Source organism: Vipera ursinii, assembly GCF_947247035.1.
Source record: "Vipera ursinii genome assembly, chromosome: 2".
Taxonomy (NCBI): Eukaryota; Metazoa; Chordata; class Lepidosauria; order Squamata; family Viperidae; genus Vipera; species Vipera ursinii.
The window spans coordinates 180,520,898-180,592,986 of record NC_139513.1 but is presented as its reverse complement, the minus strand read 5'-3'; the positions used below and the strand labels follow the sequence as shown (position 1 = coordinate 180,592,986).

At 41.6% G+C, this 72,089-nt stretch overlaps 1 protein-coding gene across 17 annotated transcripts; it reads right to left on the bottom strand.

Annotated features, from left to right (window-relative positions):
- Nucleotides 1-30,483: 30,483 nt before the first annotated feature.
- On the bottom strand, nucleotides 30,484-59,468 carry ILF3 (interleukin enhancer binding factor 3). 17 transcript variants are annotated; one of them, XM_083357164.1, is made up of 20 exons: nucleotides 59,303-59,468; nucleotides 57,855-57,932; nucleotides 57,552-57,778; nucleotides 46,509-46,689; nucleotides 45,415-45,562; nucleotides 43,934-44,025; nucleotides 43,475-43,570; nucleotides 40,899-41,010; nucleotides 40,446-40,543; nucleotides 40,051-40,162; nucleotides 39,840-39,968; nucleotides 39,429-39,628; nucleotides 37,370-37,528; nucleotides 36,691-36,828; nucleotides 36,422-36,595; nucleotides 36,090-36,243; nucleotides 35,733-35,786; nucleotides 32,968-33,318; nucleotides 31,581-31,703; nucleotides 30,484-31,115 (listed from the first exon to the last, which is right to left on the bottom strand). In XM_083357164.1, exons 2-20 carry the CDS (start codon nucleotides 57,855-57,857, stop codon nucleotides 30,985-30,987), a joined length of 2,682 nt encoding a protein of 893 aa, XP_083213290.1. In that variant the 5' UTR covers nucleotides 57,858-57,932; nucleotides 59,303-59,468; the 3' UTR covers nucleotides 30,484-30,984. The 17 variants fall into 17 exon arrangements, with proteins under 17 accessions (XP_083213290.1, XP_083213278.1, XP_083213289.1 ...); XM_083357152.1 differs by having other exon boundaries at nucleotides 35,733-35,799; nucleotides 36,091-36,243; XM_083357163.1 differs by having other exon boundaries at nucleotides 32,977-33,318; nucleotides 35,733-35,799; nucleotides 36,091-36,243.
- Nucleotides 59,469-72,089: the final 12,621 nt, after the last annotated feature.

Genomic DNA, 72,089 nt, shown 5'->3' with positions numbered 1-72,089 from the left:
GGTTTTGCAGATCTGATGTCTCCTTGCGGAGATAGCCCAGGTTATATGTTGCATTTGTTAGGAAAAATCGCTTATAGCATGAAAAGTGCCCATTGCAGATAGAGCTCAAATTCGAAAAACAAACACATATTCATGTTCCCCCGGCTCTGCAAACAGCAAAAAATGATGAGTTTTGCAGATCTGATGTCTCCTTGCGCAGATAGCCCAGGTTATATGTTGCATTTGTTAGAAAAAATCGCTTATAGCATGAAAAGTGCCCATTGAAGATAGAGCTCAAATTCGAAAAACAAACACATATTCATGTTCCCCCGGCTCTGCAAACAGCAAAAAATGATGAGTTTTGCAGATCTGATGTCTCCAGATCAGGTTATATGTTGCATTTGTTAGGAAAAATCGCATATAGCATGAAAAGTGCCCATTGCAGATAGAGCTCAAATTCGAAAAACAAACACATATTCATGTTCCCCCGGCTCAGAAAACACCAAAAAACGATGAGTTTTGCAGATCTGATGTCTCCTTGCGGAGATAGCCCAGGTTATATGTTGCATTTGTTAGGAAAAATCGCTTATAGCATGAAAAGTGCCCATTGCAGATAGAGCTCAAATTTGAAAAACAAACACATATTCATGTTCCCCCGGCTCAGAAAACACCAAAAAACCATGGGTTTTGCAGATCTGATGTCTCCTTGCGGAGATAGCCCAGGTTATATGTTGCATTTGTTAGGAAAAATCGCTTATAGCATGAAAAGTGCCCATTGCAGATAGAGCTCAAATTTGAAAAACAAACACATATTCATGTTCCCCCAGCTCAGAAAACAGCAAAAACCAAGGGTTTTGCTGATCTTATTTCTCCTTGCGGAGATAGCCCAGGTTATATGTTGCATTTGTTAGAAAAAATCGCTTATAGCGTGAAAAGTGCCCATTGCAGATAGAGCTCAAATTTGAAAAACAAACACATATTCATGTTCCCCCAGCTCAGAAAACACCAAAAACCAAGGGTTTTGCTAATCTGATGTCTCCTTGCGCAGATAGCCAAGGTTATATGTTGCATTTGTTAGGAAAAATCGTTTATAGCATGAAAAGTGCCCATTGCAGATAGAGCTCAAATTCGAAAAACAAACACATATTCATGTTCCCCCGGCTCAGAAATCACCAAAAAACCATGGGTTTTGCAGATCTGATGTCTCCAGATCAGGTTATATGTTGCATTTGTTAGGAAAAATCGCTTGTAGCATGAAAAGTGCCCATTGCAGATAGAGCTCAAATTCGAAAAACAAACACATATTCATGTTCCCCCGGCTCAGAAATCACCAAAAAAACATGGGTTTTGCAGATTTGATGTCTCCAGATCAGGTTATATGTTGCATTTGTTAGGAAAAATCGCATATCATGAAAAGTGCCCATTGCAGATAGAGCTCAAATTCGAAAAACAAACACATATTCATGTTCCCCCGGCTCAGAAAACACCAAAAAAACATGGGTTTTGCAGATCTGATGTCTCCTTGCGGAGATAGCCCAGGTTATATGTTGCATTTGTTAGGAAAAATCGCTTATATCATGAAAAGTGCCCATTGCAGATAGAGCTCAAATTCGAAAAACAAACACATATTCATGTTCCCCCGGCTCTGCAAACAGCAAAAAATGATGAGTTTTGCAGATCTGATGTCTCCTTGCGCAGATAGCCCAGGTTATATGTTGCATTTGTTAGAAAAAATCGCTTATAGCATGAAAAGTGCCCATTGCAGATAGAGCTCAAATTCGAAAAACAAACACATATTCATGTTCCCCCGGCTCTGCAAACAGCAAAAAATGATGAGTTTTGCAGATCTGATGTCTCCAGATCAGGTTATATGTTGCATTTGTTAGGAAAAATCGCTTATAGCATGAAAAGTGCCCATTGCAGATAGAGCTCAAATTCGAAAAACAAACACATATTCATGTTCCCCCGGCTCAGAAAACACCAAAAAACCATGGGTTTTGCAGATCTGATGTCTCCTTGCGGAGATAGCCCAGGTTATATGTTGCATTTGTTAGGAAAAATCGCTTATAGCATGAAAAGTGCCCATTGCAGATAGAGCTCAAATTTGAAAAACAAACACATATTCATGTTCCCCCAGCTCAGAAAACAGCAAAAACCAAGGGTTTTGCTTTTTTGATGTCTCCATGCGCAGATAGCCCAGGTTATATGTTGCATTTGTTAGGAAAAATCGTTTATAGCATGAAAAGTGCCCATTGCAGATAGAGCTCAAATTCGAAAAACAAACACATATTCATGTTTCCCCGGCTCAGAAAACACCAAAAAAACATGGGTTTTGCAGATCTGATGTCTCCTTGCGCAGATAGCCCAGGTTATATGTTGCATTTGTTAGAAAAAATCGCTTATAGCATGAAAAGTGCCCATTGCAGATAGAGCTCAAATTCGAAAAACAAACACATATTCATGTTCCCCCGGCTCTGCAAACAGCAAAAAATGATGAGTTTTGCAGATCTGATATCTCCTTGCGCAGATAGCCCACGTTATATGTTGCATTTGTTCGAAAAAATCGCTTATAGCATGAAAAGTGCCCATTGCAGATAGAGCTCAAATTCGAAAAACAAACACATATTCATGTTCCCCCGGCTCAGAAAACACCAAAAAACCATGGGTTTTGCTGATCTGATGTCCAAGTGCGGAGATAGCCCAGGTTATATGTTGCATTTGTTAGGAAAAATCGCTTGTAGCATGAAAAGTGCCCATTGCAGATAGAGCTCAAATTTGAAAAACAAACACATATTCATGTTCCCCCAGCTCAGAAAACAGCAAAAACCAAGGGTTTTGCAGATCTGATGTCTCCTTGCGCAGATAGCCCAGGTTATATGTTGCATTTGTTAGGAAAAATCGTTTATAGCATGAAAAGTGCCCATTGCAGATAGAGCTCAAATTCGAAAAACAAACACATATTCATGTTCCCCCGGCTCAGAAAACACCAAAAAACCATGGGTTTTGCTTATCTGATGTCCCAGTGCGGAGATAGCCCAGGTTATATGTTGCATTTTTTAGGAAAAATCGCTTATATCATGAAAAGTGCCCATTGCAGATAGAGCTAAAATTCGAAAAACAAACACATATTCATGTTCCCCCGGCTCAGAAATCACCAAAAAAACATGGGTTTTGCAGATCTGATGTCTGCAGATCAGGTTATATGTTGCATTTGTTAGGAAAAATCGCTTATACCATGAAAAGTGCCCATTGCAGATAGAGCTCAAATTCGAAAAACAAACACATATTCATGTTCCCCTGGCTCAGAAAACACCAAAAAAACATGGGTTTTGCAGATCTGATGTCTCCTTGCGGAGATAGCCCAGGTTATATGTTGCATTTTTTAGGAAAAATCGCTTATAGCATGAAAAGTGCCCATTGCAGATAGAGCTCAAATTTGAAAAACAAACACATATTCATGTTCCCCCAGCTCAGAAAACAGCAAAAACCAAGGGTTTTGCTGATCTGATGTCTCCTTGCGGAGATAGCCCAGGTTAAATGTTGCATTTGTTAGAAAAAATCGCTTATAGCATGAAAAGTGCCCATTGCAGATAGAGCTCAAATTTGAAAAACAAACACATATACATGTTCCCCCAGCTAAGAAAACAGCAAAAACCAAGGGTTTTGCTGATCTGATGTCTCCTTGCGCAGATAGCCCAGGTTATATGTTGCATTTGTTAGGAAAAATCGTTTATAGCATGAAAAGTGCCCATTGCAGATAGAGCTCAAATTCGAAAAACAAACACATATTCATGTTCCCCCGGCTCAGAAATCACCAAAAAACCATGGGTTTTGCAGATCTGATGTCTCCAGATCAGGTTATATGTTGCATTTGTTAGGAAAAATCGCTTATAGCATGAAAAGTGCCCATTGCAGATAGAGCTCAAATTCGAAAAACAAACACATATTCATGTTCCCCCGGCTCTGCAAACAGCAAAAAATGATGAGTTTTGCAGATCTGATGTCTCCTTGCGCAGATAGCCCAGGTTATATGTTGCATTTGTTTGAAAAAATCGCTTATAGCATGAAAAGTGCCCATTGAAGATAGAGCTCAAATTCGAAAAACAAACACATATTCATGTTCCCCCGGCTCTGCAAACAGCAAAAAATGATGAGTTTTGCAGATCTGATGTCTCCAGATCAGGTTATATGTTGCATTTGTTAGGAAAAATCGCATATAGCATGAAAAGTGCCCATTGCAGATAGAGCTCAAATTCGAAAAACAAACACATATTCATGTTCCCCCGGCTCAGAAAACACCAAAAAACCATGGGTTTTGCAGATCTGATGTCTCCTTGCGGAGATAGCCCAGGTTATATGTTGCATTTGTTAGGAAAAATCGCTTATAGCATGAAAAGTGCCCATTGCAGATAGAGCTCAAATTTGAAAAACAAACACATATTCATGTTCCCCCGGCTCAGAAAACACCAAAAAACCATGGGTTTTGCAGATCTGATGTCTCCTTGCGGAGATAGCCCAGGTTATATGTTGCATTTGTTAGGAAAAATCGCTTATAGCATGAAAAGTGCCCATTGCAGATAGAGCTCAAATTTGAAAAACAAACACATATTCATGTTCCCCCAGCTCAGAAAACAGCAAAAACCAAGGGTTTTGCTGATCTGATGTCTCCTTGCGGAGATAGCCCAGGTTATATGTTGCATTTGTTAGAAAAAATCGCTTATAGCATGAAAAGTGCCCATTGCAGATAGAGCTCAAATTTGAAAAACAAACACATATTCATGTTCCCCCAGCTCAGAAAACACCAAAAACCAAGGGTTTTGCTAATCTGATGTCTCCTTGCGCAGATAGCCAAGGTTATATGTTGCATTTGTTAGGAAAAATCGTTTATAGCATGAAAAGTGCCCATTGCAGATAGAGCTCAAATTCGAAAAACAAACACATATTCATGTTCCCCCGGCTCAGAAATCACCAAAAAACCATGGGTTTTGCAGATCTGATGTCTCCAGATCAGGTTATATGTTGCATTTGTTAGGAAAAATCGCTTGTAGCATGAAAAGTGCCCATTGCAGATAGAGCTCAAATTCGAAAAACAAACACATATTCATGTTCCCCCGGCTCAGAAATCACCAAAAAAACATGGGTTTTGCAGATTTGATCTCTCCAGATCAGGTTATATGTTGCATTTGTTAGGAAAAATCGCATATCATGAAAAGTGCCCATTGCAGATAGAGCTCAAATTCGAAAAACAAACACATATTCATGTTCCCCCGGCTCAGAAAACACCAAAAAAACATGGGTTTTGCAGATCTGATGTCTCCTTGCGGAGATAGCCCAGGTTATATGTTGCATTTGTTAGGAAAAATCGCTTATATCATGAAAAGTGCCCATTGCAGATAGAGCTCAAATTCGAAAAACAAACACATATTCATGTTCCCCCGGCTCTGCAAACAGCAAAAAATGATGAGTTTTGCAGATCTGATGTCTCCTTGCGCAGATAGCCCAGGTTATATGTTGCATTTGTTAGGAAAAATCGTTTATAGCATGAAAAGTGCCCATTTTAGATAGAGCTCAAATTCGAAAAACAAACACATATTCATGTTCCCCCGGCTCAGAAATCACCAAAAAAACATGGGTTTTGCAGATTTGATGTCTCCAGATCAGGTTATATGTTGCATTTGTTAGGAAAAATCGCATATCATGAAAAGTGCCCATTGCAGATAGAGCTCAAATTCGAAAAACAAACACATATTCATGTTCCCCCGGCTCAGAAAACACCAAAAAACCATGGGTTTTGCAGATCTGATGTCTCCTTGCGGAGATAGCCCAGGTTATATGTTGCATTTGTTAGGAAAAATCGCTTATATCATGAAAAGTGCCCATTGCAGATAGAGCTCAAATTCGAAAAACAAACACATATTCATGTTCCCCCGGCTCTGCAAACAGCAAAAAATGATGAGTTTTGCAGATCTGATGTCTCCTTGCGCAGATAGCCCAGGTTATATGTTGCATTTGTTAGAAAAAATCGCTTATAGCATGAAAAGTGCCCATTGCAGATAGAGCTCAAATTCGAAAAACAAACACATATTCATGTTCCCCCGGCTCTGCAAACAGCAAAAAATGATGAGTTTTGCAGATCTGATGTCTCCAGATCAGGTTATATGTTGCATTTGTTAGGAAAAATCGCTTATAGCATGAAAAGTGCCCATTGCAGATAGAGCTCAAATTCGAAAAACAAACACATATTCATGTTCCCCCGGCTCTGCAAACAGCAAAAAATGATGAGTTTTGCAGATCTGATGTCTCCTTGCGCAGATAGCCCAGGTTATATGTTGCATTTGTTAGGAAAAATCGCTTATAGCATGAAAAGTGCCCATTGCAGGTAGAGCTCAAATTTGAAAAACAAACACATATTCATGTTCCCCCAGCTCAGAAAACAGCAAAAACCATGGGTTTTGCTGATCTGATGTCTCCTTGCGGAGATAGCCCAGGTTATATGTTGCATTTGTTAGGAAAAATCGTTTATAGCATGAAAAGTGCCCATTGCAGATAGAGCTCAAATTCGAAAAACAAACACATATTCATGTTCCCCCGGCTCAGAAATCACCAAAAAACCATGGGTTTTGCAGATCTGATGTCTCCAGATCAGGTTATATGTTGCATTTGTTAGGAAAAATCGCATATAGCATGAAAAGTGCCCATTGCAGATAGAGCTCAAATTCGAAAAACAAACACATATTCATGTTCCCCCGGCTCAGAAAACACCAAAAAACCATGGGTTTTGCTGATCTGATGTCCCAGTGCGGAGATAGCCCAGGTTATATGTTGCATTTGTTAGGAAAAATCGCTTGTAGCATGAAAAGTGCCCATTGCAGATAGAGCTCAAATTCGAAAAACAAACACATATTCATGTTCCCCCGGCTCAGAAATCACCAAAAAAACATGGGTTTTGCAGATCTGATGTCTCCAGATCAGGTTATATGTTGCATTTGTTAGGAAAAATCGCTTATAGCATGAAAAGTGCCCATTGCAGATAGAGCTCAAATTCGAAAAACAAACACATATTCATGTTCCCCCGGCTCTGCAAACAGCAAAAAATGATGAGTTTTGCAGATCTGATGTCTCCTTGCGCAGATAGCCCAGGTTATATGTTGCATTTGTTAGAGAAAATCGCTTATAGCATGAAAAGTGCCCATTGCAGATAGAGCTCAAATTCGAAAAACAAACACATATTCATGTTCCCCCGGCTCTGCAAACAGCAAAAAATGATGAGTTTTGCAGATCTGATGTCTCCTTGCGCAGATAGCCCAGGTTATATGTTGCATTTGTTAGAAAAAATCGCTTATAGCATGAAAAGTGCCCATTGCAGATAGAGCTCAAATTCGAAAAACAAACACATATTCATGTTCCCCCGCTCAGAAAACACCAAAAAACCATGGGTTTTGCAGATCTGATGTCTCCTTGCGGAGATAGCCCAGGTTATATGTTGCATTTGTTAGGAAAAATCGCTTATAGCATGAAAAGTGCCCATTGCAGATAGAGCTCAAATTTGAAAAACAAACACATATTCATGTTCCCCCGGCTCTGCAAACAGCAAAAAACCATGGGTTTTGCTGATCTGATGTCCCAGTGCGGAGATAGCCCAGGTTATATGTTGCATTTGTTAGGAAAAATCGCTTGTAGCATGAAAAGTGCCCATTGCAGATAGAGCTCAAATTCGAAAAACAAACACATATTCATGTTCCCCCGGCTCAGAAATCACCAAAAAAAACATGGGTTTTGCAGATCTGATGTCTCCAGATCAGGTTATATGTTGCATTTGTTAGGAAAAATCGCTTATAGCATGAAAAGTGCCCATTGCAGATAGAGCTCAAATTCGAAAAACAAACACATATTCATGTTCCCCCGGCTCTGCAAACAGCAAAAAATGATGAGTTTTGCAGATCTGATGTCTCCTTGCGCAGATAGCCCAGGTTATATGTTGCATTTGTTAGAAAAAATCGCTTATAGCATGAAAAGTGCCCATTGCAGATAGAGCTCAAATTCGAAAAACAAACACATATTCATGTTCCCCCGGCTCTGCAAACAGCAAAAAATGATGAGTTTTGCAGATCTGATGTCTCCTTGCGCAGATAGCCCAGGTTATTTGTTACAAAAAATTGCTTATAGAATGAAAAATGCCCATTGCAGATAGAGCTCAAATTTGAAAAACAAACACATATTCATGTTCCCCCAGCTCAGAAAACAGCAAAAACCAAGGGTTTTGCTGATCTGATGTCTCCTTGCGGAGATAGCCCAGGTTATATGTTGCATTTGTTAGGAAAAATCGCTTATAGCATGAAAAGTGCCCATTGCAGATAAAGCTCAAATTGGAAAAACAAACACATATTCCTGTTCTCCCGGCTCAGAATACAGCAAAAAACCATGGGTTTTGCTGATCTGATGTCCCAGTGCGGAGATAGCCCAGGTTATATGTTGCATTTGTTAGGAAAAATCGCTTGTAGCATGAAAAGTGCCCATTGCAGATAGAGCTCAAATTCGAAAAACAAACACATATTCATGTTCCCCCGGCTCAGAAATCACCAAAAAAACATGGGTTTTGCAGATCTGATGTCTCCAGATCAGGTTATATGTTGCATTTGTTAGGAAAAATCGCTTGTAGCATGAAAAGTGCCCATTGCAGATAGAGCTCAAATTTGAAAAACAAACACATATTCATGTTCCCCCAGCTCAGAAAACAGCAAAAACCAAGGGTTTTGCTGATCTGATGTCTCCTTGCGGAGATAGCCCAGGTTATATGTTGCATTTGTTAGGAAAAATCGCTTATAGCATGAAAAGTGCCCATTGCAGATAAAGCTCAAATTCGAAAAACAAACACATATTTCTGTTCTCCCGGCTCAGAATACAGCAAAAAACCATGGGTTTTGCTTATATGATGTCCCAGTGCGGAGATAGCCCAGGTTATATGTTGCATTTGTTAGGAAAAATTGCTTATAGCATGAAAAATGCCCATTGCAGATAGAGCTCAAATTCAAAAAACAAACACATATTCATGTTCCCCCGGCTCTGCAAACAGCAAAAAATGATGAGTTTTGCAGATCTGATGTCTCCTTGCGCAGATAGCCCAGGTTATATGTTGCATTTGTTAGGAAAAATCGCTTGTAGCATGAAAAGTGCCCATTGCAGATAGAGCTCAAATTCGAAAAACAAACACATATTCATGTTCCCCCGGCTCAGAAATCACCAAAAAAACATGGGTTTTGCAGATCTGATGTCTCCAGATCAGGTTATATGTTGCATTTGTTAGGAAAAATCGCATATAGCATGAAAAGTGCCCATTGCAGATAGAGCTCAAATTCGAAAAACAAACACATATTCATGTTCCCCCGGCTCAGAAAACACCAAAAAACCATGGGTTTTGCAGATCTGATGTCTCCTTGCGGAGATAGCCCAGGTTATATGTTGCATTTGTTAGGAAAAATCGCTTATAGCATGAAAATTGCCCATTGCAGATAGAGCTCAAATTCGAAAAAACAAACACATATTCATGTTCCCCCGGCTCAGAAAACACCAAAAAACCATGAGTTTTGCAGATCTGATGTCTCCTTGCGGAGATAGCCCAGGTTATATGTTGCATTTGTTAGGAAAAATCGCTTATAGCATGAAAAGTGCCCATTGCAGATAGAGCTCAAATTCGAAAAACAAACACATATTCATGTTCCCCCGGCTCAGCAAACAACAAAAAACCATGAGTATTGCAGATCTGATGTCTCCTTGCGCAGATAGCCCAGGTTATATGTTGCATTTGTTAGGAAAAATTGCTTATAGCATGAAAAGTGTCCATTGCAGATAGAGCTCAAATTGAAAAAACAAACACATATTCATGTTCCCCCGGCTCTGCAAACACCAAAAAACGATGAGTTTTGTAGATCTGATGTCTCCAGATCAGGTTATATGTTGCATTTGTTAGGAAAATTCGCTTATACCATGAAAAGTGCCCATTGCAGATAAAGCTCAAATTTGAAAGACAAACACATATTCATGTTTCCCCGGCTCAGAAAACACCAAGAAACCATGGGTTTTGCACATCTGATTTCTCCAGATCAGGTTATATGTTGCATTTGTTAGGAAAAATCGCTTATAGCATGAAAAGTGCCCATTGCAGATAGAGCTCAAATTCGAAAAACAAACACATATTCATGTTCCCTCGGCTCAGAAAACACCAAAAAACCATGGGTTTTGCAGATCTGATGTCTCCTTGCGGAGATAGCCCAGGTTATATGTTGCATTTGTTAGGAAAAATCGCTTATAGCATGAAAAGTGCCCATTGCAGATAGAGCTCAAATTTGAAAAACAAACACATATTCATGTTCCCCCGGCTCTGCAAACAGCAAAAAACCATGGGTTTTGCTGATCTGATGTCCCAGTGCGGAGATAGCCCAGGTTATATGTTGCATTTGTTAGGAAAAATCGCTTGTAGCATGAAAAGTGCCCATTGCAGATAGAGCTCAAATTCGAAAAACAAACACATATTCATGTTCCCCCGGCTCAGAAAACACCAAAAAACCATGGGTTTTGCAGATCTGATGTCTCCTTGCGGAGATAGCCCAGGTTATATGTTGCATTTGTTAGGAAAAATCGCTTATAGCATGAAAATTGCCCATTGCAGATAGAGCTCAAATTCGAAAAAACAAACACATATTCATGTTCCCCCGGCTCAGAAAACACCAAAAAACCATGAGTTTTGCAGATCTGATGTCTCCTTGCGGAGATAGCCCAGGTTATATGTTGCATTTGTTAGGAAAAATCGTTTATAGCATGAAAAGTGCCCATTGCAGATAGAGCTCAAATTCGAAAAACAAACACATATTCATGTTCCCCCGGCTCTGCAAACAGCAAAAAATGATGAGTTTTGCAGATCTGATGTCTCCTTGCGCAGATAGCCCAGGTTATATGTTGCATTTGTTAGGAAAAATCGCTTATAGCATGAAAAGTGCCCATTGCAGATAGAGCTCAAATTCGAAAAACAAACACATATTCATGTTCCCCCGGCTCAGCAAACAACAAAAAACCATGAGTATTGCAGATCTGATGTCTCCTTGCGCAGATAGCCCAGGTTATATGTTGCATTTGTTAGGAAAAATTGCTTATAGCATGAAAAGTGTCCATTGCAGATAGAGCTCAAATTGAAAAAACAAACACATATTCATGTTCCCCCGGCTCTGCAAACACCAAAAAACGATGAGTTTTGCAGATCTGATGTCTCCAGATCAGGTTATATGTTGCATTTGTTAGGAAAATTCGCTTATAGCATGAAAAGTGCCCATTGCAGATAAAGCTCAAATTTGAAAGACAAACACATATTCATGTTTCCCCGGCTCAGAAAACACCAAGAAACCATGGGTTTTGCACATCTGATTTCTCCAGATCAGGTTATATGTTGCATTTGTTAGGAAAAATCGCTTATAGCATGAAAAGTGCCCATTGCAGATAGAGCTCAAATTCGAAAAACAAACACATATTCATGTTCCCTCGGCTCAGAAAACACCAAAAAACCATGGTTTTTGCAGATCTGATGTCTCCTTGCGGAGATAGCCCAGGTTATATGTTGCATTTGTTAGGAAAAATCGCTTATAGCATGAAAAGTGCCCATTGCAGATAGAGCTCAAATTTGAAAAACAAACACATATTCATGTTCCCCCGGCTCTGCAAACAGCAAAAAACCATGGGTTTTGCTGATCTGATGTCCCAGTGCGGAGATAGCCCAGGTTATATGTTGCATTTGTTAGGAAAAATCGCTTGTAGCATGAAAAGTGCCCATTGCAGATAGAGCTCAAATTCGAAAAACAAACACATATTCATGTTCCCCCGGCTCTGCAAACAGCAAAAAATGATGAGTTTTGCAGATCTGATGTCTCCTTGCGCAGATAGCCCAGGTTATATGTTGCATTTGTTAGAAAAAATCGCTTATAGCATGAAAAGTGCCCATTGCAGATAGAGCTCAAATTCGAAAAACAAACACATATTCATGTTCCCCCGGCTCTGCAAACAGCAAAAAATGATGAGTTTTGCAGATCTGATGTCTCCTTGCGCAGATAGCCCAGGTTATTTGTTACAAAAAATTGCTTATAGAATGAAAAATGCCTATTGCAGATAGAGCTCAAATTTGAAAAACAAACACATATTCATGTTCCCCCAGCTCAGAAAACAGTAAAAACCAAGGGTTTTGCTGATCTGATGTCTCCTTGCGGAGATAGCCCAGGTTATATGTTGCATTTGTTAGGAAAAATCGCTTATAGCATGAAAAGTGCCCATTGCAGATAGAGCTCAAATTCGAAAAACAAACACATATTCATGTTCCCCCGGCTCAGCAAACAACAAAAAACCATGAGTATTGCAGATCTGATGTCTCCTTGCGCAGATAGCCCAGGTTATATGTTGCATTTGTTAGGAAAAATTGCTTATAGCCTGAAAAGTGTCCATTGCAGATAGAGCTCATATTGAAAAAACAAACACATATTCATGTTCCCCCGGCTCTGCAAACACCAAAAAACGATGAGTTTTGCAGATCTGATGTCTCCAGATCAGGTTATATGTTGCATTTGTTAGGAAAATTCGCTTATAGCATGAAAAGTGCCCATTGCAGATAAAGCTCAAATTTGAAAGACAAACACATATTCATGTTTCCCCGGCTCAGAAAACACCAAGAAACCATGGGTTTTGCACATCTGATTTCTCCAGATCAGGTTATATGTTGCATTTGTTAGGAAAAATCGCTTATAGCATGAAAAGTGCCCATTGCAGATAGAGCTCAAATTCGAAAAACAAACACATATTCATGTTCCCTCGGCTCAGAAAACACCAAAAAACCATGGGTTTTGCAGATCTGATGTCTCCTTGCGGAGATAGCCCAGGTTATATGTTGCATTTGTTAGGAAAAATCGCTTATAGCATGAAAAGTGCCCATTGCAGATAGAGCTCAAATTTGAAAAACAAACACATATTCATGTTCCCCCGGCTCTGCAAACAGCAAAAAACCATGGGTTTTGCTGATCTGATGTCCCAGTGCGGAGATAGCCCAGGTTATATGTTGCATTTGTTAGGAAAAATCGCTTGTAGCATGAAAAGTGCCCATTGCAGATAGAGCTCAAATTCGAAAAACAAACACATATTCATGTTCCCCCGGCTCTGCAAACAGCAAAAAATGATGAGTTTTGCAGATCTGATGTCTCCTTGCGCAGATAGCCCAGGTTATATGTTGCATTTGTTAGAAAAAATCGCTTATAGCATGAAAAGTGCCCATTGCAGATAGAGCTCAAATTCGAAAAACAAACACATATTCATGTTCCCCCGGCTCTGCAAACAGCAAAAAATGATGAGTTTTGCAGATCTGATGTCTCCTTGCGCAGATAGCCCAGGTTATTTGTTACAAAAAATTGCTTATAGAATGAAAAATGCCCATTGCAGATAGAGCTCAAATTTGAAAAACAAACACATATTCATGTTCCCCCAGCTCAGAAAACAGCAAAAACCAAGGGTTTTGCTGATCTGATGTCTCCTTGCGGAGATAGCCCAGGTTATATGTTGCATTTGTTAGGAAAAATCGCTTATAGCATGAAAAGTGCCCATTGCAGATAAAGCTCAAATTGGAAAAACAAACACATATTCCTGTTCTCCCGGCTCAGAATACAGCAAAAAACCATGGGTTTTGCTGATCTGATGTCCCAGTGCGGAGATAGCCCAGGTTATATGTTGCATTTGTTAGGAAAAATCGCTTGTAGCATGAAAAGTGCCCATTGCAGATAGAGCTCAAATTCGAAAAACAAACACATATTCATGTTCCCCCGGCTCAGAAATCACCAAAAAAACATGGGTTTTGCAGATCTGATGTCTCCAGATCAGGTTATATGTTGCATTTGTTAGGAAAAATCGCTTGTAGCATGAAAAGTGCCCATTGCAGATAGAGCTCAAATTTGAAAAACAAACACATATTCATGTTCCCCCAGCTCAGAAAACAGCAAAAACCAAGGGTTTTGCTGATCTGATGTCTCCTTGCGGAGATAGCCCAGGTTATATGTTGCATTTGTTAGGAAAAATCGCTTATAGCATGAAAAGTGCCCATTGCAGATAAAGCTCAAATTCGAAAAACAAACACATATTTCTGTTCTCCCGGCTCAGAATACAGCAAAAAACCATGGGTTTTGCTGATCTGATGTCCCAGTGCGGAGATAGCCCAGGTTATATGTTGCATTTGTTAGGAAAAATTGCTTATAGCATGAAAAATGCCCATTGCAGATAGAGCTCAAATTCAAAAAACAAACACATATTCATGTTCCCCCGGCTCTGCAAACAGCAAAAAATGATGAGTTTTGCAGATCTGATGTCTCCTTGCGCAGATAGCCCAGGTTATATGTTGCATTTGTTAGGAAAAATCGCTTGTAGCATGAAAAGTGCCCATTGCAGATAGAGCTCAAATTCGAAAAACAAACAGATATTCATGTTCCCCCGGCTCAGAAATCACCAAAAAAACATGGGTTTTGCAGATCTGATGTCTCCAGATCAGGTTATATGTTGCATTTGTTAGGAAAAATCGCATATAGCATGAAAAGTGCCCATTGCAGATAGAGCTCAAATTCGAAAAACAAACACATATTCATGTTCCCCCGGCTCAGAAAACACCAAAAAACCATGGGTTTTGCAGATCTGATGTCTCCTTGCGGAGATAGCCCAGGTTATATGTTGCATTTGTTAGGAAAAATCGCTTATAGCATGAAAATTGCCCATTGCAGATAGAGCTCAAATTCGAAAAAACAAACACATATTCATGTTCCCCCGGCTCAGAAAACACCAAAAAACCATGAGTTTTGCAGATCTGATGTCTCCTTGCGGAGATAGCCCAGGTTATATGTTGCATTTGTTAGGAAAAATCGCTTATAGCATGAAAAGTGCCCATTGCAGATAGAGCTCAAATTCGAAAAACAAACACATATTCATGTTCCCCCGGCTCTGCAAACAGCAAAAAATGATGAGTTTTGCAGATCTGATGTCTCCTTGCGCAGATAGCCCAGGTTATATGTTGCATTTGTTAGGAAAAATCGCTTATAGCATGAAAAGTGCCCATTGCAGATAGAGCTCAAATTCGAAAAACAAACACATATTCATGTTCCCCCGGCTCAGCAAACAACAAAAAACCATGAGTATTGCAGATCTGATGTCTCCTTGCGCAGATAGCCCAGGTTATATGTTGCATTTGTTAGGAAAAATTGCTTATAGCATGAAAAGTGTCCATTGCAGATAGAGCTCAAATTGAAAAAACAAACACATATTCATGTTCCCCCGGCTCTGCAAACACCAAAAAACGATGAGTTTTGCAGATCTGATGTCTCCAGATCAGGTTATATGTTGCATTTGTTAGGAAAATTCGCTTATAGCATGAAAAGTGCCCATTGCAGATAAAGCTCAAATTTGAAAGACAAACACATATTCATGTTTCCCCGGCTCAGAAAACACCAAGAAACCATGGGTTTTGCACATCTGATTTCTCCAGATCAGGTTATATGTTGCATTTGTTAGGAAAAATCGCTTATAGCATGAAAAGTGCCCATTGCAGATAGAGCTCAAATTCGAAAAACAAACACATATTCATGTTCCCTCGGCTCAGAAAACACCAAAAAACCATGGGTTTTGCAGATCTGATGTCTCCTTGCGGAGATAGCCCAGGTTATATGTTGCATTTGTTAGGAAAAATCGCTTATAGCATGAAAAGTGCCCATTGCAGATAGAGCTCAAATTCGAAAAACAAACACATATTCATTTTCCCCCGGCTCAGCAAACACCAAAAAACCATGAGTATTGCAGATCTGATGGCTCCTTGCGGAGATAGCCCAGGTTATATGTTGCATTTGTTAGGAAAAATCGCTTATAGCATGAAAAGTGCCCATTGCAGATAAAGCTCAAATTCGAAAAACAAACACATATTCCTGTTCTCCCGACTCAGAATACAGCAAAAAACCATGGGTTTTGCTGATCTGATGTCTCAGTGCGGAGATAGCCCAGGTTATATATTGCATTTGTTAGGAAAAATTGCTTATAGCATCTAAAATGCCCATTGCAGATAGAGCTCAAATTCAAAAAACAAACACATATTCATGTTCCCCCGGCTCTGCAAACACCAAAAAATCATGGGTTTTGCAGATCTGATGTATCCTTGCGCAGAGAGCCCAGGTTATATGTTGCATTTGTTAGGAAAAATCGCTTATAGCATGAAAAGTGCCCATTGCAGATAGAGCTCAAAATCGCTTATAGCATGAAAAGTGCCCATTGCAGATAGAGCTCAAATTCGAAAAACAAACACATATTCATGTTCCCCCAGCTCAGAAAACAGCAAAAACCATGGGTTTTGCAGATCTGATGTCTCCTTGCGGAGATAGCCCAGGTTATATGTTGCATTTGTTAGGAAAAATCGCTTATAGCATGAAAAGTGCCCATTGTAGATAGAGCTCAAATTTGAAAAACAAACACATATTCATGTTCCCCCAGCTCAGAAAACAGCAAAAACCATGGTTTTTGCAGATCTGATGTCTCCTTGCGGAGATAGCCCAGGTTATATGTTGCATTTGTTAGGAAAAATCGCTTATAGCATGAAAAGTGCCCATTGCAGATAGAGCTCAAATTTGAAAAACAAACACATATTCATTTTCCCCCGGCTCAGCAAACACCAAAAAACCATGAGTATTGCAGATCTGATGGCTCCTTGCGGAGATAGCCCAGGTTATATGTTGCATTTGTTAGGAAAAATCGCTTATAGCATGAAAAGTGCCCATTGCAGATAAAGCTCAAATTCGAAAAACAAACACATATTCCTGTTCTCCCGGCTCAGAAAACAGCAAAAAACCATGGGTTTTGCTGATCTGATGTCTCCAGATCAGATGATGCAGTAAAAGTGCTACTACACTCAATTTGCCAGCAAATTTGGAAAACTCAACAGTGGCCACAGGATTGGAAAAGATCAGTTTACATTCCAATTCCAAAGAATGTTCAAACTTGCAGTCATTTCACATGCTAGTAAAGTTATGCTTAAAATCCTACAAGCTAGACTCCAGCAGTATGTGGATCGAGAACTACCAGAAGTACAGGCAGGATTTCGAAGAGGCAGAGGAACTAGAGATCAAATTGGCAACATATGCTGGATCATGGAGAAAGCTAGGCAGTTCCAGAAAAACATCTACTTCTGCTTCATTGACTATGCTAAAGCCTTTGATTGTGTGGGTCACAACAAACTGAGGCAAGTTCTTAAAGATATGGGAGTACCAGACCATCTTATTTGTCTCTTGAGAAACCTATACGCCGGTCAAGAAACAACAGTGAGAACTGGACACAGAACCACTGATTGGTTCAAAACTGGGAAAGGAGTCCAGTAAGGCTGTATACTGTTGCCCTGCCTGTTTAACTTATATGCAGAGCACATCATGAGAAAGGCAGGGCTAGATGAATCAAAAGTTGGAATTAAGATTGCTGGAAGAAATATCAACAACCTAAGATATGCAGATGATACCATTCTAAGGGCAGAAAATGAAGAGGAACTAAAAAGCAGAGACATCATCCTGCCAACAAAAGTGCGTATAAAGGCTATGGTCTTCCCAGTTGCAATGTATGGTTGTGAAAGCTGGACCATAAGAAAGCCTGAGCGTGAAAGAATTGAGGCCTTTGAACTATGGTGCTAGAGAAGACTCCTGTGAGTCCCTTGGACTACAAGGCAATCAAACTGGTCAGTCCTAGAGATCAACCCTAATTGCTCTTTAGAAGGCCAGATCCTGAAGTTGAAACTCAAATATTTTGGCCACCTAATGAGAAGGAAGGATTCACTGGAGAAGAGCCTAATGCTGGGAAAGGTTCAGGGCAATAGAAGAAGGGGACTACAGAGAATGAGGTGGCTGGATGGAGTCACTGAAGCTGTAGGTATGAGCCTAAATGCACTCCAGAAGATGGTAGAGGATAGGAAGGCCTGGAGGAACGTTGTCCGTGGGGTCATGATGGGTCGGACACGTTAGCTGCGAAGTCGTGTCACACAAACACACACACACACACACACACTCCAAATTAGTCTTGTAGGTTTCTCCATTTTCCCCAAGTAATTAATTCACCGCTTTTCTTTTCCTGAGGGAATGGGGTGGAAATTCCGTTACCCTCTCTCATCGGGGGCAGGGGGGAGTGCTTTGGGCAGATTTTCAGGAAGTCTTAAAATCATAAAGAGGATCAGGTCTCACCGAGTTTCATCCACGTTGCTGTTAAGATTGCTTGTTAGGGCTTGTTGTCTTCCGTTGTCAGCAGCTTTGGATTGGCTACACGAATGTAGCCAGTCTTTCCCCCGCTGGTTTGGAGGGTTCCTCAGATCAAACAGGAGGGCTGCCAAACCTTCCCACACACACACAATCAATGAGGGTCCCCTCCTTGCTTGTCGCCTCTACGGAGCGAATTTTGACCCTTTCCAGGGTCCCCCAGCAAGGTGAAATTGAACACGAAAGATGGAACCCCATCTTCCTGCACCCGTTCTGCCATGACAACAAAACTGGAAGCCGTGCTAAAGAAGTTATTGAAAGCCAAACTTTGTGCTAAACTTGATTCCATCAATCTTCCATAAATCTCAAATTGATTATCTTGGATACAGGATGTCTGCCAGTTTAGCTGTGTTAAAATGGCAGCCTCCATGAACCCGAAAGCAGCTTCAAAGCTTCCTAGGGTTCATGAACTTCTACTGGCAATTCATTCCTTCATTTGCCAAGATAGTTTTGCTAATCACCGAATTGCTAAAAACTGGAAAAGGGGGGGGGGAAATGCCACTGTCCTGTCAACCCCTGCCTTGGTCACTAGAATGCCAAGTGGCATTCAAAAACCTTAAGACTATTTGTTGATGAAACTGTTTTGAAACACCCCAATCCTGAGAAGCAGTTTATAGTCCAGGTTGATGCCAGTGATGTTGCAGTGGGATCTGTTTTGCTGCAGAAAAATAAAAATGGGGAGCTACAACCCTGTGTTTACACCTCCAAGAAATAAACAGACACCGAAAAATGGTGGTCTATATGGGAAAAGGAGGCTTTCACAGTGAGGTGGGCATTATTAACATGGCGCCATTTCCTAGAGGGGGCGAAGTGCCTTTTGAAGTGAGGACTGATCATAAGAACCTGGAGGCCCTAAGGATCCCCAGAAAGTTGTCCCCCAAACAAGTCCATTGGGCACAATACTTTGTTTTAATTTCAAGTTAAAATATTTCCTGGCTGATGCCTTGTCTAGACTGCCCAGTACAAAAGCCGCTGAGAGGACAATGTTAACACTATCATTTCCTCTTCACAATCCACGGTACAAATAACCACCCAGAGCCAGACCCATGCACATATTCAAAATAGTTAGTGGTGAAGGAAGCTCAAAGCATTACAAACTGACACCTGGTTCAAGGCAAATAAGACTATAATGACCCAATGGGATGGGTTAGCATAGAAAGGCACTAAATTATACCTGCCTGACACTCTGGCTCCAGGCACTTCAGCGCAGTCACGACGCCAAACTGGGCAGTCATTTTGGATTTCTAAAAACATTACATTTGATTCAAAGGCAGTTTTGGTGGCCAGGGATGAAGAAGGACATTGAAAGCTATGTAAAAAGCTGTGCTGTTTGCGCTGCCATGAAAAAACAGCCTGTGTAACCTCCTGAGTTGCTGCAACTCAGATCCTTCATTGCCTTGGGAGGAAATAGCTATGAATTTTATTGTTGAATTACCAGAAAGTAGAGGTAATACAGTAATATGGACTGTCACTGATCTCTTTTCCAAACAAGCTCATTTTGTAGCCTGCTCAGGGCTCCTGTCTGTGCAGAAATTAGCAAAAATGTTTTTGAAACAAATATACTGCTTATATGGTGACCCAAAGAGAATTATATTAGACAGGGGGGTACAGTTTACTGCTAAGTTTTGGAAAGATTTCCTCAAGCAAATTGGGTCCACTCAAGGGCTTTCGTCGGCTTCTCATCTGAGCACAAATGCATTGGCTGAACATACGAACGCAATGGTGGAGCAATACATCAGATGTTACGTTCATTATCATCAGACCAATTGGGCTGACCTCCTGCCTTTTGCTGAAGTAGCCTACAACATTATGGTGCACAGTAGTACTGGACATATTCCATTTAAAATAGCAACTGGTCGTGAGTTCATTCCGATGCCTGAATGTCCTCAGGAACCACCAGTCACAAACCTTGGATCAGTGGGTTGCTTCTTGGCAAACTGTTTGGGCTAGTGGGAAAAAAGCTCTAACACAAGCCGCAGACTTATAAGGAATAAGCTCAGAGGCCATTTTGCATTGGGGAAAAAGTATATTTGTCCACTAAGTACTTAAGACTTAAGCTGCCCAGTAAGAAGTTGAAACAGAAGTTTCTTGGGCCTTTTCCTATAATCAGTTATAAACCCTGTGACTTTCGAGCTGACAGATGTTTTAAGTATTAGAAAGACCACCTGGGGAACATAGTTGGTTGCAAAGCCAGTGGGGTGGGTCTGTAACTTTGTAATATGGGATTTTAGTCTTGGTTTCACTTTAAAAAAAAACAAAAAAAAGTTTTACTGGTTTTCCAGTTATAATCTACATATTTAGAAAGCATTGTGGTGACTGGGTAATCAAAGATTCAGTAACAGAGTTTTCAGTACATAATTCAGGTTACATTATCAAAACATCCCTTTTCATACAACAAGTTTAAACTAATTAATTTCTAGAAATAGCCTGGTCAGTTAAAAAAATTGTCAATTCAATTTCATTGAGGATATCTATGTCCTGTTATTAAATTTTACCTAATTTTATAGTATTCAAATTTAGCCTTTAACATCCCAAATATTCACAACCCAAATTTCCCTTATTTCATTACACAAAAAAATTGCGGCATCTAACATATACACAATGGCGGAATAGCTATGCTCTACCTAATAAACATTGTCTGTTTCACATCTTAATACATCACGTTATTGGCAGGACCACAGCCTACGTTTATCAATCTACATCTACTTATACACAGCCAGATTTGGTTTTAAATTTTAGCTAATTCTTAATTCTAAAATAGAATAATCAAACGTCTTTTAACATCAAATGTGGGATCCATAAGCCAAATTTCCATTATGTCAGTGTACAAATTTTAATGTCTAAAATAAGCCTAATAGATACATAAACACATTCTAGTTCTATCTCATAAACATTTTCTATTTTAGGTCCCGATATATCACTGATTACTAAAGGGGTAGCCTTTAATGGTTCTCTAAGAACTAACTTTTTAAATCTAACTCTAGCTTTCTTTTCTGCCAATCAGGTTTCCAGACCAAGGACTTTAAATTGCCAGATGGGTCTCCCTTCACTCCAATACATATTATTTGAATTGAAGGAGGCCATCTAGTGAGCTACAAAAACCAAACCATTTGTAATCATTATGTTGTTGCCATGTTAGTTCTAGTCTCTGTATTTGCTCTAAAAACTATCTTCAGTTCTGTCTGGATTCCTCTTCAGTCTGGGTTCATCTGCTTTAAGTAGAGAGTCTTATCCAGTTTTGCAGTTAGTGCTTGGCTATCCAGGCTTTCAGGAAACTTGTCTTTGTTGATCTTCCACATCTTCTATGTTAGCATCACTATCTTGCACATAGTATACTTCTGAAGTTGTAGACTTTTGATGAAGTCAAGAGTTGAGTATTAAGTTTTCCCATAGTTTGCTGTTGGTTCTTTTTTTAATTTAAAAGTTTTAAAATACATTTTCACATACAAGAAAAAAACTCCCTCCTCCCCCTCCCCTCTCCCCACCCTCCCCTCCCCTCCCCCCTCCCGGACTTCCCAGAGCTGAATACAGGGTATAACAATGCAAACATAAGGTAGAATATGCTAACAACAAAGATTTTTCCCACTTTAACTCTCCATAATCATAATATTAATAAAATAATAACTAACCAATAATACATCATAAAAATCCACTAACTATTCAAATACTAAATGAAACTTTTTAGTCCCATATTTATTCTGAATATATTCAATCCACCTTCCACAATATATCTCTGTTGCAATTGTTCTTTCAAATATGCAGAAATCTTTGCCATTTCCGCCAAGTTAGAAACTTTCAGAGTCCATTCTTCTATAGTCGGCAATTCCTCCTTCTTCCAATATTGTGCTACTAAAAGTCTCACCGCCGTAATTAAATTCAACATCAATTTAATTTCTAGAACAGTAAAATCTGTAACAATACCCAACAAAAACAACTGTGGAGAAAACCTTATCTTTTTCTTAAATATCTTTTGCATGTTCCACCAAATTTTAATCCAAAAAACTTTAACTTTTTTACAAGTCCACCATATATGAAAATATGTTGCATCCTCACAGCCACACCTCCAACATTTAGGCTGGCAGTTCGGATACATACTTACTAATTTTTTAGGGTCTAGGTGCCACCTATAAAACATTTTATAGAAATTCTCTCTTAAATTTTGGGCCTGGGTAAATTTTACATTTCTAACCCAAATATTTTCCCAAGTGTCCATTGTTATAACTTCTTGAAAATTCTGGGCCCACTTTATCATGTAATCTTTAACAAGTTCCGTTTCTGTGTCAATTTCTATCAATGTGTTATATATCCTTTTAATATGTGCTTGACCTTGATCTCTAATTTGTTTTACCAAATTTTCATCAGTCATCGAAAAGCCAGCTTTCTGGTCCTCTTTCCATCTTGCCTGTAATTGCCCATACTGAAACCAAGTTTGTACAATCTTTTCTTCTTTTAAAATATTATATGGCTTTAATTGCCATACATTCCTTTCTAAACTTAAGATTTCCTTATATGTAATCTCATCATGTTTAAATCCCACATTTATATTTTCTATTGCGTGTTTAGGTATTGCCCAAAGTGGTATCTTATAATTTAACTTATGTCTATACTTTTTCCAAACTCGCAACAGAGCATACCTTAAAATATGTATCTTAAACACATTATCCACCTTCTTATCATACAATAAATATGCATGCCATCCAAATAACAAATCATGACCCTCAAGATTTAATAATCTCCCTTGAGTTAAATTAAACCAATCACTTATCGATGACAAAGCAGCAGCCTCATAATATAATTTGAAATTAGGCATTCTAAGACCACCTCTTTCACACGTATCTTGCATTATTTTAACTTTACATTAGAGGCTGACAGATAGATCCCCAAATATTTAATCCTCTTAACTATTTCAAATCCCGTTAGCTCTTCTAAAGCAACCTTTTGTGATACAGTCATATTCTTAGACAATATTTAGTCTTTTGTATGTTTATCTTAAATCCAGAGACTTTCCCATATGACATTATTATCTCCATCAATTCTACAACTGAGTAATCCGGCTGAGTTACTGTAATAACCAGATCGTCTGCAAACGCCCTCAGTCTGTAATCCTGATCCCTTATTTGAAAAACGCTTGAATAACCTCATTTCTGATTGCTCTCTTTGTAAAGTACACCACCACATCTCTAGGTAGCTTCCTTTGTCTTGCAATCCAGGAATTAACACAAAATATTTTGTCTATATCCACCATGGATCTCTTCTGCTGAGCGCCCCAAAACCTGTTCAAGGGCTTCTGAGACTACTTTTTTCAAATTTTCCTTAGAATCTTCCTTCAACCCTCTAATTCTCACAGCAAACTCCATCTCTCTATGCTGAACCAATAATAAATCGTCGTCCATCTTTTCCATCACCATTTCAGCATCCGTCATTTTGGCATCCAATTTCATATTATTTTGACTAATTTCTTCCACTCTCTCGTCCAGACGTTCAATACAAACAGCCATTCCTTGAAATGCTAATAAGATGTCTGCCCTCACTTCTGTATTCTTCTCCTCAATGAGCTCAGTTAATTGCTGGGTTAATTGCTGGGACTGCTTTTTCAAAGCCTCTTGCAAAACATACTGCAGATCTTTTATTGTTAAAGCTGGTGCAGGTGCGGGTGCCAAAGGTGGGGGCATTAAAGCCTGTAATGAAGATTGCTGAATTGGCGAAGCCCCCGTGCTTCTAGGAACTTTAATTGATTTGGCAGCCATTTTCACCCACTTAAATCTGTTGCGCACTTTCACTTTTAAGTCTCAAGAAAGTTTACTGAGTTAAAGTTAAAATACTTGCTCTGACAGAATTCTCCTGCACCGCTCTGCCTGCATCCAATTAATCCAAAGTTCATTCTCGCTGGCAGGGATGGTTGCAGCGTCCTGCTCTGCTCAAAAAATGTGGAGCAGAGGCGTCCCAGAGTCCGGTGCAAAGTCAGGCTTCGGGGGGGCTCAACCCTTCAACCACCAGAGTTTCAACTCTGGCGGTCTGAGGGAGCTCTACCTAGCCCTGCCTGGGCGCTCACCCCCTCCTCTTCTCCTGAGGAGCGGGCTTCCGAGCCGCCAAACAGCTGATCGTCGCTGGTTTTGGCGGCTCTACAGAGACAGCAGGGCTGGCAGCCGAAATGGCTGCCGTCGACGGAGCCTTGCCACCCGGAAGTCCTGTTTGCTGTTGGTTCTTAAAATTATTTGTCATAGTGATAGTTTCTTGTACTTTTAAAGTTGTCAGTTCTTTGGTCAGTCACGTTTTTAGTATTAGTTTTTTCAATATCTTGTTGTACCTTGTGTTCCTCTGTCTCAATAGTAATTTGTTCCAGTTTTGTTATATTCTGAGTTGTAAATTCTTTAGTTAAAGTCTGGGTTACAGTTTGTAACTTGGAGTTGGCAGCTAAATTTTCCAGTCTGGAGATAAACATCTCAGTGACTTTATGGATTGTTTCCTATAGTCAAGCAAGGTTTGTGGTTGATCACTCTCCATTTTGAAATAATGATAAATAGTCCTTAAAGGTAAAGGTTCCCCCGCACATGCGTGCTAGTCGTTTCCGACTCTAGGGGCTGGTGCTCATCTCCGTTTCAAAGCCGAAGAGCCAGCGCTTGTCCGAGGATGTCTCCGTGGTCATGTGGCCGGCATGACTAGATGCCAAAGGCGCATGGAGCGCTGTTACCTTCCCACCGCAGTGGTCCCTATTTTTCTACTTGCATTTTTACGTGCTTTCGAACTGCTAGGTTGGCAGAAGCTGGGACGAGTAACAGGCGTTCACTCTGTTACGCGGCACTCGGGATTCGACCCGCCAAACTGCCGACCTTCAGATCGACAAGCTCAGCATCCCAACCCACTGAGCCACCGCGTCCTTAGTGGAAGCTAATTTTTAAACAAGTCAGTAAATGTTCACCTCCACAAGCCTTAAATTCACCTCCAGCTGTTTCAGGTTTTTATCTTTAACTAATAATGTCAAGGGCAGTTCCAAAATATAAACAGGTTTATTTGCCAAAAATATTCACTTGCTATATCAGCTTTGGCCACAAGATGTCCCTAGCGTACTTAGTCTTTTTCAGACAGAGTAAATTTATCAGTTTTGAGTCCTTTTAAGTAGTTCTTTTCTCTCCCTTTTTTAATCAGATAGAATAGCCAGTTTCTGTAGAAATAGGAGTTTTGGGTCACCAGAAATAAGAGGAAGTAAGTCAAATTAAATAGTATTATTCTGTTCAAGGTTTCCTTTTTTCTCCCAACGTGATCAGAGGCCACCTTTAAGGAGGGTGGGGAAAAAAAGGATCCCTTCCCTCTCTCCTTGCAGGGGGAAACAAATTCAAGAAGCTTTTATCAGGAAAAGGTAGACAATTAGGAATGGAAAAAGGCAATTCTCATCCAGTTTTCAAGTGCTTTGTTGTAATTTTGGCTTCGGCAGGAAATGGCTGAAGGGGAGTGGCCGATCCTTTCTTTTCAGTTCGGAGAGCTGCTCCAAGTCGGCGGGAGGGCCGCCACCTGGAGAGTCCTCTCCCCCACTCATCACCCCTCAAGGACAACTTTTGACCACTTTACAGGGGGCCCCGGGCAAAAGAAATCCAGACGACGTGCTTTTTCCTCACACGTCTGTGCGGCGATCTGGAACCGGAAGTCAGTCTTGGTTTCACCTTTGACCATACCGATACTTTGTATCAAATAAACATGTTCTCAGAGGAAACCTCAAGCCTTGAAGTTCTGCTTTATTTGGCCTCATCTATCAGAACCATACTCGTCCCAGCTTCTGCCAACCTAGCAGTTCGAAAGCACGTAAAAATGTAAGTAGAAAAATAGGGACCACTACGGTGGGAAGGTAACAGCGTTCTGTGCGCCTTTGGCATCTAATCATGCCGGCCATATGACCATGGAGATGTCCTCGGACAAGCGCTGGCTCTTCGGCTTTGAAACGGAGATGAGCACCGACCCCTAGAGTTGGAAACGACTAGCACACATGTGTGGGGGAACCTTTACCTTATCGGAACCATGACAACTAGGCCCTATCCAACAAAATGCAATTCAATAGTGAGAAAAGTAAGGTTTTATACTTAGGCAAGAAAAACCAAATACACCATGTATAGAATAGGTGGTTCAACAGCAGTAACTGTGAGGGATCTAGTGGAGAACAATATAAGCTTGCAGTGTGCTGCAGCTGACAAAAAGGCCAACACAGTCCTAGGCTGCATCAGCAGAGGGATAGTATCAAGATCCCATGAAGCTCTAATACTGCTTTCTACTGCACTGGTAAGACTGCTCTTGAAAAACTGCATTTACTGATTCTCATGTGTTTGATTGACCCGAAATCTCTTAATCCACAGATTAAGGAGCCTTGGTGGAGCAGTGGGCTAATGCCTCCTTAAGTAACACCAGCTGCCTGCAATTAGTGCAGGTTTGAGTCCCACCAGGCTCAAGGTTGACTCAGCCTTCCATCCTTCCGAGGTAGGTAAAATGAGGACCCAGATTGTTGGGGGCAATAAGCTGGCTTTGTAATAATGCCGCTTGGGGGGGGGGGAAAGCCCTAATAAGCAGGCATATACATAGGATGAAGCCTATTGCTAAGCACATTGATTTGTGCTTAGATTGTAAGCCGCCCTGAGTCTTCGGAGAAGGGCGGGATATAAATGGGATTAAAATAAAAATAATAAAAAAATAAAAATAGATTGAATTTGAGAGAGGCAGAGGTAATCATGTCCCTTAAAAATGGTTACTGAAGTATAAGTTGTAAGGATAAGCTCTTTTTGATAAAACAAATTCATGGGGTTCTGTTGTTAGTACTCCTTTTTCTGGAGTATAGTATATCCCAAGCATATATCTGAAAACCATTTTATAAGTCATGACCATATTGTACATGAACCTTAGTTAGACACACCGTGTGTACTGCCATATTTAGCTCCCTGAACATTAAACCATTTAACATGGTTTTAAGTTCATCATGTTCTTTGAACTAAGTGACTAAATGGACACTTTAACTCAGACACTTTAATAACACCCAACTGAACACAGCAATGTTGCATTTACCATTTCAAGAATGCCTGCAATGATTTATTGTATATAAATCCCAGCCACTCCCTCTTTTAGGAAAGTATAAAGCTGAGCTGATATAGAGTCACATTCAGACTAACAGCACCTCAGGCAGGTAAATGCTTGGCTGGATATGCCCAAGAGGAAAGCAGAAAGAAGGTGCTTTAGACAGGAAGAAAACAAGGAAGTTGGGCTCTCAATAAGGTTTACAATTCCATTCTAAATCAAAGAATGGCACTTTCTATAGCAGCTCAGTTGATCACCTTAGGGAACAAAGAACTTGAAGCTGGTAAGTAGGTTTGTGGGCTGCTGGAGAGAGGGAGGGAAAGAAACCAATGCTCCATTAGTCATTCCATATATTTTCTGCTGGATTTACAGAAATGTACTTTGCTTTTCTGTGCCCAGCATAGAAACCAACTCTGCAGTCCTGATATCTGCATTGTTGTAAGTTTCACTTTGAATAAGAGTGGGTTCGTAATTCCTTTACATTTTGCAGATCAATATTTTTGTGTACTTACCGTATATACTTGAGTATAAGCCGACACCCCCAATTTTACCCCCAAAAAACTGGAAAAAGTTATTGACTCGAGTATAAGCCGAGGCTGGGAAATGCAGCAGCTGGAGGCTGGATCCCCCGAAAGACGAGGGATGAGATGAGAGAACGGGGTGGCAAGCCGCCGAGAGAATGGGGCGGTGGAGTGCTCCGCCGAGAGAATGGGGCGGCTTGCTGTTCTCTCGGTACAGCACGGCAGAGGCTGGATCTCGCGAAAGAAGTCTCTGCCGAGAGAATGGGTGGCAAGCCTCCACCACCCCATTCTCTCAGCCTCATTCTCTCGCTCAGCGGAGACTTATTTCAGGGGATGCAGCCTCTGCCGCCCCTTTCTCTCAGGTGCCTGGGCAGCTGAGAGAAGGGGGCGGCAGAGGCTGCATCCCCCGAAAGAAGTCTTCGCCGAGAAAATGGGCGCTGAGACGAGAGAATGAGGCGTCTCAGCGCCCATTTTCTCGGCGAAGACTTCTTTCGGGGGATGCAGCCTCTGCCGCCCCCTTCTCTCAGCTGCCCGGGCAGCTGAGAGAAAGGGGCGGCAGAGGCTGCATCCCCCGAAAGAAGTCTCCGCTGAGCAAGAGAATGAGGCATTGGAGCCTGTAGTCTGATGGTGAAGTATTTGTATTTCATTAAGTAGTAGACATGATTGGAGGCCTGCTGATTCTGAGATTCTGCTTGATGGAAATCCAAATATCTGAGATATTCTTCCAACTTGGAAGTTATCCTTTCTCAAATTGGTGTCATTAACCTAATAAGAAATTGTCCATCTCTGGGGATCTTCATTGTCACTACCACTTCATGTGGTCTTAAAACTAACCCTATTCAAAGCAACCTAGGACTGCATTAGTTTTTTCTGACAGATGCAGCATACTGCTGGCTCATACTTCGATGAAACAATATAGATGTTTTGTCTGGTGGTTTGGCTATGGATCAGTAAAATTTAAATTCAGAATTCAAGAGCTACAATACTTTTATCTTAAAACTAATCATTCATACTCACTTCATTTTTTAAAAAATGTAATTTTTAGGGATCCAAATAACTCTTAAAAGTACTATTTAAGCACTTTTGTAGTTTTTTATACTTCAGAACCATTTTTTCCCTGATAAGAGATTTAAATTACTTATCTTTTTCAAAGAAATGTATTTTCCTCCAAAGTTTTCAAAATGGCTTTAAATTTTCTGATAATGCACTTATCAACAATCTTACTTGCGTTTCCCTGAAAATAAGACTCAGTCTTATATTTTTTTTGCCTCCAAAAAATTGCATTAGGTCTTATTTTCGGGGGATTTCTTTTCCAGGCACCAACATCCCTGTCCAGAAGGAGCCTGTGTGGCTGCCGCTGGCCCACTTCTATGGCTGCTCACCACCACTTGATTGTCACCCCCAGCCTCCGTTTTGCCGGCAAACGCCTTCAAGGTCTCTGCAGCCCAGAACAGAGCTCCAGGATGACGCACGCGTTGTGCTCCGGGCTCCATTTCACCAGCAGAAGCCTTTCCCTGAAGGCCTCTGCTGGCGAAACGGAGCCCGGGGGGGGGGGGGGACGAGTGCTTCATTCTGGAGCTCTGTTCTGGACTGCAGAGGCCTTTCCTTAAGGCCTTTGCTGGCAAAATGGAGGCCGGGGGGAGGGTGACACATATGTCATCCCAGAATTCCCTTCTGGGCTACAAAGACCTTTCCTGAAGGCCTCTGCTGGCGAAAAGGATGCTGGGGACCAATGTGTGCACAAGTGGCTGCAGAAGTGGGCTGGCAGCAGCCATGAGGTCTCCTTCTGGACGGGGCTGTTGGTGCTACTACCGTGAGGCAAGGCACGTGTCAGGGTGTGGGAAGCCTGGCTGCAGTGGTCCTGAGGTAAGAAGGTGTAGAGCCCATGGGGAAACTCCACACTCCCACCCCAGCTTGATTTTTACACATAAATCTCACCACATTTCATGCAACCAGATAGTGTGACGGGGCCTTAACTAGGGCTTATTTAGGGGGGTAGGGCTTATATTAGACATACAAGCTAGTTTATTTTCAGGATAGGTCTTATTTTTGGGGAAATACGGTATTTTGTCAGTTTGATATACTCCCCATTTCTATAGTTTTATGAGAAATGTCACAAACTTTAAAGATGCCTGTTTTCAGATTTCTAAGCAGTAATACCAACAGGTTTACATGCTAAATTTTGGGGTAAACAACTTAATATAATTGCCCTTGTTGGTATCAACCTATATCCTTTTAAGCCACAATACATATTGCACATAATATAGAATCCAGGAAGCTACCACAGCAGAAACCCAAAATGCACAATTGAGGAATCCCTTAATACCACATTGCCTCATTTATTACTAATCTTTTAAAGAAATTAGATTTAAGATGATGTCACAGTTAATAAAAACTTCAACTCCACAACAGGTCAAAAAGAAGAAAATCAAATGCACATGAGTATTATTGGCATAATGGTTATGGCAAGTGAAGAGTATTTTAATAAAATAAAAATATATCAGGCTAACATTTCTTTAAAATTAAAAATTATTGGTGTTATTCTTTTACTGTTTAAAAAATAGTTTGTGAGCAGAATAACATTCTAGACAGACACATGAAGATTTTATGTTTATTTGTCTACATTCAGCATAATCCAGGAGCTGTCTGAAAGACCCAGACATACAAACCCACTCTTTCCCACAAATTTAAAAATAAATCACTTATAAAACTGAAAAACACTAAGCATTAAAATACAGAAAGCTTGTTTAAACTCACTTCACAAAAGCAGAAGACATCCCTTATCTATTTAAAGCAATCCTGTGTGTTAATACATGTATTTAATTTAAACAAAAAAGGGATGTTGAACTCAAATTCTATTTAGACAAAAAAACTGAAATGGCAAACTAACAAACCATTAAATACACCATTAAATGTCCAAAATACAGCTAATTATGGAATCACAATGTACTCAACCATTAGTGACTGATATCACAAAGAGCACTGCAACATGGAAAACAGGGTTTACATGTTTACTGTGATGCAATAAAACTTAATATTCAAAGGTTATGCAAATTTAAGAGATAACAAAGATACAGACCCATCAAGAACAAACTTGTTTATCTATACTGATAGTTCATGCTGTGGTCATTTCTACCATATCCAGTTTGCGGAGGTTGATAGGAATTGGGAGGCCCACTGTAATTCTGATTTGAAGCTGGAGAATTGTAATTTGACTGAGAATATCCACCTAGGAAAATTAGAAGTTGCTTTAATGTACCACTGTAATTGCTACTTCGGTTATACATTTTCAATTATTATGCATAAAAATATTTAGAACACCAAACTAAACATACATATACACTACAACATGTAAGCTGGACTTCAGACCACTTAAGAATATTTTACTTTGTCAATTCAGTAACTAAGTGCTCTGGCATATATGCACATTTGGAAAACAGGACCCCTTAGCTCCAAGCTTTGTAGGATTATCAAAACATCCCATTCCTTTTCCTTCCTTCTTTTCTAATGCCGAGAGCTAAAAAATAATACTTTCCCCCTTTAGTTTACTACATTCATCTTAGAGTTAGGGATGCAAAGACTATTGATACTATTCACAGATAACAGTTAGCCATTCAGCCAATGCAACATCTGTGGGAAAAATTTGTCTCACTAACACGAGTGTTTAAGTTTGCATGTCTAACTCTATACTGACCTTGCTTACCTTGATAAGATGACCCTCCTGCCCCAGCTCCTCCCCCATAGCCACTGGTATTGTAGGAGGCACCTCCTGAACCATAGCTGTTTGTACCACCACCTCCACGTCCACCACCATAATCTGCAATCAAGGAATGCATATTAAGTCACCTATACAAATTACTGTGAACATATCCAGGATTAATGATCGGCTGTCTCCACTTTCTATATATAAGATGCTCACTTTTCTCTATGCAGTCCTAAAACATAGTAGCTGCAGCAAAGAAACTTTTGTAAGCAAATGCAGTAGTCATAAAACAAACATAGCAGGCATTAAATGAACCTATTGTTTTCAATGGACAGTTTTTCTGCAGAAACTGGAAGTGAACACCTGTTTCCAGCAAAAATAATAATCATAAATTGCAGTCATGTGACTGAGATGCTGCAGCCATAAAATGTGATCATGTGACTACATGGGAGGACCTTCAAATCTGGGTCATAAGTACCTGGGGGGGGGACCCTGTCATAACTCAAGAACTACCTCCATTCTATTCAGGTTTACTTGACAATGGCCATCTTTTTCCTTTCTCCAAATGGTGCTTATCTAGATTTTGTTAATGTTTTATTCCAGCAATTTTGAGATTCAAGGGTGAAGCAGGCTGAGGAAGGTTACCACATTGGCACATTTCAGTTTAATTTGTCAGGTTGATTAAACCAAACTTTCAAAATATTCTTCTAAATCACTTCATCTAGTTTTCAGCTCAATATCTGCTATTTCACAAGTTTAAACTGCTCTTTATCTTATCATTGCAATAGTAGACAACTTCTAACAATTACGGGTAGTCCTCGACTTACACAAGTTTGTTTAGTGACCGATCAACGTTACAACAGCATTTTAAAGTGACTTATGACCATTTTTCACATATAGCTGTTGCAGCAACCCCATGGTCATGTGATCCAAATTCAAACATTGACAACTGGCTCATATTTATGACAGTAAGTTCCCAGGGTCATATGATCACCTTTTGCAACCTTCTGCCAAGCAAAGTCAATGGGGAAAACAGGTTTACTTAACCATGTTACTAACTTAACAAGTGCAGTGGTTTACTTAACTAATGTGGCAAGAAAGGTCATAAAATGAGGCAAAATTCACTTAACAAATGTCTCACAAAGCAACAGAAAAATTGGACTCAATTGTGGTCGTAAGTTGAGGACTATCTGTATACATAATCACTCATAAATAGCAGAGCTTAAGCCACCAATTACTTTTTGAACTATTCCCATCTTTTCTCTGTCTTTACATTATGGCTTTAAGCATATTTACTCGGCATAAACTAGAAGTAAGCTTATGTGATGTCTATTTGAATTGTTCTCAACTTCCAACCCATCACCCACAAGAAACTCACTGAATTTACTTTCATAGTTGTACTCTGATCCTCCAGCACTGCCACCAGGAGTGTTATAGGAATTTGAGTAAGAAGCATAGTTGCCTTGGTTATAGCCCTTCTGCTTGCCTTGTGGAGGACCATAATTGCCATACTGGTTTTGGTTATATGATTGTTGCTGTTGGCCTTGATGGGACTGATACCCTGAGCCATAAGAAGGCTTCTGCTGTCCACCATGTGGTTGTTTTTTCCCAGCATGCTTAGGAGGAGCAGGAGAACTGTAGTCACCACCTTGATAATAGGAACCATAGCCAGAGGAACCACCTCCTCCTCCTGTATTGCCCGAATGGCCACCATTACTGTAAAACTGGCCTAAAGACAAAAGAGCAGGGTCAACCACTATAAAGGCAATACTCATGTTCAATATATCATATTCATGAAGATGAGTGTGTGAAATTGTTCTGAAGTGATCCCTTCTCAATTAAGAAACATTAAGTAGGCTGTCTGCAGAATAAAAAAACAAAAATACCTACCTGCCAAATTAAATGTCCTAATTCTTGTTAACAATTGTAAGGACTGAATATAGTATATAGTTCTTGCATGAAGTGTATCATTATACTTTATATTAATTAATCCCACCATGTTGAGCTGTGTGTAATTCAAAATAATCTAATATAGTATTTTGCACAATGTGGAGTCCCTTGTAAATAGCAATTTCCTAAGTTAGAATTAAAAATTATTCCAATAGTTATATATTGCAGTTGGTGACAGAATGTAAAATAGAGATGGTAACAGCTGGAAACAAAATCAGAGTACTTACAATAATGTGCACAGCATATACTCTGCACAATTGTTCCCTGCATGGCACAGGCAGAAACATATACATTCTTGGTGTGGGGAGAGAGCAGAGTAAAGGCAAAGGACACAAGGAGAAATGTACAAAATAATGGGAAGGAATGAAAAGAAAGAATGGTAGGTTGGCTTAGAGCACAAGGACTGAGTGTTCCAGCCTTTCTGATAAGATCCCTCTCGATTTTGCCCTGGTCAAAACTCGAAAAAATAAAAATGTACACTTCTGAGCCACTACATGCTCATTTTGTCCATGGGAGAAAAAAATCATTTAATGCATATTGCTATTCATTTTAAAATGGTTGGCTCTCCACTTTGAATTCAATTTGAAGTTTATGTCTCAAGTCATGTACAACCAGAGATTTTTTTTTCTTAAAGGAACACAAGACACTACATCAGCTCTGACACATAATTAGCATACAAGTTACCAGTTATGCTTTATAAAATATAAAGCTACATGCTTAAAAAGTGTAGTTATAAATGAACTCACAGTTGTGGTTCAGTAAGAGGTCATGTACAAAGAAACGTAAACCTGTTACTTGGAGTAATTTTACTTCTTAATCCAAATTATTCCTAAAACACATTCAGAACTGCTTCTTTCAGAATAACAGTATTTAAAAATGAATGTTAGTTTTTTTAATTGATATCAAATGTCATTTTTATATTTAGAGCCTTTATCCAAATTCATATCTCCACTGTACTAGCACTTATTTCATTAATTACTAAATTAGTAGGTTTAACATTGTTCCTAAGGCAGCAATCAGACTAATCACATTTAATATGGCTACTAAAGCAAAGAGAACCAAACAATCCATTTATTAGAAATCTTAATAACTAGTTTATTCCCTGTGTCTTTCAATGTTCAGTAGTTTTCATGTCTTGTGATACTACCTTCATCTTCTGGGAACATGTACTGGAGAACAAGAAAAAAGAGCCACATCCTGTAAGAACTGCAACAAACCCACTGCAGTTAACCAAACCATTGAAATGTTAAAGATAATACAACCCAACAAGTGTAACTCAGACTACAGGTACTGCATTTTATATTAATACAAGAAACCAATGGATGTAGAGATTAAAATCAGCACATATTATTTTCACGTTAAGAATATGCATGCTCAAAATTTAGGTTGTTGTCATTTCAGAATTATTAAAAGGAATTTTGCCTTATTACAAGCATTTACCCACTTTTTGGGACTAAAATTTGTACAAAATCTCTTGAAAATTTAAGACAAAAAGGTAGCATATTTTTGCAAGTTCTGTAAAAATAAAATGCTTTCCATAAAAAGCAAACAAAGGCCTTTTGCTTGTGAGCAGAACAAAGTTGGCTCTTATTGTGCATAATGCACAAAGACATTCCTTGAACCTTTGCTCCCCAATAGTGTACATCCACATGATCAAAGGCAAGTCACAATTAAAACTGCCACTGTTTGTAGGCTAAGTTTCAGAAAGCTGCGGTGAAAAGCCACTGTTGAGAAACCCAGTGAAGCACAGGGACACAGCACGAACACATTGGTTTTGGAGTTCGAGAAAATTGGAGTAAAAAGTTGTTTTATGTGCAATACTTTTAGATGATCTAGGAAGACCCAAAATCATGATAGCCGTAGCAGTCTGTGAAAAAGTCACCTACAAAAGGGGGAGACAGAGCAGAGGAAAAAAAATTAGAATTTTTGAAGATGGCAAAATGTGCCACATTTTTAAAAATTATTTTTTATTTCTCTGCTCCCGTCATCCCCCCTCCCCATCAAAGGCCTTTCAAAACAAAATTGTGTATTTTAGGGAGAACTGTTTTACAAGAATGGTGTATTGCTTCACTTGGCTTAAAGCAGAGAAATTTAAAATCAACTTTAAAGAAATATTTGCTCATTTCACTATGCAAAATAGTACTGAGTTTGTTATCCCAGAGCGTTGTCTACTTTTTCCCATTAAACACTTACTATAGCCTGCTGTTGCAGAGTTGCCACCATAGCCATAACTTCCATATCCAGCCCCTAGGAGAAATTCCAAAAACATTATACAATTGGAAGTATGAGAAATGAATGACATAGAATTAAGTTTTTATGCTTGCATAATATCTAAGTATTTTGACACACAGAGTGGTTTGTAGAGAACCCAGTATATTCACTATTTCCCAAACCCAGCAACATTTCACCCACCCCAAATGGAGTAGCCAAATTCCAAACGTTATGAATAGAATAAGCTCAAACATAAGATATAACATTTCAAAGGTTAAGTTACATAAGGCAACATAGTTTCTAAATGTCACAGTGGTAAATAAAAGTAATGCAACTCACCAGCATTCATATAACCTCCGTGACTGGCACCACCAAATCCACCTCTGCCACGGCCACGGCCCCTGATACTTCCTCCTCTGCCCCGGCCCCGCATGCTTGGAGGAGGTGGTACTTCAGCATGCATAGGACCTCCCATACCATAGCCTGGATTATGCTGTTGAAATTAGAAAAATGTAAGAAAAGGATTAATTCCTGGCTCTGGCCACTTACAGCATGTGAAAACTGCATATTCAAATGTGCTTTAAAATATTGATCAAACTTTAACGCTCAGTTTTTAAAGAAATGCATGGGTTATTTCCGATATAATTATAAACTGTAGTGCATATGCCTACCTTTACAGGAAATTTGGGTCCACCTCGTGCTGGCATAGGGGCTCTTTTTTTCTTCTGCTCCATTGGAAGGGGAGCATCTGGAAAAAGCTTTTCTAATGCAGCCAGTGCAGCATAAGCTTTTGCCACCTTTTTATTTGAACCAGCTCCTTGGAACTTCTGGCCATCAACCTCAACCTTCAAAATGAGAAATGATTTCAGGAACAGAGCTGCAACTTTAATAAACTATAACAGCAATCATGAACACAGTTTTGTGGACCAAATCATCTCACCTCCATCACAAACCGTTTGTCATGACTGCCACCAGTTTCTGAAATCAGCTCATATTTTAAGCCACGCCGTTTCTCATTGAGTTCCATAACTGGATTTTTTCCATGCTTGGTCAATATTGGTCCTTGCTGTTTCACATTCTAAGTAAAAAACATCACAATGAAAATATGTCTGATTAAACATTAAAAAGCACTAATATTTCCTCCAATATTTCAAAATTATAACTTACACATTAAAGAAAGGTAAATGTACACTAGCCAATTACTTGTATTATTCTGGCCCTAAATTAAAAAAAGAACCTAAATAAGCCAGCACAGGCCTATTAGCTTATTTAGCCAGTTTGTTAGAAATGTCTTCAATGCATGGCAACATTCTCTGGACAGAAGCTAATATAGGCACAGGTCACTAAGATTTGCATGTAGTTGGAGAATATCATAAGAGACACAGTAGTAACATATAGTTTAAGAATTATTTCCTTAAACAGACCATAGAACACTACACAGAAAGGTGTTTTCTAGAAAATATGATTCAATGGGGAACACCCTCAAAAAATGTTAGCTATAGGGGAGCTATGTGGAGTGAAGCAAAGCACAGAAAAAGATGATTTTAAAGTTTCTAAAGTGAAGTAGAAACATAACACTTAGACATGAAGCACCTAAAAGCATGGTAAGCCATGTTCACCTCTGTTTGCTCTGAAGGAGAAGCTGCACTAGGAGTACAAATAATTTCTACTACAGGAGGAACAACAACTGCAACTGGTTTCTGATCAGTTTCCTCTGCTGATTCATCACCTCTCTCTCTACCTTCCACACCTGTAGGCAGTCCCATGTCTTGCAGAACCTAAAAACAAGAAATGAGCTATAATTTTCCAATACTTATTGTATAGCTTATCAACTTTAAACAATCTTATTACCTATCTTGAAAGGAACAGCCCACACTCAAATAGAAGTAATCCATCTTTTATCTGTTGGCTGTTCAGCATTTGACTTTAAGAGGCAAATCCAGATGTTGAAGGGAGCAAATAAAAAAGTTTGATTTAATTTACATTTAAATTTTACTGAAAGTAAATTAAACCAGGGGCCCATTCGGAACTAGGTTGTGGAAATGACTGGCGAGCGCACATGTACAGCTCCACTTGCATGAGCATAAGTGCACACTTGTGAAAGTTTTATTTGTATGAGAAGCAGACGCATGTGCTTGCCGCTCATGCAAATAGAGCTGCAGGTGCTCGCTCAGAACCATCCACTCCCTCCCCCCCCCAGCTGTTGGTCCATAGAGCCAGAAAGGTTTGCAACCACTGAATTATTTTTGCTCCTTGACTTACAACAATTAAGCCCATAATTTCTGTTGCTGAGACAGTTGTTAAGTTAATTTTATCCCATTTTACAACTGTTATTGTTAAGTGAATCTGGCTTTCCCATTGACCTTGCTTGTCAAGTCGCAAAAGGTGATTACATGACCCCTGATACTGCAACCATCATAAATACGAGTCAATTGCCAAGCACCTGAATTTGGATCACATGACCAAGGGGATGTTGCCATGGTACTGTGAAAAATAGTCATAAACCACTGTTTTCAGTGACATTGTACCTTCAAACAGTCACTAAATGAACTGTTGTAAATCAAGGACTACCTATAATCACTTTCAATAAAATTAATTCAATCTAATAGCAAATGTTGTAGGGATTCTAAATAGGCTCCTTTTACAAAACTGCCCCCCACCAATAGGCAAGGTCCAAGTTGGAAACAGTTTGTTAATTCAGCTAATGCCAAATCATAATAAACACAAACATATGCTGGCTACACCGAGACACATACAAAACACTTTTTTAATTTATGAAATTTGAGAGACAGAATGGTCTAGTGCAAGGGTAGGCAACGTCGGCTCTTTTATGACTCATAGACTTCAACTCTCAGAATTCCTGAGTCAGCATAGCTGACTCAGGAATTCTGAGAGTTGAAGTCCATGAGTCATAAAAGAGCCGACGTTGCCTACCCTTAGTCTAGTGCAGGGGTAGGCAATCTTGGCTCTTTTATGACTCGTGGACTTCAACTCCCAGAGTTCCTGAGCCAGCATGGTTCAGCTTGGAATCCTCTCCCTTTTCCCTCAGCATGACTGGTTCAGGAATTCTGGGAATTGAAGTCCACGAGTCATAAAAGAGCCAAGGTTGCCTACCCCTGGTCTAGTGGCTAAGGTACTAGGCTAGAATTAGGAGACTACTGGTCCTCCCTTAAATATAAAAGCTGGCTGGGTGATATGGTCCAGTCCAGGGGTCAGCAACCTGAAACAGTGAAAGAGCCACTCGGAACCGGTTCCCTCACAAAAGGAAAAACTGGGAGCCACAAAAAATATGTGCGCATACGCGTACATGCACGCACGCGCAGAACAGGGTTTGACTGAAGAGTGGAGCCAAGGCGAGATATGCACCTACCCTGCATATTTGAATTGATTGAACTTTTTTAGTCCCACTTATTTTTTTTGGACTGCACATGGCAGAGGACCGGGAGCCGCAGGAGACAGCTGAAAGAGCCGCATGCGGCTCCAGAGCCGCAGGTTGCAGACCTAGGGTCCAGTCCAAAGAAAACGGGAACAGGAGAAATATAAACTACATGTGCATCCTTGAATTGCCAAAAATAAAGCTGGGCTAAGAATCAAATAAGAAGGAGACAACAATTCATTTTCTGAGAATAAATTAAGCTATGTTTAAAAGCAAAGGCACTTATTACAATTACTCTTTACCTTTACTGCTACATGCAACTTGGCTGTTTTTTTGGAAGGTCCTGAAGCTTCATAAGTGATGCCATCAACTTCCACAGACATAGTAAATATAGGAGCATGAACTGGACCTGTCTGAGATACTAGCTTATATTGAAGTCCAGGTTTTAGCTGATTCAGCTTCATAAGAGCATTCATAGCTTGTGGAGGATCTGACTTTTCCTCTGAAGAAAAGAAATTATTTTTAGATAAAAACATCTTCATATGAGAACCTATACGTTAACACCGCCAACTGCTAAATGCAGGTTTTATTGCTATCAAGCAAAAGCATAAAGCCCGTCATTTCTGAGAACTTTCTACTATTTATCTAGTTACATATAACACTGCAACCAAAATAACTATCTTAGTGAACACCTAAAAACTAAGCAAACCTACCTCTTGTCAACTCAATACCTTTTTTCTGAATCTTCTTTTTCTTTTTGCTTGGAGATTTCTCTTCTCCATCTTCTTCCATGGGACGTTTTAAAGGAGTAATGGCATATGTTGTGCTAGGGGGGATCTGGACTGATAGGATAAAGAATTCAAAATTTCAATAAAATGGCCAAAAAATCTCTGAGAAATAAAGTTCACAAGTTTCAAAACTTACCAGTGTAGTCAACTGGATTTTCATTTTTTGGTTTCTTGGGCATCTTTGATGGCAATGGATCCATTCCCAAGACTTTGTGAAGCTGTCCAAAAGCAGCAAGCCTTAGAGCATGCTAGAAAAATATAATGGATGTTATTGAAAAGTCACTCTGCTCCCAACATCTATTAAAACAACACCCAGTCCCAGTATTTCACATAACATGTTCTAAAAAAAAAATCATAGTTAAGTACTCTAGAAAAGTGTTAAAAACCTGATACCTTATTTCTGGCAATCAATAAAAGCCTCCTATATTAGTGAAATGGGACCCTTTTCCAATAAAAGCCAGCCTCATGGAGATTACTAGCTACCATTAAGAACTCATTGCGGTTTTGTAACATCTGTAATCAAAACTATACCTGAGCACTCTGTGTGATATCTTCCCTTTGTTGTCTGTCTAGATGCCCAATAGCATCAGTGGCTTCTTTTTCACAAGGATCATAAATACCAGAACCATCTGAAGGCAGGAAACAAGGAAGATATGCAGAGAATTATCCTAGGATCTCTTATGTAAACTTGAATATTCCCTTAATATCACCTAACACTCAATAACATAAGTAGCCCAACTGAAGTTGACTTAATGGATAATCTGATCTACTCTAAATTGCAGACCATTAATCCCAACAATGTGGCAAACTTGCTAAAGTATAAAAATGCTCCAAAATGGAATTGGAATAATGGGTCCAAGGAACATCTACTCAATATATTATATCCTAAATATAGACTCTTAAATGAAATAGATCAAATCTAATTTTTACTACTTAAGAAAAGAAATATCCATTGAAATTCTCAACAGCCAAGGACCATCTAACCTGGCATAACTATTCCAGATGCAAGGCATTCAAGAACTCTTCTCAGTGCCTCACCAGCTCCCATGGGCCGATTGGCTGTTCCAATTGATTTCTCACAAAGCAACTCTAGAGGCTGAAAAGAAATTTCCGAAACAATAAAAATAGAACAATTGTCAAAATCTATAATACAAGTACAGATCTTTCTGACCATAGCTTTCTGTTATCCACGATAGGCAGTTACAAAATATACAGGCAGTCCTCGTTCAGCAGTTGCCTTGGTTAGCTATGTTTGCAATTACAACAGTTATGGAAACTTTGCAATCTGTCCTTGATTTATTTATTTATTTCATATTAAGGTCTGTAAAGCAAAGGAAAGCTGAAGTTTATAAGCACAAGTGTGATATTACTTAGCAATTACTCTGCATGTTGTCAGTACTAATTGTGGTTACTTAAACAAGGACTACTTCTAATTTAAAATTGTCTGGCCTTAAGGCTGTAATAAACAGATTGATCTAATTTAAAGTTAGAAAATGAATCTTACTCAGATTTTTTCTCCCTCTACTATAAAATGCTATTTTCTTCTCTGCTAATTTTGAAAGTCTGGGATAAGAACAGGTGCCATTTAGAAAATAATAATAATATTGAATTAATATATTCATTTTTATTTCATATTAAATGAAAAAAGTTTCAGATTTTCCACAACCAGGCTTAAATTAGAAAGGATTAGAAAGGAAGAAAGTTAAGATTTGTTATTCAGGGGTTCTTCTGGACTGACAACTCTTGCTTCATCAACCCATGGAAACTGTAACTAGAGGGGCCTATGCCTAACTTCAGCTGATATAATAACTGTGGCTGTATCTTTGGCAAGGGGACTTGGCTATAGTAACTCATGCCATCATCTCCATCTGCCTTGACTATTATGCTTTAAGGGATGCCCTTAATGTCTAGTTGGAAACAGCAACTGTTCAAAAATATGGTGGTCTACATGTTTGTTAGCCAGTTTAATGTGGTGGGTAAAGCATCAGAGTAGAAACTGGGGGACTGTGACTTCTAGTCCCACCTTAGGAACAAAGCCAGCTGAGTGGCCTTGGTCCAGTTACTTTTTTCAACTCTAGGAAGGAGGCAATGGCAAACCACTTCTAAAAAACCTTGCCAAGAAAACTGCAGGGACTTAAAAATATGTTTCCTAGTGCTCACCTCAGAGGACATTTAACAGCAATTTTACAGGCCCTGCACTTGTACTGATTATATTCAAGATGCAATTTAAGGCGCTGGTACTGATCCATGGCATGTCATGTGAATATGGCTTATCATGCCTACAGAACTGTCTGATCCAAACATTATCAGTAAGAGTTAAGAATAGCTAGGGAAAAACTTCCTATAATCACACATTTCCAAAAGGCTTGAGAGGCAGAGGCTAAATGGTGCTGCTTTTCTATGGCAATATTTTGTTTTTATTTTTATACTTAGAAGTACAGAAAAATATCAGATTGCAGACAGAAATAGAATAATTCTATCGGGATCTTCTCTTAAATTAGCATTGCTATTTAAGCACTTTAAGATGTTTGCTGATTATAGATTAGGAAAGAAACGAGATGTTGTCAAATATGCAAAATGTATTTCAATAATATTTCTACTTCCAAATAAGTTCTTTGGCATAATATTCAGATAGGAAAGTATGAATGCAATATCTAACATTGTTTAAATTCTATTGATAAGTATCCAAAATAATTTAGTCTTCCCATGATGGCAAAGTTACTTTTATAAAAGCCTAAATTTTACCAGAATAAAAGTTGAGACATTTGTCAAGTAGAATCTGAGAACTGCAAACTGTTGCAAAATTTACTATTAACTTTTGGACTGCTTTGCCTATCACAGCTGGGTATGTGAGTTTTATTCAATCTCTTTATAACTTAAAAAGAAAATAGCAAAAACAATTTGACAGTCAGCATTGAGGTGAACCATGAGCGCATGGTCTTCAAATCAGACCCATTTCGTTGCAAACAAGATTAGGATTTAATTTAATTTATTATTTGTGAATATATTTGGCACAACAGACCAGCTTGCCTGTAGGTAAGCAATGCGTATGTAAATGGAAGAGAGAAAATGTCTAACAGGATTCACCCTCATTATGTACAGCATCAGATAGAAGCATAGTAATATTACAGGATTCAACACTTTTATTAAGAAATCAAAAACATTCTACTAGTTTATTATTGACTGTTCACTTCTAAAAGCATAGGACCTCAGGTTTAGAACTCAGTCACTTACTAGAACCTTAATGGACTAGTTCAATAATATTTGAGACTGCTTAAGTTAAGCAATGTATTTCTGAATACTGAAGATAAAATCTAGAAACAAATTCCCAACTTCCATCATCTACAGAATTTTGCACTGCACAAGAATTTCTTGACAGAGACCACATTCAGTCAATGTCCCACTAAAGTTCTCTGAAAAAACAGGGACATTTTAAGATTCTCTAACTTTACAGGTGCTCTTTTATTATCTAAAAAATAGAACAGCCTGCCATTATGTACAGAACATTTTTATCATTACACATTTGTAAACAGTAATGGAAATTTAATTTATCAGATTACCCATCCTCTAAGTGGAGCCCAGGTAGGAACACGGGTACAGAGATCTCTCAGCACTCTGATGACTATGACACATGATTTCAAGCCATTTGCCCTGGCCTAAAACAAATTAATAAGCAGGAAGGGGTCAGTAATGAACGTGAAAATCAATCTGAGACAAAATATACATTTTTGTAGTGCTACTTTGTCAAGGGTAAACGATGTATACATTTCCATAGCTTTTTATTTCTACAAGTTTTTGTTACTATGTATGAAAACTTACTCTTAGCACAAAGCAGCAACTAGGAACTATGCCATTTCTCTGAAAAACTAAATTCATCAAGTGCTTCTTTAGCAACTGTATATTTAACAGATGCTAAGTTCTGCACATCGACAACTCACATTAAAACATTTTAACAAAGTTAGGCAATTACAACTTACAAGTTTTCTACTTAAAGACAAATATAAGAACAAAATGCAAACCTGAAACCACTTGGCGTGTCGGAGTGACGCCAAGGCAGCAAGGCATTTCTGCCTGTCCAGAACGTCCGGTGAGTCGTTGACTGATAGCGTTTCTATTCGTGGGTGGAATAAGAAGACAAGGTACAGTTTGACCAAGGGGGTTCTGTCGGGTGGAGAGGGGATGAGGCAGTTTTCTAAAAGGCAGCTGAGGCTCCCAGAACTCTGATCTAAAGCCCTGTATCTGAAACTATAGCCTCAATACATATTTTTTTTCATCCTTATGAAGTGACAACTAAGTAAGGAGAACAATGTGAGGCATTAACTCATTTTTATACAGGGAAATAAACCTTACAAAAAAGGATAGCTTTTAGACTACTGTAACCAGGCTATAGAACTAGAATAACCAACAAAATAGAAGGTTAAAATTAGATTCCCATTCTAAATCTAGTAGTAGTACATAACTAAGCGCTTTTCTACAAGGAACCCCTTCCGCCCACAAGGCTTGACTGCCCTGGCCCCAGCCCATGACAGAGTGCGTCCTGTTGGTCAAAGGTCCAGCGTCCCTAAAATCGATAAACTAGAAGGCTTGGTAGATGTGTCAGATATCAAACCATAAAACAATCAGGGAACAAATAACAGGTCTGTGCTGCAGCAAAAATAAAGAAAGGGAAAAAGCCTGGGTTTTAGATAAAGCAAATTCAATTATTTAAGAGATTTCAATGTTTTAGCTTATTGTATGCACGGTTCTTTTGGCTATTCAAAAGTTCAGTTAAAATTCACATCAAAATGTCAGTATGAATTCCACCTCATATGATCCAGCAATTAAATTGTGTGAAAGTCATGCATGGGAATAGAATAGCAAGCAAATTATATACTAGAAATATTGTAGTATCAAATACTAAATGTGAACTGCTTTCTGGAACTCAACTGCAATTGTATGGTTATAATTATAAATACATGTGAATTAGCCCCCATCTAAATAAAACAAAAAATACAGTAACTTTATCCAAAACTCTGCATTGTATTGTAAAATTCAACTGAATATGCCAAAATTAAGGAGAAAAACATAGAAAGATAATCATTTTTGCTGCAACACAAACTGCTTTATGTAATACACTGAATTTCATGAACATGCAAATTTTTTAAAAACTAAAATGTCAATACGTTAAGAGATTTTAGTTTGCACATGTATCATCTATAATCAATATTCACATTTGATAAAGAAACAGTATTATGCACAAGTGAAGTAACACACTTGTAAAAAAGCTTAGGCCAGACCAAATGGCCTAAATGTTTAAAAAAGCATTTCATTTGGAAATATCACTCAAATTCTAGAAGCCTGTGTCAGATGATCCATAATCAAGAAACTGTATAACATTGTGACACAAAATTGACTTGCATGAAATTGCTCTGCCTAATCAAGAAACTGTACATCACAATAATTAGCAAAGTCAGTCTGGAAACTCATTCTGGGGCTGCTAGCAATTTTCAGTCTTCCATACCTCCAGCTAACATTTTTTCCATTTCTTCTCTGACAACAGGAGATGTCAAGTGAATAGTAAGTGTCAGTGGAGGTTCTTTGGTATTCTTAATTGTAATTGCAGCATCACTGACAGATTGAATAATTTCATATTTGTCTTCAGTAATAGCCTGAAACACAAGAAAATACTTTATATTCTTAGCTTTTTGTCTCTTCCAAACAGTCCTTTCAGAATAATTAATTCAATCAATAGTGATTTAAAATCAATTGTACCTCAGGGATGTTCACCTTCTATAGCAGCAGCCAAATCTTTAAAGTAGTATACTCTTTGTGACTTTACTACCTTAGTAAAAAAAGGTTCTTCCTCCCTGGGGGTGGGGTTCGGGGGGGGGGGGGAAGCCTGTTGGTTTTGAGGACAGGCCAACACTGAAAAGCTGACTAAAAGCTTTTCTCCTGAGTTTTAAGTATCTTCCAGATATGGAATGAATACTGAAGAGGAGGTACTTGGAAAAACTGTTATTACTGCTGATTTACATTATATTTATATTCACAGTAGTAATTCAACCATTATTGAGAACTGTGAAAGAATATTTCCAAAGCAATCTAAAACTATTGTGAAGTATTGTTCTAAAATAATGTTAACAGGGTTATTTATACAGACACTGAAGTCCCCAATTGGTCTGAGTAACTTGAATGATCTGATTTAAGCATTCAAATATTTAAGAAGCACAAATACATATATGCACATTTTGCATACATGTTATAAATAAATGCATTTATTTAGTATATGATGGAATCAAATCTGTAGGAGAGAGAACACAAGCGGACAATTTCTTAAACAGTATATTTAAAAAGCAGGTGGTAAATAAACACCTAGAAAGTTTTAATTATGAATATATTACAAACACTATTAGGAGTATTCTAAATAGCTGTATGAATATCATAACACTTTAAAGAGGTTCTAGATAATGAACAGCAAGCTTGCTGGAATACCAAACTACAGTTAGTCCAGTAACATAGAACCAACAGTTCATTATATACATATTATAAATAGTATGTATTATAAACATTATATAAATATTAGGATAGTACACATAAGCCTATTTTTATACTCACAGCAAGCTGTGTGCTGAGATTGTCGGCTACTTTTTCCAAAAGACCAATAGTGGGTTTCTCTTTACATAACAGAACCAGCTCAAGATCCAAGTCTCCCTTCAGCAAGAGGCCTTTTGCTACAAGACCAACACGCATCACTCCACGAAGTGTCCTAGTCAAATGCTCTGTAGTCTTCTGCTCACTATAAGGAGATATATTTGTCAAAATAAATCAACTCTTCCTTTATATATTATTCAGCCAAATTTGCAAAAAACAGGAAAATACTAAATTGATGAAGCTGCAATATTAGTGTATATTGGTTCTTGCAAACCCATTCGTTTAGAATCAGACCATCACTCATATTTTTATCAACCAAATATTTTTCCTGTTAATTATCCTGCACATGGATTATAGCAAAACTGTTTTGTCTAGAGCTGCTGAACCTTTCTATACTGAAAAACACACAACTGAAGCTTTATGCAATGCTAATACTGTTCTGTTCAATAATGTTCAAGTAGAATAATCATGTAATATTTTCAGCACCAATATTTATTAAATTATACCAATAAACCATCTATTTTACTAGGCCAACAATTTCAAATTGCAAAATATTTCCCCAAATGTCTGGAAGCTATGATCAGGCACCCTTGATGTAGCTTTACCCCTAGCACAAGTTGTATGTATTCAGTGCTGTTTGAATAAAGAAATGTCCATTAAAAAATATAGTATTACATGCTGCAATAGATTCATGATTTCAAATGGAGTGTTAGTAACCACAAGACTTCCTTCTCCAAAGTTAAACATCTAAACATGATACAGTATTTACATACCCTATTGAATTTGTTTAGCTCTTTTTCTCTGAAGAAACCAAAAGCAATTTCCCTTTGATCACTAAGTATGTTAGCAGAGTTTCTCAGCAACACCATCTTTAGATATAAAGGGGAATTTTAACGTCAGCCTCAGAGATACATAATTTTCTTAATATTGCAACCCATCATGAATCAGAATCATAGGGCTGGAAGCGACTTTGGGGGTCTTTCTAGTCCAACTTCCTGCTCATGGTAAGAACCTTATATAATTCCAGACAAATGGTTGTCTAGCAGTCTATTCCCCAAAACTTCCAGTGATTGAGCACCCACAATGCAGGAAGCAAGATTATTTAATTGCTCTGTCAGAAAATATCCCCTTACATCTAGGCTGGATCTCTCTTTGACAAGCTTCATTACTTCTTGTCCTGCCCTTTGGTGTCCCAGGATGTCAATTCCCTGTTCGTGACAGCCCCTCAAATACTGGAGGACAGTTATCATGCCCCCCATTCCTCCTCTTCAATAGGCTAGACATACCTAGTTCCCTCAACTGTTCATCATACCGTATTTTCCGGCGTATAAGACGACCCCCTACATTTCCTGTTAAATTATAGGGTTTGGGCTATACTCGCCGTATAAGACTACCCCTCTTCCAACGCACACCAAATAAAAATTAAAAAAACATCAGATTTGATTTTAATATGGTAATTTTAATTCAAATGCTTATGACATGCAGGTACTTAGTAGGAAAACTGTCACTTGTAAACATAAGGCTGTCATCAAACATGTAAACATAAAACAGTGCAAGTGGATTAAACTTAATAATAATAATAATAATAATAATAATAATAATAATAATGATGATGATGTTGCAAGGGACCTTGGCGGTCATCTAGTCCAACCCCCTGCTAAGGCAGGAAACCCTATACCATTTCAGACAAATGGCTGTCCAGTCTCTTCTTAAAAACTTCCAGTGTTGGAGCATTCACCACTTCTGGAGGCAGGTTGTTCCACTGGTTAATTGTTCTAACTGTCAGGAAGTTTCTCCTTAGTTCTAGGTTGCTTCTCTCCTTGACTAGTTTCCATCCATTGCTTCTTGTCCTGCTTTCAGGTGCTTTGGAGAATAGCTTGGCTCCCTCTTCTTTGTGGCAGCCCCTGAGATATTGGATCACTGCTATCATGTCACCCCTCACCCTTCTCTTCGTTAAACTACACATACCCAATTCCAGCAACCGTTTCCTATTTTCCTAATTCACTTTTTCACTTTTCCTACTTCACTCTAAAGCTTTCCCTGCGCAGAGCCTTAAGTAACACCAGCTGCCTGCAATTAGTGCAGGTTCGCATCCCACCAGGCTCAAGGTTGACTCAGCCTTCCATCCTTCTGAGGTAGGTAAAATGAGGACCCAGATTGTTGGGAGCAATAAGCTGACTTTGTAATAATGCTGCTTGTGGGGGTGTGAAAGCTCTAATAAGCAGGCATATACATAGAATGAAGGCTATTGCTAAGCACATTGATTTGTGCTTTAAATTGTAAGCCGCCCTGAGTCTTCGGAGAAGGGCGGGATATAAATGGGATTAAAAAAAAAAAAAGACCAAATGGGAGATCCGCTCCAGGTTTTCCAGCCAGCCCTGTCCCTAAAGTTTCAGCACCCGGAGTATAAGACGACCCCTGACTTTTGAGAAGATTTTCATGGGTTAAAAAGTCATCTTATACGCCGGAAAATACGGTAGTGTGTTAGTATCACTTCACGTGATCTTGAAACTATCCCTCTTTTCATGCAACCTAGGACCGTATTATCTTTTTTGACAGTTGCAGCACACTGTTGGTTCATACTTAAGTGGTAGTCCACTAGGACATCTAGATCCCTCTCTGTAAGTACTGATGAGCCAGGTACTACCTATTCTATAACTATGCATTTGGTTTTTCCTGCCTAAGTATAGGACCTTACTTTTCTCATCACTGAACTGGATCGTGTTGGCTAGAAACCACAATAGAATGTGATACAAACATTTAAATAAACTGAGCACCCACATTCTGCTTTGCCAGAACTTGCACCAGCAGGCCTTTGGTCATATTAGAGGTTCCAACATTAGATCTCTCTGGAATAAGACAGGATTTCCTGCCCAACTAGTAAAACTTAGTTTGTGTGTATAAATACATTTATTTTAATTTTTACAGAAAGTTGGTGCTCTGTCCAGTTTCAACATTTACTAAAAGCTATAGCAATTGCATTGACATATTAGCACAGGGATGGTTAATTTTTTTTTTGTCACCAAGAGCCATACTACTTTCCCATGTTGTTTTGTACAGCTGAGAGGCAATCCCATTGTTGTGTGATGTCAGGGATCAGGGTGGGAAACCTTATTTATCTGTCTGAATAGGGGCAAACATTTCTGTATTGGTGGGGTATAACCTTGGATTTCAGTATTTTATTTTTCAGTCCCCTAAAGACTGCAGCTGCCAGTGGATGGGACAGTTCCTGAAATGCATGGCTTGTTTTTTTCTTGAAATGTTAAGGAGCAAACTAGTCCATTAAACAAAATGTAATGGAGAATTAATACATTCCCTTAATCCAAAACCATAAAAAGCTGCATAAAAAGTTATGCTATTAAATACAGGTTATCTCAAATAGGGGGAGGGTGGTGCATGTGCAATCTACTGAATGCCCCTCCCAATCTGATTTGTTATGCTGAAATTCAGAAATTACACATGTCTCACTCAAGTAATCAGTGTGATTTCTGGGTATCATCAAAGCAAAAGGGATAGCGGTCAGTCCTAGAAACAGATTAGCAGATATATTCCACTTGCAAAAGTTCAAAATTCTCTTTGCCCATATTTGTTTTAAAAGGCATGTTGGCTGAGATTAAAGGGATATGCTTTTGTGATACTGCATGCACTAAAATCAGGGGTGTCAAACTCGCAAAGTCACATGACATGTCACGACATATCGCAACTTTTTTTTCCATTGCTGGCAATGGGGTGGGTGCAGTTTCAGCATGACGCATCCAGCCGGCAGTTTGACACCCCTGTACTAAATGATTCGCTTCCACTGCAAAATGCATGCCAAGCATTTTGTCACATCTGGAGATCAAGTAAAAAGCTGAGAGAAAAGATGATTTACCTAAAGCCACATTATCACTAGTCTTCCGTTAACAGTATTTATTTAATTTTATTTTATTGCATTTATATACTGCCCTTTCCCTGAGGACTCAGGGCGGTTTACAGGGAGTTAAAAATCAACCATACAAAAGTTAAAAAACCAATTAAAAAAAGATTAAACCAACCCTGTACAATTAAAAAACCCCAATTAAAATAAATTTCTCCTCAGCCTGGGCCCGAGAACTCGAAGAGCCAGGTCTTCAGGCCCCGGCGGAATGATCGGAGGTCGGGGGCAGTCCTCAGCTCCACTGGCAGCTGGTTCCAGAGGGCAGGCGCCCCCACTGAGAAGGCCCTATCCCTGGGTGTCACAAGCCGGCAATCTCTTACCGGTGGGACCCTGAGCAGACCCTCCCTGTGGGAGCGCACTGGGTGAAGGGCATTTGATGCCGGCAGCAGGTGTTCCCTCAAATACCCCGGACCCAGGCCATGTAGGGCTTTATAGGTGATAACCAGCACCTTGAATTTCACCCGGAGGGCAACCGGAAGCCAATGCAGCTCGCGGAGTAGAGGTGTTACATGGGAGTATCGGGAGACCCCCATTACAACTCGCGCGGCCGCATTCTGCACCAGTTGAAGCCTCCGAGTGGTCTTCAAGGGCAGCCCCATGTAGAGAGCGTTACAGTAGTCCAAACGGGAGGTCACGAGCGCATGAGTAACTGTGCGTAGGGCGTCTCGGTCCAGATAGGCGAACCTGTGCAAAAGCCCCCCTGGTCACGGCTCCTATGTGATCTTCAAAATTGAGTCGTGAATCCAGGAGGACGCCCAAGTTGTGAGCCCTATCAACGGGGGGTAACACCTCACCCCCCATCGTTAGAGGTGGAATAGTCTGGTTAGCCCGAGATGCCGATATGCACAGCCACTCAGTCTTGGCGGGATTGAGACGAAGCCTGTTTCTCCCCATCCAGACCTGAACCGCCTCCAGGCACCGGGATATCACGGCGAGGGCATCACTGGGTTGGTTCGGGGTGGAAAGAAAATGTTGGGTATCATCAGCGTACTGGTGATACCCCACCCCGAAGCCACGAATGATCTCGCCCAGCGGCTTCATATATATGTTGAAGAGGAGAGGCGAGATAACCGACCCCTGAGGGACTCCACAAATGAGAGGCCTCGGGGCGGATCTCTGCCCTCCCGTCAACACCGACTGCGAGCGGCCCTGGAGGTAGGAGGAGAACCACCGTAAAACGGTGCCTCCCACTCCCAACCCCCTGAGACGCCGCAGTAGGATACCATGGTTGATGGTATCGAAAGCCGCTGAGAGATCTAATAGGACCAGGACAGAGGAGCAACCCCTGACCCTTGCCCTCCAGAGATCATTCACCAGCGCGACCAATGCCGTCTCCGTGCTGTGTCCGGGCCTGAAACCCGATTGGTACGGGTCGAGATAATCAGTTTCCTCCAGGAACAGAGGGAGCTGATGCGCCACCATACTCTCAACAACCTTAGCCAAAAAGCGAAGGTTGGAGACTGGACGATAGTTGTTTAAAACAGCCGGGTCCAAAGCAGGCTTCTTGAGAAGGGGTCTCACCACCGCCTCCTTCAAGGCGGCAGGGAAGACACCCTCCTTCAAAGAAGCAGTTATTACTGCATGGAACCAGCCTCGTGTTCCCTCCCGAGCCGCATAAGCTAGCCAGGAGGGGCACGGATCCAACAAACAGGTGGTGGTGCTCAGTCTCCCCATGATCCTGTCCACATCATCAGGGGAAACAGGGTCGAACTCAGTCCAGATAACGTGCTCAAGACCGCCTGATTCCTCCACATCAGACTCTGCCCAGAGTCCAGGCCGGTCCGGATCCGAGCGATTTTGTCCGCCAGATGATGACTAAACTCCTCGGCTCATCCCTGCAAGGGATCCTCTCTCACCTCCTGGTTAAGGAGGGAGCGAGTAACCCTAAACAAGGCGGCCGGGCGATTATCTGCGGACGCGATAAGGGCGGCAAAGTAGTTAGACTTCGCCGTCCTTATCGCCGCAAGATAAGACCTTATAAAGGTTCTTAACTGCAATCGGTCGGATTCGGATCGGCTGGATCTCCAACCGCTCTCTAGACCTCGTCTCCAACGCTTCATCTCCCGGAGTTCCACAGAGAACCATGGGGCCCAACGGGATGTGCGACGGGTCAGAGGTCGCATGGGTACAACGCAGTTAAGTGCCCTGGCGGCAGCCGTTTCCCAGGCCTCCACCAGAGCATCGACTGGGCTGTGGGTAAAGGTGATAGGTATAGGCCCAAGCGCCCTCTGGAACCGATCCGGGTCCATTAGGCGCCTGGGGCGGAACCAGATTTTGGGACCAGAATTTCTGTTGCTACGTAATGCAGTTGTGCGTCACATCATATGACTGCATCACTTACCGACAGCTATTTTTGCAATTCCCATTGATATACAGCCTATTTGGTCTAGTGTTAAGGCACCAGGCTAGAAACCAGAAGACTGTGTATTCTAATCTAATGCTCATCTTAGTCATGAAAGCCAGCTGGATGATTTGAGTAAGCCACCTATCTCACAGGATTGTTGTTGTGGGGACATAGGACGACGATGATTAAGTACCGTATATACTTGAGTATAAGCCGAAAAAACCACTTCGGCTTATACTCGTGAACAAAAAAAAAACTTACCGAGGACTTGCGCGCCGTCAAGCTACTTTGCCTGACGCTGCTGGGGTCGCCCGGGCGCCTCTGCTCGCCCTCAGCAGCACCTGGCCCGGAATCACATGCTAAACAAGCCCGGCAGAGGAGCCGGAGCGGCGAGCAGAGGCGCCCAGCCCAGATCCTGCAAGGCCCGGCCGAGATGCGCCCCCAGCAGCGGAGCTGCTCCGGCTCCTCTGCCGGGCTTGTTTTGCATGTGAGCTACTTTGCCTGACGCTGAGAAGACCCGCTTGGGCACTCGGGTTGGTGTCAGTCTCCGCAGGCCCTTCTCGTTTCCAGGAACGTCAAGCGCGCTTGGCTCCCCACCCCCACGGCAGGGCAGGGCAGAGACTTGCTCGCCCTTCGGACGGCCCTGAAGAGAAATGAAGGGCTTGCAAACTCCCCGCGAGAAGCTGGGCGAAGCGCGCGGCTGGGCGAGTGTGTGCCTGCGCGCGTATTTACGAAAGAAACGCTCCGAGAGTTCTTCTTTCTCCGCCCCCTTGGGGGGAACTCTAGTGACTGCTGTAGCCGCGCTTCTCTTCTCGGCTCCGAAAATAGGGATTTCTACTCTCTCTCCCCTCCCCACCCCGCATTCTCCTGCCTCTTCGATTGCGACAATAAAAGGGCGAAGGGTGCGCTGGTTTCTTCCTCCTTCCTCCCCTCCCCTCCCCTCCCCGATTGTCAGGTGTGGCTTCGACTTTACTTTTTGCCTACGGTGCTAGGGAGTTGCCAGTGGTGGGATCGTTTTCGGAGTTGCGTGCTTGGCCCAGAGGTGCAAACAAAATTATCTGGTTACTGTGAGTCCTAAGATGATGATTGCCACATCCTAAAAGTGGTACAATGGGTGAAAAGGTTGAAAAGCCCTGTTTTAAAGGACACTAAGTTTGCAAACCCCTTTCCAATAACTTTTTAGAAATTGCTTACTAACCATTTTACAGCTATTAAAGCCCTTCAGGACAATAAGGCTATAGAAATTGAATAAAGAAATAAGTTCAAAAGTCTTCACACAATTCTGAATTTAAAAAAAAATTACAAGCTTAAGAATTTTTTAAAAATGAAATACAGCTAAAAGCTAAATAAAATTTTGATCCAAGAAATTTATAAACAAAGGGTCCAGATGAATTTGGAATATTGACTTTTACACGAGGATTTTGGAATTAACTATAAAAGTTAAGCTTCTCTTAGGAAACAGATACATTATCTGGTTACTGTGAGTCCTAAGATGATTGGAGATAATTTTAGAAACTGGACTTTAGTGGATACTAAAGATTTTAAAGCAGAAAAAAAGAATACAAGTGTGGTCAGTTACTATTTGACATGTAATATTTGAAAAATTAAGGGAGATATTTTAAAAATAGAGCCAGAGGTTAGTAATACAATATTATCACTATCAGTAATTATGTCTATTTCTATGTACAGACTATGTCCAGATGTTAATGAAAGAATGACTATCTGACACGGTAAATACCAAAAGTGGAACTACAAATGACAGGCCAAAAGAACCATTTACCGTAGAAAAGGATGCTTTACTAGATACACTAAAGAAACTTGTAGTTTTAAAAATTAAAAAGAATACAAACAATAAACCAGTAAGGAAATGTTTGTTAGATTTTAGACCTGGAAAATATTATTAGATATGATGAAAATGTTTAATCAAAAATCATATTTTTAAAAAATAAACGCAGGTGAGCTGCCAAACACCCAAATTTTGATCATGTGACAAGGACTTGCAATGACTACAACTTCAAGGACAAGATATAACTACAATTCATTCAGTGCCATAACTTTGAATAGTCAAACAAATGGTCATTAAGAAAGGACTACCTGCAGTTACAACATGATAGAATGATGTCTGGATTTCTCTAGGTCATCAATTAAAATAATTCATTCTCCCTATTCTATTTATTAGAAGCTAAGGAGTTCGCCAATTTTTTTTAAAAAAGCTTATAAATTATAACACACTAGCTATCAAAATGGAAGCTTTATGTATTAGGCTGAGAGACAGTCTTTAATGGAGAATACTTTTATTTACTAATCAAAATAATTTTGATTATTATTTTCAGAAAAGTCTGAACAGAATCATTGTGTTTATGTGAATGCATCTGAGATTGTTGTGATTGGATCCAAAAATGATTACATACGGGTTGAAGGAAGGTTGAAATTTCGAAACAATTCTTCATATGGCTCTATCTCATCAGGGAGGTTGCCTACCCCCAAAAACCGCCTTATAGGGAGAATGAGTTTTCTGATATAAATTAATTGAGGATAATAACTTCTGAAAATAATAATCAAAATTATTTTGATTAGTAAATAAAAGTATTCTCCATTAAAGACTGTCTCTCAGCCTAATACATAAAGCTTCCATTTTGATAGCTAAAGGTAAAGGTTCCCCCGCACGTGCGTGCTAGTCGTTGCCGACTCTAGGGGCCGGTGCTCATCTCCCGAGTGCCATGTAGCAGAGTGAGCGCCTGTTACTCGTCCCAGCTTCTGCCAACCTAGCAGTTCGAAAGCACGTAAAAATGCAAGTAGAAAAATAGGGACCACTACAGTGGGAAGGTAACAGCGTTCCGTGTGCCTTTGGCATTTAGTCATGCCGGCCACATGACCACGGAGACGTCCTCGGACAAGCGCTGGCTCTTCGGCTTTGAAACGGAGATGAGCACCGGCCCCTAGAGTCGGCAACGACTAGCACGCACGTGCGGGGGAACCTTTACCTTTAGCTATCAAAATGGAAGCTTTATGTATTAGGCTGAGAGACAGTCTTTAATGGAGAATACTTTTATTTACTAATCAAAATAATTTTGATTATTATTTTCAGAAGTTATTATCCTCAATTAATTTATATCAGAAAACTCATTCTCCCTATAAGGCGGTTTTTGGGGGTAGGCAACCTCCCTGATGAGATAGAGCCATATGAAGAATTGTTTCGAAATTTCAACCTTCCTTCAACCCGTATGTAATCATTTTTGGATCCAATCACAATAATCTCAGATGCATTCACATAAACACAATGATTCTGCTCATACTTTTTTCCCAATTCACCAATTTCCATCCATTTGACTCCTATTTTTATATTTCTATAATTTCCTATTAATATTCCACCACCATTCCCATTTTTTTTACGAAGATATCCTTTATTCTCCCATGCAGAATAAGAAAAGACACTTTCCTCTCAGATTAAGCAGTAGAGGAAAAGCAAGTGGGAGATAGATCAGCCACATAAAATAGGCAAGGAAATAGTAAGAGAGTATCTACCTATCCACCTTGGACAAGTACAAATCACCTGGTCAATTGTTTGCATCTCAGGGTTCTGAAGGAGCTTCTGAAGCACGAGACCTCAAAAAGAGCTTGAAAGGGGGGAAAATGAGTATAGGAAATTATAGGCCAATCACCTTGAAATTAATACCTGGGAAAAACCTGGAAAAGATTTGATAAATGGAGGATTTGTGAAATGAACAAGGTGATTAATAGAAGCCAGCATGTTGTTAAAAGCAGATCAGATCTTATATCCTGATAAAATGACTAAATTAGTGGACCTACAAAATGCTGTGGATGTAGTATACTTGGACTTCAGTAAGGCATTTAACAAAGTACTGGTACTGATCTGCAGCCCAGGGGTTGGGGACCCCAATCTAGACCAGGAGAAAGGGAACTTGTCTAATTTGCAGATGACACCAAATTGGGGGGAATTGCTAACATTCTGAAAAATAGACTCAAGATTCAGAAGTATCCAATAAAATGCAGTTAAGTGATAAAAAAAATAAGGTCCTGCATTTCTGCAGGAAAAGTGCATAGGTACATTAAACAAGATGAGCACCCAGATTTGATTTCCAAACACAAAACAGAACAAAATAACATTGGATGTATTGAAGGGTATTTATGAACAAGGGATTTTAATTTTAAGAGTGTCTGCCATTAAAAATATGGGAGAAGAACAAAATTTACCAAATAAGACTGATTTGAAAGTGGATCTATTGAAGGAGATGCATTGTATATCCATATATACAAATGAAACTGATGTTAACAAAGCAAAAGAGTAACTTTATAAGAGGCTTCTTAAAGCTTGGAAGAATTTTGCGAGAAAGGATAAAGAAAAAATAAGAAGAAATCTAGTTCTGGGACGTTATTTGAGTTCATTAAAGATTAAGACTGCTAGAACTGAATAACAAGGTTTTAAAAATGTGTTTCTAGATGTGAGATGAAATCTGGAAAGAAATCATTCATGTTTTAAGTGAAGTTGATAAACAATTATATTTGTTTACAGTTATGAAGAAAGTCAACTTTTTATATTTATTTTTTTCCTTCTTTTCTGCACTACTTTTACATTTTATTCTCTTAATTTTATTTTTTAATAAAATTACTATTTTAAAAAATAAATGTAAACTGCAAATGGCCATTGGCATCTCAAAACAACAGAAAATTCTTTTTAGAAACTTGTCAGCCTCTGTAAGAGCAAGTTATGAATAAAGTTACATACCTTCCTTCTTTGTTCTCTTCTTCAGCTACAGTCTCCATGGTGTCAGGTTCTGGCTGGTCATTATTACCTTTCTCCTGCTCATTAATCCAGTCAGAAACAGCTTTGAGAGCACGTTCAGTGTGAGAGACCATGTTTTGAACTGCTGTCAGTTCTTCTTGGGTTGGATAAACTGCAGAATGCTTTGCCATGACATGGCGATCATCATTCACAAAAATGCGCATTGGCCGCTGAAATTTAAAACATAAAATAAGTAAAACAAAAATACATGGCATTTCATCTCATTTCTGAATGGCAAATTCTTACCATTTTGCTTCAGATCCTTGATTTTTTCCCCAAAGAAAATGTTTCTTCTAAGCTGTACTAGTACTGTGTTCAGGTACTCTGAAATGAATTTTTAAAAAACAACTTCATTGAACAAAGTTTGCAATAATTTAGTAGAAAATCAAACATTTATATTCCTGTGAAGATATGACTGCACATCATGTACATCAGCCTCAGTGGTTTCTAACAGAAAGAACTCTTGACAAGTAGCAGGTTGGAACCATTTAAAATATGAAGTTTACTAATCATAAAGATTGCACCCTCTAAACAATAGTGGAATTTCTACCACACAATTCTATATGTAGCTACTCCAACAAAACACACTTAATTTATTAAGTTCAAACATCACTATTTCCTTGTCTCAACTTTTGATACCCTAGCAAACCCTATTTGTAAACTGAGAGATCTGGTCAAAATTAAAACAAAAGCAGCTGAGAAAATATCAGTATCTCACACTGTATTAATAATCCCGAAACAATCTGCCTGATCATTCGATTGATAATTATAAGCAAACATTATGCAAGAGGTAATTCCAGCCCTGCCGTTGCCCCACGAGGGAGTTGGGGTTACTGGCAAAACCTTCCCATCTGAAAAGATTATTCCTGCCCGCCGATATACATCCGTCAGAGCCTAGACGACGTGTCCTCAAGGGAAGAGGGAACAAGTTAATGCCGCAATTTTTCACCAAGCGTTTGGAACCTTAAGTCTTTGAAGGTGGCTTCCCACAAGGAGCGTTGCAAAGGGCGCGCGCGCGCACACACACACGGGAACTTTAGGGGATACGAATCTGAGAAAATATCGCGTACTCTCCACAGAAAGGCAAAGGCTTCCGGGGAAAGAGAGAAGCAAGAAGCCCCAGAAGAACAATCATACGAAATCGAAGGGTCAAGATACCAGATATCTGGAAAGCGTTCCACTCTTTCTGGATACCTAAACCAACCCTAAACCCTCTTTGCCTTCAAGAGGAACTCGAGGGCAGAAGCAGCACTCCGGAGAAAGATGTCCTGGGGTGTCTATGTGTGTGGAGGCTGCGGTAACCAGGAGGAGCAAAGGCGTCATTGTGAGATACCACTCCAACACCGATACAAGTTTTGGAAGACCAGAAGACCAGATAAGCGCGCCCAATTTCAAGTATTACCAGCTTCCCGTTAAGTCGCTCACGCGCCATTACTGTTGTCCCCCGCTCGTTCACCACCCCTTGCCTTCTGACCCATCCGCCGCCATTTTGTTGCCTCCACACAATGGAGCGCGCGCGCGTGGCGAGCCAGGGGGTAGGCAGTTGTCCGCGACCCGCAGATCCATCCATCCATTTATCCGCTATGCCATCCCTTTTACACGCGTGTTTCATGCCCGGTCTGACCAATCTATTCACCTGAGGATATCATGGGATTTAAGCGCTGCCTTCCTGCGCTACGCGGTCTTCTACTTACCGACCGGGCAGGGCCCGTCGAGGGTGACCGGTAGTATCTCCACGCAAAGCGTTTCGTCGATCAGCCGTTCGAGCGGTCGGTTCCCGCGCAGAAGCGGCGACACCGACAACTTCGTTCAGCTCTAACTGCAGCGTGGAGGGGAGGGGTGGCACAAAGGAGAAAGTGAGATCGCTCGCCCATGTGATCCAGAGATAGCTTTCTCCTCCAATCAGAGCGGAGAGAAGAGGCGTGAATTAAACTTCTTACGTTAGAGGGTTAAGAGAGCGCATCTCTCGTTTTCTCTCCGCCCTCTTTTCTGCCTCCATTTTATTTCCCGTTTTGAAGCGTGGGTGTGCTACTGTGACACCGCGCTGATTTTAAGCATTCCGTGCCGAATGCTGGGGGGAGGGGTGTCTTGGAATTCCTTTGATGCAAAAGAAAACGGTTACAAAGAGAGTAAAAAGACCAGCTGTAACGCGTTTGTCGTGAACTTGTGAGCGCTAATTGGGAAATAAGTTACACTCTATTTGAGGGGAATGCTATTCTCATAAAAGAGCCTTCAAAGTTAAAAGCATTTGCTTGAAAGCGAAAGGCAATGAACGTCATGGAGAATGGCAAAGAAAGAGCTGCATCTCACGAAAACGGAAAAATGTACTGGGGGGGGGGGGGAAACTGGTCCAACTCATCAGGAGGGCTTCAAACTAAAATTGAGGGGGAAGGGTGACCAATCTTTAGAATTTCTAGAACCCAAAACCAATCATACATCCCAAGAAAACAAATAATGAAGTAGACAATGATGAGAAAAAATAAAAAATCAGGAGATGCAGGATATATACCCATAAAAGTCTTAAATGCTTATATACAAATAAGCATTCAACTGAATACTTGGGGTTTCGCATTGATGCTGGTGGCATCCACCCTGCTGAGTCTAAAGTAAAAGCCATTCAGATGGCACCTAGCCCTAAAACAAGGAGAGCTACAGGCATTCCCGGGCCTCCTCAATTTTTTACTACGTGTTCCTTCCTAACAAGGCCGCAGTGGCAGAGCCGCTTCACAGGCTGTTGTGTATGTAAATAGTTGCAACAGGGAAGATTGCAGATTGCAAAAGTAGTCGGGTTTGAGCGGGAGATTCTGCTGCAATCATTGGTTGCCATAAACAAGAAGCGGGAAAATAGTCTCCAACGATTGGTTACAGTTCAAACAGTTCCACTATAAAAAGGTTGCAACATTTGACAGTTGACAGTTGACTTTGTGTATTCAATAAACTCGTTCATTGTTAAACCACTCTGAGTCCTCGTCTATCAGAACCAAACAATTGGCGACGAGGGTGGGATAGACAGAAGACCAGAGAATTGGCGGAATTGTCGCACAAAGGCGGCAAATTCGGAAACGTGTCAAAGTCAACCGAGCGGCCGCGGCAGAATAAGAAGAATTCTCCGAATGGCGCAGATTGGGTCATTGAAGGAATTCGACCCAAACTTCCCCGAAGATTGGGAAGAATACGTCGGACAGGTCGAAGGGTTCCTGCTAGTGAACGGAATCACAGACGACCGGAAAAAAGCGGCAGCATTACTGACGATTTGCGGCACACCGGTCTATCGAGTCGCTGTCGGACTGTGTCAACCGCAACCGGTCTCAAGCGTGCCGTATGCCGATCTCCTAGCCAAACTAAAGGTCCACTTTACACCTAGGAGATCCGAACTATTCTGGCGGCGCATCTTCGAGAAAAGAAACCAGAGGCCGGGAGAATCCATACAAAAATTTGTCGCTGCCGTCAGGGAAGCCGCAGTACAATGTAAATACGATAATCTTGAAATAAGAATTCGTGACCGTGTAGTACTGGGCTTGAGGGACGAGCAGCTACAAAACAGAATTATATCCAAACCCACTGGCGATCTGCAGGAGGTGATCGATGAACTTTTAACGTACGAATCAACCGGGTATCGCGACCCCCCCCGCAGTAGCATGGCAGCATCGTCCGAGATCAACCAAGAGGGCTATGTGGACTGCGGGGAGGCGGACCAGCAGTGGGAAGAAGATATCGCTGAAGTCTCCAGGCGATTCGGAAAATTGGCGCCAAGACCACCCAGAAGCGAAGGGCCTGAACCTAACCGACGTCAACAACCCGCAACTCCGCAAAGACAAGCGACAGGGCCACAACGACCATGGAGGGACACCGCAACCAGACCGTGCGACAATGAACCCCAGAACCGGTGTGGCAGCTGCGGTGGCAACCATCCCCGCGCATCTTGCCGATTCCGTACCGCAAAGTGCAGGGCGTGTGGGAAGACTGGCCACATCCAGGCCATCTGCAGGAGCCGTGCTCGCGACAACCGCCTTCACGAAGTCGATGTGTGGCCCGAAGGTAAGGTAACCCCTAACGTTAGTGGCAAGGAGACCCTTAAACCCTGGGTAAAAATTCCAAATTTAGGGGAGGTGGCTCGAGTCAACCGCAGGAGAATTGGGAAAAATGGTAATTTTCCAGAAGGAAAATTAAAAATCATAGTCCATCTGCAAGGGGTTCCTTGCAGAATGGAAATTGACTCAGGGGCTTCAGTGTCAATAATTTCCAGTGAAACCCTTGATAGGATTGAACAAATAAGTGGAAGAAAAATTCCACTTAGTTCAACAAAAATTCAATTAACGGATTTCCAAAAAAGCCCAATTAAAATAAAAGGGAAAATTAGTCTTTGCGTAGAATTTAAGGGATTTAAGGGGATTTTAGATTTAATAGTAACTGAGGGTCATAGGACTAGCCTAATTGGCATTAACTGGTTCCCTGCCCTGGGCATTTGGATCGGGGGAATAAATTCAATAATTAAAAATAAGACCCTCGAATCAGTCTGCAATGAATTTGCAGACGTATTCGACGGATCCCTTGGTAAATACAAAGGACCCCCAATTAAATTTAATCTAGACCCCTCAGTAAAACCTATCAGGCTTAAGGCCCGCAGGGTGCCTTTCGCCCTGAAGAAAAAAATCGAGGCCGAGCTCGAGAGGCTTGTAGGCCAAGGCGTGTTAGAACCTGTTGAGGGTGGTTTGTGGGAAACGCTGATTGTCACACCCCTCAAACCCAATGGGGATGTGAGAATCTGCGCTGACTACAAGGCCACCCTGAACATTGGAATGAAAAAACATGCTTACCCGGTCCCGACGGTGAAGCAGGTCCTCGCCACGATCCAGGACGGCGCCATGTTTGCCAAGCTAGACTTGGCGCATGCGTACTTACAGTTGACTGTTTCTGAAGAGGCTGCAGAAGCACAGACGATTGTTACCCACAAGGGGGCGTTCCGAGTCCACAGACTGCAATTTGGCATTGCAGCAGCTCCAGGCATCTTTCAAGAAGTGATGGAGAGGACCTTAAAGGGCATACCAGGTGTATGCCCTTACTTTGATGATGTCTTGATAGCTGGAAAAAATGAAGAAATGCTAGTGGAGCGGCTGGAACAGGTATTGGGAAGATTTAGAAGGGCTGGTTTAAAACTAAAAAGGGAAAAATGTTGCATTGGGGTTAAGTCCACTGATTTCTTGGGGTTCAGGATAGACAAAAATGGGGTCCATCCAACCCCTGAAAAAATAAAAGCAATTAAATTAGCTCCTGAGCCTAGGAACAAGGCTGAACTACAAGCCTTCCTTGGCTTAGTAAACTTCTACCATACATTTGTGCCCCACAAGGCTGCCATTGCAGAACCTCTCCATAGGCTCTTAGATAAAAAGACTCCTTGGCAGTGGCAGAAGAAACATAGAATTAGTTTCCAAACGTTAAAAGACATTCTTTCCAGCCAATCAACTGTAACCCACTTCATAGAAAATAAACCAATTTACCTAGCGTGTGATGCTTCACCTTATGGTGTAGGGGCCGTGATCAGCCATTTAGACAACCAAGGAATACAAAGACCAATAGCATATTATTCCAGGACACTAACCAAGGCAGAGCGGAACTATGCTCAGATAGACAGGGAAGCATTAGCAATTGTGGCTGGAGTTAAAAAGTTCCACGACTACCTTTATGGTAGGAACTTTACCATACTGACAGACCACAAACCCCTGTTGGGACTGTTTACCACAGATAAACAGACTCCCCAAATCATGTCACCCAGGATGCTGAGATGGTCCATTTTCCTCTCAGCATACTCATTCTCTCTTCAATACAGACCGGGCAAGGACATGGGGCACGCAGATGCCCTTAGCAGACTGCCCTTAAACATCACCGAGGGTGACCCTGCCCCAGTGGGACAAATAATGTCCCTACAGGACATCCCTGACTTGCCTCTAACTGCTAAAGACATAGCTGCGGCAACAAATAATGACCACACTTTAAAGAGAGTAATGGCCTGGGTCCTGAGTGGGTGGCCAAATGCCAACCCGGATGAAAAATACATTCCCTATTTTAGAAGAAAAGATGAACTATCAGTTCATTTGGGTTGCTTACTGTGGGGAAATCGTGTGGTCATTCCTGGGATCCACAGATCAGCTATTTTATTAGAATTACATGAAGGACACCCAGGAATAGTAAGGATGAAGGCGTTGGCTAGGAGTCACTTGTGGTGGCCAGGACTGGACAACGACATTGAGGAATGTGTTGCCAATTGCCATTTGTGCCAACGTTCTAGGCCAGAACAACAACACACCCGTACGCATAAGTGGGAGTTAGCTAGAAATCCTTGGTCCAGGATCCATATTGACTTTGCCGGACCTTTCCAAGGGTTAACATTTCTGGTGGTGGTTGATAGTTTCTCTAGATGGCTAGAGGTAGTACCAGTTAGTTCAGTAACTTCAGGAAGAACAATACAGGTATTAAGGGGCCTCTTTGCCACTCATGGGTTACCGGATGTCATCGTGTCTGATAATGGGCCACAATTCACATCTATTGAATTCCAGGATTTCCTCAAGGCCAACTCGATTAAGCACAAGACATCAGCACCCTTCCACCCATCCACCAACGGCTTGGCTGAACGAAATGTGAGGACCACGAAAGACGCCTTAAAAAGAATCATTCGGGGTGACTGGCATCAAAGACTGGCCGAATTTTTGCTGGCCCAACATACGACCCCATGCGCTGCTACAGGCAAAAGTCCAGCTGAAATGAGGTGGGGAAGGAGATTGACCACCAAATTGGACAGATTACACCCTGACAGACTTATACCAAGCGCTGAATTGGACATGCCAAATAGAACATGATAAAAATGCTTCATAGAAGTGGACTAGCGTTCACGAAAAAAGTTTTCAGGAATTGAAGGCACTTCTGTCGGTCAGTTCCACTATCACTCATTTCAAGGAGTCTAAACCAGTTTGCTTAGCGTGTGATGCATCCCCATACAGGGTGGGTGCAGTCTTAAGTCACTTAGAGAAAGATGGAACTCAAGTTCCAATTGCTTTTTATTCAATGACACTGTCCTCTGCTGAGCGTAATTACGCTCAAATTGACAAAGAGGCATTGGCCATAGTAGCTGGAGTTAAAAAATTCCACGACTACTTATATGGCAGGGAGTTCACAGTCTTCACAGACCATAAACCGCTATTGGGGTTATTCACTACAGATAGACAGACACCCCACATATTATCCCCTAGAATGCTGAGATGGTCCATTTTTTATCAGCTTATATGTTTAAGCTGATTCACAAACCCGGCAATGATATGGACCGTGCAGATGGCCTGAGCAGGCTTCCACTGCCAGAAATTGAACCAGATCCGGCCCCAGCAGCCCGCGTTTTGTCCATTCAGAACTTGCCAGAGTTTCCCCTCCATGCAGGGGACATAGCTGCAGAAACGACAACAGATAAGACACTAAGTAGAGTGCTTTCTTGGGTACACACAGGGTGGCTGGATAAAAGCCCAGGCCCTGAATTTCAGAGCTATTTTACAAGAAGACATGAGCTATCAGCTCACAAGAGTTTGTATTCTTTGGGGGAACAGGGTCATAGTTCCTACCTCAGTAAGAGACAGGGTTTTGCAATCACTGCATGAAGGCCATCCAGCTGTTGTTCGCATGAAAGCTTTGGCTAGAAGCTATTTATGGTGGCCAGGATTAGATAAAGCCATTGAGCCCAGGTGCATGTGTGTTATACATGCCAGCAATCAAGGCCTAAAATGCTGCATGCTCCAGTTCACAGGTGGGAGGAGACTCACACTCCCTGGTCTAGGATTCACATAGACTTCGCTGGGCCCTTTCAGGGACAGCTCTTTCTTATAGTGGTCAACAGCCACTCTAAATGGCTACAAGTTATACCAATTGCAAACATGACTACTGCTAGGACCATCCAGGTGCTTAGGAAACTCTTTGCCACACACGGGCTGCTGGATGTCGTAGTGTCCAATAACGGGGTCCAATTTACTGCGGCAGAATTTTAGGCGTTCCTGAGAGCAAACCTCATTAGGCATGTGACATCAGCCCCATTTCACCCACCTACTAATGGTCAAGCCGAATGCATGGTTTGCACCACAAAAGAGTCACTGAGGTGTAAAGTGACTGGGGACTGGCACCACAGACTGGCCGATTTTTTGCTTTGCCAACATTCCACGCCATGCACGGCTACTGGGAAAAGCCCAGCAGAGCTGCGCTGGGGGAGGTGACTGATCATGAAACTGGACAGGTTGCACCCAGACCGGGTGGCAGCAGAAGCCTCTCACCCAAAACCCCTGAGGGGGCTGCAAGTGGGCGACGGGGTGTGGGCCAGGAACTATGGGCATGGGAACTTGTGGGTGCCAGGAAAAGTCACTAAAACTTCAGGTCCTTCTCATACGAAGTGGGCCTAGAGGGCGGGTGAGTTGTCCGTTGCCATATCGATCAGCTTAGGAAGCATTTTCCAGAACGGCCACTATTCTGGAACGACGATGTTGTGCTTTAATTAATCTCTTGTAAGACTTCCATGGTCTGTGTAAGCAGATATAATTAACTTTAACAGGTCTCTCCAGATAGTTTAAACTCGTAGAAACACCTTTTATATAGAAATACCTTTATTGCAATTCAGATGACGTTGTACAGCATTTCCAAGATATTCCCGAGGTGTCTCCAAGGTTAGAAGATGATAATGCTCCCAGGGTCTGCATATTGGGACCCCATGTTTTCTGCTAATGAAGCATGGCTCACTACGGAAGAGGAAGGAGGAAGTCCATCCCAGAAAGGGGAGGGGAAAGGAAATACATCATATGGTAGGAGGGTCTGACTGCCCACATTGTGATTTCTCCACCCAGCCACGTGGTGGCAGCACACTCCCCGTCTGGTATTTCATAATACCACTATATAAATCCCATAACGGTAGTTATACAAATGCAAATACACGTTTGTGGTTTGTTGTTGTCAGAACACCTAAGAAATATAAGTAATACATCTGAGAAAATTATATAAAAATAAACATGCATACATATAAATGTAAACTTGAGGGATATAAAAAATAAACATGATATATGAGGCATAAAACCTGAGAGATATAAGAGGTAAACATGCGTCCATATAGGACATAAAACCTGAGATATATAAGCAAACATGCATACATATTGCAATAATAAAACTGCCATTTCAGGCTGAGGTTTTGCTTGTTGCGTTCAAGACCTGAAAGATATAAAAGAACATACATATATATTGCAACAATAAACTGCCATTTCAGGCTTCAATAGTCTGGATCAGGTTGAAGGCACTTTTCTTCTTGAAGGCAGGATTCTAAAGGGAAAGCAACGAGTTTAGTGTTCCAGGGTCTTATGGAGGTTTTAGTGCCTTTCGATTCTTGAGCTCGTTGGTCCTTAAACAGAACAAGGTCTCTAGCTTGGAGATTGGGTGAAGATGAAACGTTGGTGACTGGAGCATGACATTGATGCTCCCCGCCATGCTGCTCCCCGCCATAACTTGAAGCAGGGTTGGATACAGGTGGTTGCTGTGGATTGCCTGGAAGTGGATCAGGATGCGTAGCTGTATCGTGTTTGTCGCTATCGCATTGTCAAAGGCTTTTCAATGTTTGGCAAAATGGCAAAATGGCCATATGAAGCACAGCACCTGTAGCGTATTCGTCCCCACCACCTGAATTGCTCCATTTAGGAGGAGGTGGTACAGGATGTGAGTTGCCACCACCTGAATCACTCCAAAGAGGAGAGGATGGTACAGGAGGTGAAATGCTACCACCTGAATCACTCCATAGAGGAGGAGATGATACAGGAAGTGAGATGTCCATCTTTCTTGTAGACACAGCTCCACGTGAGTCTCTGTGTTGAACTGCTGTGTTACCATACCTTGGTGATGGTGATGGAGCAGGCACACTGGATTCAGCGAAGTCGAAGCTGGGTTCATTGTTCGTCCAGGCGTGATGACTTATAAACCTGCAAAAATATGAGAATAGGGGAAAGGAAAAGAGTAGGTCGAGTTCCTTTCTGGCGGTAAGGTTGAGATCACCAACAACCGCTTTGAAGATTGTTTTCCAGGATCTGAAGTCTTCTGGATGGTCATTAAACTTTGAGAGGCTATTGGCAGTGAGCTCTCGACGAGTCGCGTGTTTGGCGTACTCAGGGAGGTCTGGTCTCTCACTCTTTGATGCCGAAGAAACTTGTGGAACCTCTTGGGTGTGAGGGTTCTCTGGTGAATAAGGATCAGGTACACCAGGATAAAATGATGTTGCAGGAGCATTTAGCTGTGGTGTAATCTCTAAAATTTGTGCTGGTTGTTGATTCAACCGTTGATCATTGCTTGTGGTTACGTAGTCATTGGCAAGAGGTAATGCAATTTGAGGTGTTGGCGCACCTGTTTCTGGGCGTTGAAGAGGTGCTGGCCTTGGCAGGCTTGGGGCTTCAGTGCTGCCTGTAGGAAGCACGGTTGATGCACCTGTGCTGCTTTGTTGAAGAAGTGTGGGCCCTTGCAGGCGCGGGACTTCTGTGCTCTTTGTGGGAAGCACGGTTGACGCACCTGTGTTGCTTTGAAGAAGAGGTGTAGGCTCTGTCAGGCGCGGGGCTTCTGTGTTGTTTGGTGGGAGCACAGCTGACGCACCCGTGTTGCTTTGTTGAAGAGGTGTTGGCCCTGGCAGGCACAGGACTTCTGTGCTCTTTATGGGAAGCACAGTTGACGCACCTTTGTTGCTTTGTTGAAGAGGTGTAGGCTCTGTCAGGCGTGGAGCTTCTGTGCTGTTTGTGGGAAGCACAGCTGACGCACCTGTGTTGTTTTGGAGGAGAGGTGTCAGTTCTGTGGTCTCTATGATGTTTGTGGGAAGTGCAGAAGATGCACTTGTGCTGCAGTGTTGAAGGAGTGCAGGCCTTTGAGGTTCTGGGATGTCTATGATTTTTGTAGGCAGTGTGGAAGATGGCTCTGCATCGTTGCAAACATTTTGCTTTAACACATATTGACTGGTGCGTTCCATCGGATCTTCCACTTCTATTGGAATGGAACCCTGTACATCGGTATTGTTGTGACTCAGGGCCAGCCTGTGGGTCCGACAGCCGGCTCCGACGTATCGGAGGACTCAGATGAGGGGGAGGAGGGAGACGAACCGGCTGATGATGGTTTGGAGGCTTTGCAGAGTCCTCAGCCGGGGACCTCTTCTCAGCTGCGTGAGCCCGAGAGTGCGGAGGATGATGACCCACAGCTGGCCCTGTTCAAGGACGCCCGACGCAGGAGGCAGTCGAGCAGGAACAAACAAAGAAAGGCTATGGGACTCCTCGGGAGGAGGCACAGGGAGACCACGCCCTGAGCTCTCTATAAAAGGAGTGTTTGGGGAGGGGCTGGTTGCTGAAAGCAACTTTTCCGCTTGAGAAGACAAGCTCTAGTGTTTTTGTTAACTGCGTAATTAAATCTTGGCAGATGCCTTTTAGCCTTGGACGCTCTCCAGTCTCTTCTTTCTGAAAAGGGGTTTGCCTTACTACAAGGCCAGAAGGGCTGGTTCAGAACAGTTTGCTTTCAGCCTCCCACCCCTTACAACTACGATGGAGCAGCTTCTTGCCGAGAATGCTCAGCTCACCCAGCAACTCACTTTGCTGGCAGCTCAAGTGGGGCAACTACAAGCCCAGGTACATGCTGCACCCCCACCCAGGAGGAAATGTCAGATAGCTATGCCGGATAAATTTGCTGGCAATCCAGAACTGTTTCCTGCCTTCCTGGGACAATGCCAGCTTTTTATCAGCGTGAGAGCAGCTGATTTCCCCACTGACCGAGATAAGGTGGGTTTCGTGTTGAGCCTTCTGTCGGGAGATGCAGCTCGTTGGGGCACGCCTCTGTTGGCACAGCCTAGCCCTTTGTTGGATAACTTTGGGGGGTTTTGTGACCATATGCGCCTCATGTATGAGGACCCAATTAAGGCGCAGACGGCCACCCGACGCCTGAAAGCTTTGAGGCAGGGTCAGCGCCCCCTACAGGCCTACATCAGCGATTTCCGGCTGCTTAGCCAGGATTCCGCCTGGAATGAGGCTGCGCTCGTGGATGCCTTCCAGGATGGCTTGTCGGAGGAGATGTTGGATGAGCTGGCCCGCGTGGACATTCCCTCAGACCTGAATGGGCTGATCCATCTTTGTCTGCGGATCGATGCCCGGCTGCAGCAGCGAAAGAGTCGCCGTGCCACCCCACAGACCCCTGCCGCTCCTGTTGTGCGTGAGCCCCCAGTCCAGAGGGAGGAGCCAATGGAGCTGGGTGCCGCCAGGTCCCGTCTATCGGAGACGGAAATGGACAGACGACGATCGGGGGGGTTGTGTTTTTACTGTGGGGACCCTGGACATTTGGCTGCTTCTTGCCCGAAGAAGCGTCAGCGGGCGTCAGTGACCAAGCCTGCCCTGAGAAAGTCCCCTGCTTTGCTGTCGGGAAACGGCCCGAGCCCGATCTAGACGGTGTGAAAGATCGGGCGACCCACAACGACCACGCCAAGCGACGCCGTTCCGACGGTGCCTGTGAACCTCCACGGCATTTGATTCTGGAGGCACGTCTGATCCTTCCTGGCAAGCCAGAGGGGATTCCGGTCCATGCCTTAATTGACTCTGGGGCTACCACTAACTTTATGGATTCGGCCTTTGTGGCCAAATGGGCTGTTCCCCAGTGTCCAGTGGATCCGCCCATGCTTGTGGAGACCATCGATGGTCGAGTGCTCCTGTCCGGGCCTATTACGGCCGCCACGCAACCCGTGTGTATGGCCATCAGTACCCATGTGGAGGCCATTCAGTTCTACGTCACTTCGGATCTGCACTTCCCCGTGGTCTTGGGACTGGCGTGGCTCCGGGCGCATGATCCACAGATCTATTGGTCTCAGAACTTGGTCTCCTTCCCAAGTTTGCAGTGCGTGGACCACACCCGCCATATCTGTGCCGGCCAGGTGGAGGGTTCCCCAGGGGTTTCCTTGCCTCCCGAACTGTCCGACTTTGCTGACGTGTTCAGCGAGTCAGAGGCAGACCAATTACCCCCGCACAGGCCCTACGACTGCTCCATTGACCTAGTCCCTGATGCGCCTCTCCCAGTGGGGCGTTTGTACTCCATGTCGGAGCCCGAGTTGGCTGCATTGCGGGACTTCCTGACAAAGAATTTGGCTCGTGGTTTCATCCGGCCCTCGTCCTCGCCAGTGTCTGCGCCCGTGCTCTTCGTCAAAAAGAAGTCGGGCGAGTTACGGCTTTGCTGTGACTACCGGAAACTCAACGCCATCACGGTGCGTAACCACTACCCGCTGCCCCTCATCCCCGAGCTCTTGGACCGACTCCGGGAGGCTAAGATCTTCACGAAACTGGACCTGCGTGGAGCTTACAACCTCGTCAGGGTTCGGCCGGGTGATGAGTGGAAGACGGCGTTTGGTACTCGCTATGGACATTTCGAGTACACGGTGATGCCGTTTGGCCTGACCAACGCCCCTGCTGTGTTTCAGCATTTTATGAACGATATCTTTCGGGATCTGTTGGACCAGTTTGTCGTGATTTACCTGGACGACATCCTGATTTACTCCCCGTCACGTGAAGCGCATCATCAGCATCTCCGTCAGGTCCTGCAGCGCCTCCGGGAACATCGGCTGTTTGCCAAGTTGGAGAAGTGCCAGTTCTACCAGGTGACCATCGATTTCCTGGGTCACCGCATTTCTCCTGAGGGCATCACCATGGAGCCGAGTAAAGTCGAGTCGTTGCAGAGTTGGCAACCCCCGCGTCGCGTGAAGGACGTTCAGCGACTCCTTGGATTTGCCAACTACTATCGGACATTCATCCCTGGCTTTGCTGCCTTGACAGCCCCCCTCACCCGGCTCCTGCAGAAGAAGACTCGGTTCCAGTGGAACGCCCCCGAACAACAGGCGTTCCAGGCTTTGGAGGACGCCTTCATGAAGGAGCCCATCTTGAAACATCCCGACCCGCAACGGTCGTTTGTCGTGGAGGCGGACGCCTCCGACATTGCCATTGGGGCCGTGTTACTCCAGGCGACGACGCCCAGCGGTACCCTTTTCCCTTGCGCGTATCACTCTCGGAAATTGAACCCCTCGGAGCGCAACTATACCATCTGGGAGAAGGAGCTGCTGGCCATCAAGGTGGCGTTCGAGGCTTGGAGGCATCATCTGGAGGGGGCGCGGCATCAGATCGAGGTCCGGACGGACCACAAGAATCTGGAAAGCTTGCAGACCGCTCGGAATTTGAATCAACGCCAGATCCGGTGGTCCCTCTTCTTTGCGAGGTTTGACTTCCGGGTGCGGTACATACTAAGCGGGCACAACCAGAGAGCGGATGCTCTGTCCAGAAAGCCCGAATACACCCGAGCGGAAGACAAGCTTCCGCCCAGGACAGTGATCCCCATCGAGTCTTTTGCTGCGGTGCGGGAGCCGGTGGATATACGGGCTCAGATCCGGGAGGCGCAGCAGCAGGAGGCATGGGTGGCTCAGCG

Coding starts and splice junctions, on each gene's coding strand:
- ILF3 (XM_083357152.1), bottom strand. Junction 40,163..40,445: donor ATATCACACAGAGTGCTCAG/GTATAGTTTTGA, acceptor ATATTTTTCTAG/CATGCTCTAAGGCTTGCTGC. Junction 31,116..31,580: donor ATCTTATCAAGGTAAGCAAG/GTCAGTATAGAG, acceptor TAATTTTCCTAG/GTGGATATTCTCAGTCAAAT.